We start from the raw sequence: 60,948 nt of genomic DNA, 5'->3' as shown, positions 1-60,948 counted from the left end.
TATTGACTATATTATCTATGCTGTACTCTACCATCATCAGTTTTTTAATGATTATTTAGCACATTTTTCTATTAAGTTTTTATTAGGTTGGTGCAAAATTGATTACAGTTTAAAAGACTAAAAATAATTGCCCAAACTGCAATTACTTTTGCACCAATCTAATATTTATGTTAGACATTGTAGGTACAATAACTATAGATGTACCAGATGATACCTGCCTCCAGAAGAGGTTTCTGCTTTCATCAATTAGCAGATAGAATGTGGGGTGAGCTGAGTCAGGGCTCGGCTGCAGTTTTAGTAATATCTGAATATGCCTCTTATTTATCAGCTTTCCTCAGGCCTGCCCTGCCCTGGCTTTTGATGGAGAGCTTGGCAGGGTTCTCTCTCCTCAACATTGAATTACTTTGGGAGATGCACTTTTCCCCCTTTAAAGGTTCTAAGCTTATCTCTGAGTTTACCTTCCATCTCCACAGCTTTATTTTGAAGCTCTAGTGGAACTTATCTCCTTAGCATCTTGAGATGACAGTAGATTTCACTCTGTCATATCCAAGTCTTTAGTCTAAGTCTGTAGACTCCTATATGAAGCCCAAACCCTCAGCAAATGCTTTCTGGTGAAAATCATCTGCACATTTAGAATATTCATTTTCTCTATTCCACTAGTCTTGACTTAAGAATTAATTTTCATGAAAAGGCAAAATCATCTCTCTCATACAGATGGAAAAATGAATACACATTAGAGATTTTACTTAATTCATGAATCAATGAGGGAACCAGATTAATGTTACTGCTGGTTCAAAGAGAAGTAAAAAACACACAAATTTATGTGTAGTAAAGGAATGTTGGCATGAATAGGCAAATGGAGGCAAAACTAAATTCTTCCACAGTGGAGGAGGAGAAGCCAAATGAACCTCTGCAAGACAGAATAGAATTTACTCGTCTTTGGACAAGAATTATTTTGCGTCACTATCAGCCACCTCCAATTCACAGTTATTAAATAGCTCAAGGACAATGATAGACTAGAATGAGATAATCATTCTAGTGTGATTTCCACGAAAGCACATTTGTCTCTTTTCATGACTAGTCTTCTTTCTAAATACATCTCACAATTGTTCTTGTCTCTCCAACCACAGCCATGGAGCAAATCCAGACACTTGGCATCTTATATGGAGGGGAAACCATGCTTCCAAATTCTTCCCTGTCCATACTCTCTCTTCCAGGCATGCAGAGGAACTTTGGGATGATCTCATACCTTATTGTTGAGAGACTGAACATACACAAGGACAGTGGACAGATTATACACATGTAAGATATAAGTCTGATTCAAAATCTGCAGCAAACAGTCCAGGAAGCCAACCTACTATCTCTACAAGTCAGACTTATAGGAAATCACACCACTCTCCCTGGTAACCAATCCAGGAAGCAAATAAAAACCCCATCTAACAATGGGCCCCAAACTTTTTCTGCCTCATCAGTGAAGAGGATGAGGCCTCCCTTTAGTGGGGAAGATGGGCAATTAAAAGGTATATGATTAGCGAACAATTTGACTTTAGATACTGATGTTTTCTGAAAGAAATAAAACAGGGGGATGGGATAGTTGCTGGTGGTGCAAAGGGGATGGCGACTACTTAATATGCGGCTGTTGAGGTTATCCTCTCCCTAGAGGAGACATTTAAGCCTGAAGTGCAAAGAGCTGGGTGGGCATTCCGCGCAGAGGGAATGGGCAGGGGTGAAAATTAGATCAAGCTGGTCTTGTTTGGGGAATAGGATGGAGCCCAACGCAGGTTAGGCAGGAGGGAAAGGGATGAGACACTGCCAGACAGTTAGGAGCCAGGAAACTCCACACTTGCTGTAACAGCCCAATTCACCCTATACACTAGAGCTGGTGGATAGAACTTTCTGTGATGATGGAAATGTTCTAGATCTTTACCATCCAACACAGTGGGGTCACTGAGTACTGGAAATGTGGTGAGTGTGACCAAGAAACTGAATTTTTTTTTTTTTTTAATATTGCACCTGTCTTGACGTGGCTTCTTTACATCCCTAGTTTATAGGAGATCCATTCAGTTAGTCTTCAGATGGCTCTCCAGGTTGATTGTTTTATAATTTAATGGTGATTCTGATGTAGTCATGGGAGGAAGCAAGCACAGCATTTTCCTACTCCACCACCTTGACCTCCCAAGGAACTGAATTTTTAACTGTATTTAATTTTAATTTAATTTAGCCACATGTGGCTAGCTGCTACTGTATTGGACAACACAGCTAGATAACTTCCCATTACAGCTCAAAACACCAAACTCTTCCTATAACTCCTTTATTCTCCCCAAACATCTCAATGCTCCCTACACGCTTCCACTCACCTTTGTAAGAATCCTATAACAACTGCACAATGCTCAAGCAGCCCGATTATTTTTCCTTTTACACCCTACTACCCTCGTATCGCTCCCATCATGTCCTACTCCCTACTCTGAACTTCCCAAAGGGAATACACATGTTACATGGCAAACTCCAGTACTAGACTGCCTGGGTCCAACTCCTGGTTCTGCCACTTCCGGTGTGTGATTCTGGTCAAGTTATTTAACCTCTCTGTGTCTCAGTGTCCTCATCTGTAAAGTTGGGGGTGGGGGATAACAGTAATGCTACCTTATCATAGGGTTGTGGCAATGCTTCAATGCAGTGCTCATATAAAGCAGAGATGGTGAAGTACTTCATTATATTATTTGGATAGGGTTGAAAATTTCCAGAATAAAAAGCTTTTCAAAACAAAAGCACTTAGCACAGCTGCAGGCACACAGTGCTGATCTTAGTGTTGGTTTCAACACTCCTACTTTTCCTGACGATCTCCAGCTCCTCTTCCTACAACTCAATTACTCTATAATGTCCTAGACCCTGTAAGAATCCATTCTTCCAATTCCTCAAAATTAGGGTTCCCAGGTAAAAATACAGGATATCACTGAATTTCAGATAAACAGCAAATAACTAAAATGCTATGCGTTGTGAAATTTGAATTTAACAGGTTGCTTTCCCCCTAAATCCGGCAACCCTATCCATAATGCTGACTTTGCTCACTAAGGAATCCCCAGGGCTTGCCTTAGAAGACCAACTTAGTTGGTCTTCTAAAATAGTGCCAGAATTAATTTGCATAATTCCCATTCCCTTGTAAAACCTCCAACTTCTGATTATAGCTCTAGTTCTTCTAAATCACATATTTCTCTCATTGGAAGACAACACCCTCCTTTTCCAAGAACACCTTAACCTTTCTATACTAAAACCCCAAATACCTCTATAGTCATGTCCGCCCTGCTCATCACTGTATTTCTAAAATCTAGTTGTGCCTGGTACATTAAATAGGAGCTCTACAGATAATTTCTGAGTGGTGAATGAGTTAACATCCTAATTTTCCCTACAGCATTTCCACTTCCCTCAAAGCATCTCCATTACCTGTTAGCATACCAATTTTTCCAGTGTCCCCCAAATCCCCTTATTCCATGGCACGGAATTAACTCCTGGTCATTCACAAAACATGAAACACTCACAGACTCTACAAAGGAAGTTTTTATCAAAGTTAGAGCAGAGAGAAAATGCCCATGGCAGTGATGACGGCTGCCTCGGGTAGTAAGGAGAGAAACGCCGGCGGGGGGTTGGGGGTGGGGGAGGGGGTCACCGGGGCAGAGTCCAGAGTCTGAGAGTGGACGGCTGCTGAGACAGAGGGTAAGAGAGAAATACTGGCAGACTCCTTTGCCAGGGCAGAGCCTGATAGACAGCTGCACCTAACTTCAGGTTAGCTTTTTCTTGTATAGGAAAGGGGGAGTCAGTCAGGCAGGTTTGAGGGCTGACGTCCTTCCTGAGGTCTGGTCTGTTTGAAGACCATGCTATCTCCGGACTCTGGACTCGGACTCGGCCATAGCGGCCTGGGACTTGAAGGCGTCACCAGTAAAAACTGCAAGAAGTTGTAAACTGGATTCCAGTGTCCAGTGTCTGGGCACCTGAGGATTAAGAAATTGCTCTTTCCCAGGTTAGGATGTTGTTAATTAACGAGGTGTGAGTAGCCTTGAAAAAGGGAACAGAGTTCTTCAGTTAAGAGTGAGGGGAGAAACAGCCAGAAAACAAATGAATATCAGGATGGATCAAACTGCAAAGAAACTCTAATCACGGGTGGCTAGAGAGCGAGCTATGCGGTGAGTTAAACTGCAAACTAAGTCTAAGGGCGTTATTGATTTCCTGAATTTTACCCTTACACATACGAATTCACCAAACACTTCCACTTCTTCAAAACAGCCAATATCCCTAGTATCACCCCAACTCCCCTTATCTCAAACCGATCCATCCATCACACTCTCCATTCCTCCATGAGCACCCCATTTTCTGGCTGTTACTCTAATTCCTCCCATGATAATATCCTTAAACTCTTTGCTGTTACTCCTCCCCCTTCGGCTCCAGGGTTACCATGGAAACGCCCCCTTTGGCTTCCCTCCCGTTTCCCCTGCGGCAATTCTCCCTGTGCTGTGTACGAGCCCATCCGGGCACCATGGAAACCGGAATGCCCTCCCTCACGCCAAAATGGAGGAACCCAGAAGCCTCCCGACTGGTAGAGATGAGGGGGCCCTACAAAGCTCAGTGAGCAAAAGGTCCTCCTTATACCTTTGTCCCCATTCTTAGTGTCCCCACTAAGCGCTCAGGTGGAGCGCCGGGACAGCAGTTTCTACTGCGCAGGCGCCCGACTTTAGCAGGAAGGCGCTCAGCCAACTGGGAGTTGTAGTTTTCTGGCCGCTACAGCCTGAGAAACAGGTGGCCAATGGGTGAGTGGGGTGGGTTTAGTACAATGTTACGGAAGCTGGGAATCGTCCAGCAGGCTCGACTGTCACGACAGCAACGATAAAGCATAATGAAGCACCAGCCAGTCTGCCATTTTTATTTCATCTTTCTCAATGCTTGCTTTGCCACAGGCACTGTTTTAGATGCTGGAGAGACGATGGGAAATAAAATAGAGCTTATATTTTGGTGAAGGCAGATTCACTATTAATAAAAATGGTGAACACAGACTATTGGAGAAAACGGTATGTTAATAGGTAATTGAGATCCTTCGGGGGAAGTGGAATGTTAGGACACTGCTACACAGGCTCATTCACCTATCCTCAGACTGTAACACAGAGAGAATAAGCAATCAAATATAACATACCGTGTTTCCCCGAAAATAAGACCGGGTCTTGTATTAATTTTTGCTCCAAGAGATGTATTAGGGCTTATGTTCAGAGGATGTCATCCTGAAAAATCATGCTAGGGCTTGTTTTCCGGTTAGGTCTTATTTTCGGAGAAATAGAGTAGCAAGTAAGGAACAGAACTGGGATTTGAACCAAGGTAGTCTGGTTTCATTCTCAATAAGCTTAGCCACTGTACTAAACTGGTAAAGAGCAATGTGGTATAATTTCAGGTGGTGGTTAAGTGTTGTAAAGAATACTGCTGAGAAGGGGAGTGGGAGGACTCTTTAGACAGACTGTTCAGGGATGGTACTTAGGAGGAGGTGGCATTTGAGTGGAGGCCTAAAGGGATTGAGCTGGGCACGTGGGGCATGTCGAGGTTCAAGAGTCGCGCAGAATGAAGCTGTGCTGCCATGGAGATAGATTCGATTTTGGCTCCTTCAATCCATCTGGTCTCCATAGGCCTTGTTGAAAGAATGAAGGAATGCTGGACCATCTCAGTTTCTCTTTGGGTTTGGGCCTCTGACCCTCCCCCAGAAGCCAAGACCTCAGGATGGAAACCAAAATAATACTGTTTTATTTCAATCTTGAAGCACAATAATCCAGATGGTTCCCCAACCCTGCTGGAGAGTCCCAAGCCCACTCCTACAGACTCCCAGTGCCCCCTCTTATTCTGTCTCTTCCTGGAATGACCAATCAAAAAACAAAGGTGATCCAAGCCTCCAGGCTTGGAAACACCCAGATCATTCCCCTCTTTTCTTGTCTCTCCATCTCTCACACCTTTCCTTTGTTGTATCTCCTTCTTCCTTCCTCCCAACCCCCTCTCCTCTCCTGCCTCTCTCTGCTTCTCCCCATTTCGTCTCCATTTTTGCCTCTTCTCCATTTCTATTTCCTCTTTGTCTTTCCCACCCTTACTCCTCCTTCAATTGTCCTTACTTTCTTCCTTGCTTTTTCCCTTCACCTTCTGCACTCCCTGGACTTGACCAGTCTACTCCTGTCAGGCCCTCCCCACGGTCTGGTGTCCTCCCCTCCCTCAGTTTGTCCCTTTCTTCCTTCTGCCCCAGCCTGACCCTGTCTATAGTACCTCTTCCTCATATTCTGAAGAAGCCATCAGAATCCACCCTGGCCACTGCCATCTTCCACACCTGTGGCTTCAGGACCTCAGAGACCACTGTCAACTTCCCCTAGGACCCAGAGTGGCAAACTGCCAAGATGAGGTCCATGGGTGACCCAGGAGGTGGCCAGAGAAACTGGGGTGGCCTCCTTGGCTTCAGCCCTATTAGCTTTGGGATCAAAGAATGCCCTCCCTCCCCCACAGTGGAGGGTGGCAGGCAGGAGCCTGAGGGTCAGGACTCTGGGGCTCTCCCCCAGCAGTCCCTGAGCAGGTCCACGTGGAATAAGGCTGCCCCAGTGAGGAGGCGCGCCGCAAAGAGGTGGCGGCAGGGCAGATGCCGGGCAGCATGGATGGAGCAGCTGCAGCGTGTCAGGGCCCCGTCCAGGAAGAAGTCTGAGGTGCCATCTTTAAGGGCAAAGCCAGCTCCTGTCACGTGGAAACTCTGGGTCCCATGCTGCCTGGCAAAAGCCAGCTCCTCGGCCACCAGATCTGCCAACTCTGGCCCGCAGGCTGCTCGGAATTTGGCCAGAGGCTCCCAGTCCATCTCCTTCTCTCCCAAGGAGCAGCAAGGCCTCTTTGATTCCCGTGGGTATTCTCCTTCACCTCCTTCCTGCAGGCTGTCCCCTGTAGCCAGGCAGACTCTCCTTGTTACTGCCCATTCTGGATCATCCTCAAACACAGTTCCAACCGGGGTGCCACACATAACTCTATTCCCCAGCCCTAGATACCTTCCTCCTATGTCCACACACTCCCTTCCTTGCCTACTCTTGGGGCCCCCAGACCCGGCTCCATCTCCATCTCCATTCTCCAGGCTCGTCACCCATGTGTCCCCTAGCTGGACCAGAAGTATGTCTTCCAGGTCCCTTCTTCTTTTGACCCCCAATCTCACTACTCCTCTCTCTTCTCTAATTTCTTGCCCTCTCTGACTCTCATCTCCCCACTGGGGACCCTTTTGGTCTCCGTTCTCAGGGGCCAACTCGAGGGACTTCTCCAAATAGACACCCCTCCAGTTGCTGACCTCCAGCTCCCCTCCCTTCTCTGCCTCCATCTGAGGCCCCTTCCAGTCTCTGGTTTTCAGTCCTCTGGTCCTCTCACTGTGCAACTGGGTACCCCTGCAGATGCTCCCTTCAAGACTCCTGGCGCCTTCATAATCAAACCGGGTCCTTCTCTGGTCTATGGTCTCCAGAACCCTAATCCTCCCACCCTCCAAATGAGCCATCCTCCAGGTATACCCTTCCAATCTTCTCAGCCCCTGGTTCTCCAACTCGGACCCTCTCCAGACATGATCTTGCAGTCCCCAATCTTTCTCACCCTCCAATGGGCCCCCCCTCCAGTCTCTGATCTCTGGCCCTTTGAAGTGCTCATTCTCCAACTGGGACCCTCCCCAGACACTCCCTTCTAGCCTTCTCACCTTCTGGTTATCCAACTGGACCCCTCTCCAATATCGGATTTGCAACCCTCTTCCCTTCTCACTTTCCAGCTCAGCCTCTCCCCAGTCTCTGACCTCCAGTTCTCTGGCCCACTGCTTCTCCAGCCGGAAGCCTCTCCAAATACTTCTTTCATTCGGGGCCCCTCCCCAGTCCGCCTTCTCCAGGCCTTTCATCCTCTCATTCTCCACCTGGGCTCCCCTCTCCGGCTCGCCCTGCAGCCAAGGCTCCCCCCTGTCGGGGCCATCGGGCACCGCCTCCCTGGACGCGTCAGCCCACTGCATGGCCACCAGGTCGCGAAGGCACTGCGCCATGCTGCGCGAGGGACTGAGGCGGCGCAGCAGGCGCCGGCGGTGGCCGCGCACCAGGGCGCCCGCGTCCAGGCAGCGGGTCGCCTCACAGGCGCGGAAGCGCACCCACATGTCGCGGCGGCAGGCCCAGTCGCGCTCGAAGTAGTCGACGAAGGCGGCCGGGCCGTGGGCGCGCAGCTCCGCCAGCGCCTCGGCGTAGGCGGCGGGGGACGAGGCACCCGCCAGGCGGCACAGGCGCGGCCAGAGGCCGGGGTCCTCGCGGCCCACGCCGCCCAGCTCCTGCGCCTTGCTGAAGAGCGTCTCGAGGCCCTGCGCGAGGCAGATCTGCACACGCGCGCCGGGCAGCAACTGGCGCACGGCGGGCAGCTGCGCGGTCACCTCGGGCCCCGCGGTCAAGCAGCGCACGCGGCCCTTGACGTCGGGCGCGCTCTGTAGCAGCGAGGCCAGCGCGAAGCGCAGCAGGCTCGGCGTCCCCGGGCGCGCCACGCAGCAGGCGGCCGGGCGCGCGCGGCCCAGGCCGTCCACCAACAGCACCACCAGCAGGTCCAGCGCGCCCTGCAGCCCCGGGAGCCGGTCCACCAGGAGCATGCGCGGGAAGCGCCGCAGCAGCGCCCGAGCGCGTGACGTCAGGAAGAACACGGTCTCCACCACCGCCTGGTTCTCCATGAACACCAGCTTCACCTGCGGGCCGAGACAGGGAAGGAGGTCAGGGGAAACCGAGGTCGCCCCCCACGCCAGCTCCGCGAACCTTGGTTCCCCGCTCTGGGGAAATGGCAATCCATTCATTCCCGTGGGCGTGCATTTATTTTTATTTTTTGACCCGCAGGAGGCAGTGCAGAACTCTGGAGGCCGATCACCTGGATTTGTGATCCTGGCACCACCATCTAATAACTGTAACTTTGGCACACTAGACAGTCTCTCTGAGCCTCAGTTTCCCCTGCTGGGAACGAGGTATTCATTCTTTCACGCGCTGAGAGGCAGTCTAGGGCAGTGGTTCTCAAAATGTGGGCTCTGGACCAGCAGCATCAGCATAACCTGCTAGGACCTTGACAGAAATGCATATTCTCAGGCCCAACCCAGACCTGTTAAGTCAGAACTCCCGGGCAGGGTCCAGCAATCTGTTGTGATAAGCCCTTCAGAAGATTCCCACGCACGCTCAAGTCTCAGAGCCACTGGTCTAGTAAGAAAACGCACAAACCACAGAGCCAGATTGCTGAGGTTTGAGTCCGGGGCCCCACCACTTTCTAACCTTGTGACTTAACCTCTCTGTGCCTCCATTTCCTCCTTAACGTCCTGTTCCCCAATTTCCCCTTCTAGGAACTGACTATTCACTCCCTTATGCGTGGAGAGTCAGCAGAGCCTCTGGAGCCAGACTGCCTGGGCTGAGGTCCCAGAGACCTCACTTCCGGGCTGTGTGGCTTCCAGCACCTTCCCTGACCTCCATCTCATTTGTAAAATGATGATGATGAGAGTATCTCTGTGATTGGAAGGAGGAAATCAATTAAAGCATTGAGAATGTTGCTTGGCACAAATGATATTATTATTCAACAATACTCACTCAACGAATAGTAAGTGCTCTCGAAGTTTTCATTATTAATATAATTATCATCTCTGCTCAAAGACCACTTCCTCATAAAGGTCTTCTCTGACCATCCCCACTAAGCAAACACCCCAGCTCTCTCTAGCCCCTTTTAGCCATGGCACTTACCACCCAGAAGCACGTCACATCTTTATTTGCTGATTTGCTTACTGCCTGTTTGCCCTCCCTAAGATGTAAACCCCACAAGGATATTGTTGCATTACACTTTTGCACCCGATGCTTTGCATGGCACCTGGCCCAGGGCAGCAGCTCCACACATCCCGAAAGAGGGAGTACATGAGTGCCTGAGTGTGCGGTGACACCTAACGGCCACATCCCTGGAACGGAGGCTCAGGGAACACAGTCCGATTTGTCCTCTAACTAGCTGTGAGTCCTTGAGCAAGTGACTTCCCTCGCATTTTAGCTTCAGTTTCCTTGTCTGCAAAATGGGTATAATAACGCCTATCTAACAGGATCACGGTGAGGCCGAAATGAGATCATCTGTGTCCAATGCTTGGGCTGATGAGTGGCATGTATCAAATCCCAGCTACAATTAGTCTTGAGCTCCCAGCCGCATTCAGGATGGTGACCCTGCTTCCTTTCTAGAACACAGGTTTCTCTTGGCTTCTGTCACCCTGAAAACGCCCAGTGTCCCTCCTTCCTCCTAGGTGTCTCCTCTGCAGCCTCCTTTGCTGCACCTCTAAATGTCACAGAGCCTAACCTGGCCCTCACCTCTTTTCCATCTGTAGAATGCGCCAAGGTGAGCTCATCCAGTCACACAGCTGTCACCATTTCTACGCGAATACCTCCCATTCTGTATCTCCAGGCTCCCGACCCACCTACTTAACTTCCTCTACAGCAACATACCCCTTGGATAGCTCCCATGTCCCGTGAGACTAGCGGCCCAAAGCCACACTTGCTTCTCACTCCCCACAACTTGCCTGTCCTCGATCACCCCATGTCTGTCAAGGGCTCTACCATCCACTCCATAGCTCAAGCCCCGACACTCAGGGCTGATTCCTGGCTCACCTCTTTCTCCACCCTCCACATGCAATCCATCCATAAGTCCTAGAAGTGGCCTTCGAAATCAGTCCAGAATCTGACCACTTCTCCCCTTCCCCACGGCCACCACCACCACCCGGTTGGAGCCACCATCTCTCACCTGGATTTCTGTAGGCACCTCCTCACTGGGCTGCCTGTCTCTACTTGAGACCCCTTGTCTGTTCCCCACATAGGTGCCAAAGGGGCATTTTCAAGACTCCAATCAGATCACCCTTCCCTTGCTTCAAAACCTTTCCCAGGACTTCCCATCACACATCCCACTACACACCCAGAGTTTACACCTTGCTGTGAGCTGGGCAATCAGGCCCTTGGACCTCATTTCTGTCGCCCTCGCTCACCTGGGCCTCAGCCACCCTGGTCTCAAAAGCCACTTAATGAGGCGGGGGCGGGGGGCATTAGCTTTGAGTTAGGGCTCCACCTACCAGGCCGGTGGCCAGGGCTCCTTCAGCCAGTCCCTGCTGGAGCTGACCCACAGCTGCAGAGCCTGGATTCGAATACAGTTTAAGTACAGATCTCTCCTCAAACCATTCTGCCACACTCTGATCTCATCCTACAAGAGCAGCTGCAAAGCAGTGCATAGTTCTCAGCTTTCAAGGAAAAAAAACTCGAGGAAAAAAAAAGTCCAGTAGAATCCAAAGAGAGCAAAGAAATTTCTTTCCTATTGCTAAAATCATACCCTCAGCATCTCAAAATAGTATTGGAATTCAATAAATTTTACAAAAAAGCTGAGTAAACTTACTACTGAATTAACTACACCACCACTATAATTTTTTCAACTGTCATTACGTTTTACACCTATTTTATGATTTAATTTATCTCAGCAGAAGTTTCAGTCTAGAACTGCTCTGTCCAATGTGTTAGCCACTAGCCACATGCCACTGTTAGCATTTAGGTTAAGATTTTGAAATATATAAAAACTCAATCCCTCAGTCACACCAGTCATATTTCAAGTGTTTAACAGCCACACGACGCCAGTGGTTACTCTATAGGATGTCACAAATCTAGAACATTTCCATTTTTGCAGAATGTTCTATTTGACAGCACTGTCTAGAAATTAACATAGACGTCATCAGATGTTAACTAGAATTATTGTGGCAATCATTTCACAATATGTACAAATATCAAGTCATGTCCCACCTGAGACTAATATGTTATGTCAATTATGTCTCAAAAAAAAGTTGTGATAGGTATAACAGGTTGAAAAAATTTACATGTTTCTATAGTATTAGGTAAATCCTTCTTTTTCTCCTTGGGAGTCAGGAATCAGAGAAACGCAAACACTGCAAAATGTATTTGCCTTGAGACTTGTCCAAGGCTGACAAGCACTCGACTAATTAGAAGCTGATATCTATTCTTAAAGGGAAAACTTAGATTTATGATCTTGAGTTTCCTCTGTAAAGAGGGTACATAAGCTTTTTGTGAACAGCTATTTGTTCATTAAATGGCATTTATGGAGCACCTATTATGTGCCTGACACTGTGCTAGGCCTTGAGGAGAAGGGGCTGAGGCGAGCCCGAGTCCCGCCCTATTGGACTGGCTGAGTATCCGTAATAGCACAACCAGTGTTAATTTCAGCTGAGAGGCCCAATGACGGAACAGGCAAGAGTGTCTGGGCCCTGGGGCCACATCGTAAGGATGCAGATCCAGGTTCTTCTACTTAATAGTTGTGTGAATTTGCACACCAACTGTGTGACTTAGGGAAAGTGTCTGAACTTCTCTTTGCCTCAGCTGTTCCCACTTGCAAAGGTGGGGAGCATAACTGCATTAACGTAGTCACTGTGAGGATTAAATGGGTTAATCCACATGAAACATGTAGAATAGCGCCTGGAAAGAGGTGTTTATTGAGTGTCAGCTGTTATTATTATTACCTGAGCATGGAGGGCGTGCTAAAGAGAAAGGCTAATGGGACTGCAGTTGGTTTGGGGCTCTCTGATTGATGAGAGTCACAGCGTGGAGGGGACCGTTATTTTCCTGATATTGCAGATATGGGAACCGAGGCTGAATGATTCCAGGTACACAGTAAAGGGTTAACTCAGCAGGTCTGTGTCATCCAAATCCCGCACATTCCAAAGAAAGGTTTGGTTCTTGCCCAGCTCCTGGAAGATAGCCTCTAAGCCCTTGGAATGTCCTGCCTGATGAGTGTCTTTGTTTACCTGGGGGCCTTGGGCCGCGCGGGATCAGGGGATCAGCGTCACCTCTGGAGGGGCTGGAGACTAAGGTCAGCCACGCAGGCTGGCAGTCATGTCTATGTGACTGAACCCCAACAAAAACCTTGGACACCAAGGTTCAGGTGAGCCTCCCTGGTTGGCAATATTTCATGCACGTTGTCACACATCGTCACTGGGGGAACGAGGCACTGTCCATATGACTCCACTGGGAGAGACAACTGGACGCTCACGCCTGGCCTCTCCTGGACCCTGTCCCATTTGTGCCTTCCCGTGGCTGATTGTAATCTGCATCCTTTTACTGTAATAAACTGCAGCACGGATGTGACAGCTTTGCTGAGCTCTGTGAGTCCTTCCTCATTGAATCTGAGGGTGGTCTTGGGGAGCCCGACTGCACCAGGGGAGTGACTGCTCAAGGTCATGGAGCTAACAAGTGGTGGGGCCGGGGTTCAAGTCCCGATCATTAAGAATGGTTAAAAAAAGAGAAGGGAATGAGTGGAGGGAGATATTTTGGTGATGCACAAGGGGTGTGGTGACATTTGATGAAGGTAGAGGATACATAAATGAATGAATATATCGATCAAATATTTACTGAGCAAATATATGACTAGTTCGGGCACCAAGGGTCACTGTCATTATGACATCTTAGAGAGGGAAGAGACAGCCTGTAAACCAAAGATGAAGAAATAAATACCTATGAGATGACTTCAGTATGTAACATGCTGAGGAAAATGAACACCACACAGGAAACTACTTCTCTGTGCCAGGCAGTTCCAAGGCATGAACTCTTTCCATCCTCACAAAAACCCTGTACAATATGTACTGTTCTTACCAAGTTGAGGCACAGAGAGGCTCAGTTGCTTGTCCAGGGCCACATGGGTTGTATGCAGCAGAGCTGGGATTTGAACCCAGGCAGCTTGGGTCCAGGGTTTGTGCTCATGACCACTATTCCCCCCACCCCCAGCCTTCACAGAAGTGACCACGCAGGCCCGACGCAGAGGCTTCTGGTTTGAAAGACAATGGATGGCGAGGCACAGGTGGAGATGGAGCAGCCAGCGAGGAGATTTGAAGACCCAAACGAGTGCAGGTGTCATCTCAGACACACAAATTGGTGTCACTGGGATGAACTGACCACTGATGGAGGATTCCACAAGTGTGAATGTCAGAGACCACACCAGGTGATACTGTCATCCACACCTCTTCCCATATGGGAGCACATCTCCTTATACAACACGTGATCAGAATGGTCCTATTTTCCAAAGAAAAACTTGAGGGACTAAAATAGCTAAATAGCTAAAACATTCCTATTTTCTGGGCACCATTCTTAACACACATACTCTCTTAATCCTTATACAACTACCCTAACAATCCTATAAAATAGTATCTATTATCCCCACTCTACGGATGAACAAACTGAGGCTCAGAGAAATTCGATAACTTGTTCACAACTTACTGGATACCCCACAACCAGTAAATGGCACAACTTGAATGCATACAAAGCTTTTAGCATATGGTGATACAAATAAAATCAAATTCCTGGCTGTTACTGTATCGCCTGGAATTGGCTATGTGCACAGATAACATTCCTTTTGGGAGCCATGAAAAGAGAAAAAAGCTGAGACTGAGCTGTGACAGGCCTGTGTGACTCCTCAGCAGGGGAAACATGACATCAGACTGAGACAGGACTCAGGGAAACCCTTGGCGAAACAGTCCTCTATAAGCCTGTGGTTATTTGCTGCCTGCCAAGTAACTGGCTCTCCCATCCTGGGCCCTTGGCAGGACTGAACCTCTCTGCCCTATAGCAGGGTCATGTGACTTGCTTTGGCCAACAAAGTGAGAATAAAAGTGACCTGACAGATACAGTACTTAGGTTGGGATGAATTCCCCATCTTCCTGAACCCAGATGCCACAGCCGTGGTATTTATGATTCTGGAGATACCTCCAGAATGAGGTCCTGAGCCTCTCCCTATCTCCCCCTCGGGCTCATTCCTCATTTACCCTGAGTTGGGACCTCCTCCATGCATGAAAGAGAAGCACAGTCAGGGGTAGAAACCAGTTTTCTTGCCTTCTTTTCTTCTTCCTCCCTCGCTTCACATCCACCCCAGCCCTGAAGTTGGATCAAAGTGGCAGAGATACCTCCTGGAGAGTTCTTGCTGTCCCTCTAGCACATGGAACTTGCTCCAGCCTCTGAGCCTTGGCTCATCCCTCTGCCTGGAACTCACTTCCCTTTGAAGGTAGAATGGGGATCAACTAACTGTCCTTTCCCACATTATGTAATGTAGCACCCTTCCATCCAATGCTTGATCTGGGTGGTGGGTACAGGGGTGTTTTCACTTTGTGAACATGTATCAAACTCTTTACCTATCATTTGTGCATTTTCTATGTGTGTAGCTCAGTTTAAAAAATATTTTTTAAAATAGCTCTTCCCATCACTTTGAATCCTTTTCTTGCTAGCACCCAACCCTATTGATATTATATCACATTTGAATGTTTCTATTGTCGGTTTCTCCCATTACAACTGCAAGCTGGTACTAGCAGCTATCTCTGCAAGGTGGTCAATAGCTATCTCCCATTACAACTGCAAGCTGGTACTAGCAGCTATCTCTGCAAGGTGGTCAATAGCTATCAGTAGCTATTTAAATTTTGATTACAATAAAATAAAATTAAAAATCCAGGTCCTCGGTCCTAATGGGCACATTTCTAGTGCCGAATAGCCACCTGCTGCAGGAGGCTACTCTACTGGGCAGTGCAGAATCACAGACCATTTGCACCTTGGCAGAAAGTTCAAGTGGGCGGGGCTGTGCTCCTGGGGGAGTTCTCTGCAAGGACCACGTGCTCCTCGGCTGCTGCACCCTCAATGCCTCAGTAAATACTAACTGAATAAATGCAAGAAGGAAGGAATGAAAGGAGTTAATGGATGAGTGGGAGAATGGATGAATGAATGACCCGCCCCTGGCCTGCCTCTCCGAGACCCCACCTTGGCCTCAGGGTCGGTGTGGAAGAGCCCCTCCAGCACCCGCAGGGTGTCGATGACGCTGTGGTCACGGTCCTTGCAGTAGGAGAGCAGGCGGTGCACGTCGGCGGGGGCCAGGAACTGCTTGGAGATCTTATTGGTCGTGCGCACTGGCAGGCAGGTGTTGGCCAGCAGGCGGCCCGGACGGAAGTAGTAGGCGAACTCGATTGGGCAGGCGGGGTGCGAGTGGGTCAGCTGGCACTCCGTCACCACGAGGCGGTCCCGCAGTGGGCTCAGCTTGATGATGATGAAGGCAGGGCAGCCAGCCTCGTGGTGCCTGCGGGAGTAATGACCACGGCCGCAATCACGTCACCCTGTTGCCCTCTTCTTCTTTCTCTCTCCTTATCATTATTATGTTTTGAAATTAAGACTGGTCTCAAGCACAGAGGAGAGTAGAGGGACTTAAGAATATGCCAGCTGTTCTGACCTCAGGTGAGTCACTTCAGATCTCTGTGCCTCAGTTTCCTCAGTTAAAAAGGAAGTTATACTCACACTAGCTTTTTCGTAGGGTTGTCGTGAAGATTAAAAGAGCTGGAATATGGAAAGCACTTAAAAACAATGTCTGCAACACGGTGAACCCTATGTGTTTGCTGTAATTCTGTACGCACCACCCCACTTCTATGAAGAGTGAATGCATGTTTTATTATATTTACCTCAAACAAGTTTAAGAAAAAAAAAAACAAAACCTTTCAGGTATTCCTGTATCTGCCTCTGATTTAGCAATAACAAAATTGAAAGCTGAGGCCCTCTGTGAACCCTGCCCCAACAGAGACCCCCTCCTTCTGTCTCCAAAGGCAGCCAAGACCCAAACTGGGTACTTAGCACTCCCGCATGCGTTTTTATGTACCCATCAATAGTGGGAGTTACGTTCCTATGTTTTAGAACTTGTATGCTCAAAAAGGTACTCGAACTCATTGGGCTTCAAGGCAATACAAATTTAAACCCTAAGAAAATGCCACTACACACCGCCAGGATGACCAAATAAAAGAGACTGACAACATCCAGTGTTGATGAGCATGTGGAGCCACCGGAACTCTCATTCATCACTGATGGGAATGTAAAACGGTATCATCGCTTTTGGAAAGCAAACCGTGACCAACCCTACACCAGCTGATCACAAGCCTCCCATCTGAGCAGTGATTCCACTCAAGACAAACGTCCGAGGATGGACACTGAAGGATCGTACTAGAACATTCATAGCAGCACCGTCTGTATTAGCCAAATACGTGAAACAACCCAAATATACAACCGAGTAGGAAACTAAGTTGTAACATATTCCTAAAATAAAATACTAATCAACAAGAATGAGCAAACCATTACTATCCCCAACAACGTGGATGGATCTCACAAACCTGCTGTGTGAAAGGAGCCAGACACAAAAGAGAACCCACCACATGATTCTCGTTTATAGAAAATTCAACAGCGGGTAAAGCTAACCTCTGCTGGCAATAGATGGACAGTGGTTAGTCTTGAGTGGATAACCCTGTGCGGGGTCTGAGGGGCTTCTTGGCACTGGTCATATTCTGTCGCTTGTTCTGGGTGCTGGTTACAGGTACATTTGATTTTGGGAAAACTCATCAAGTTGCACATGTATGATGTGTAAACTACTCTGAACATGTGTTACACTTTTGAAAAGTTTTCTTTTCTGAGGCTGTTCATCTCGGCAGAACTAACACATCACCTCCAGGGGCCCAGAATCTCACGTAATTGTCTACTGCAGCCTCAATGCTCCGCTTTGCAACGTCCCTCCACCTGGCTGGGAGTAATGCCACCCACCTTTCAATGTAAACTCCACAGGGGCAGGACTCTTTGTCTGTTTTATTTACCTGCCACCTAGAACAGCCCCCCACCCCTGGGGGGGGGCTCAGTAAATAAATGATGAGTGAATGACTGGATCCCACTGTATGAACCCCAAGCACCCAAGCATATAAGTCATCCTATCAAAACCACCCATCACCCAGTCCTGCCCGTCATGCCTTCTAAACTTCCCAAACCATCCACTTTTTTCCATTCCCACTGCCACCAACCTCCTGTAAGTTCTTTCCTTCTTCAGGAAACATCCTTCTCCCCCTTTTTATCGAGTTAACTCCCACTCGTCCTTCATAACTCAGAGTCAGCATCACCTCCTCCAGGAGGCCTTCCTTACCCTCTCCAGGCTAGGTAGATTCCATCACACAATGGGGCGATGGTTTGATTGATGCCATCTTTGATGTATGCTCCCCACTGAATGGGGAGCTCCCCCACTGAAACCCCAGCATCTAAAACGTTCACCCAGTACATAGTAGGTGTTCAAAACAAATCTCTTGGGTGAAGAGACAAACGGCATAGCACCTAGGACCAAAAAATGTTTAGGATGCCACCACATTCAACTCTTATACTGATAATCCATGACTGAAATAAAGATGAGGGGAAAGGGAGGGAGAGGGAGAGAGAGAGAGAGATACGGAGGGAGGACAGAGGGTGGTAATTAAAAGCACGGACTTTGCCGTCAAACTGTGCAGGTCCAAATCCTGGTTTTCCACTCTTAGCAGCTGTGTTATCTTGGGGAAGTCCTTTAACCTCTCCATCCCTCAGTCTTCTCATCTGGAAATAGGAGCTAATAATAATACCGACCTCACAGGCTTGTTGCGAGGACTAAATAAAAGGATTAAATTATGTAAAGAGGTTAGAAAAGGGGCTGGTACTCAGTAAACAGTTAATAAAAAGTAGCCACTATTTTTGAAACATCTTTTTTCTCCTAAAAGTACCATTATTTTGATTTGTTTTACACTCCACTCACCCATGTCCTCTTCATCTTTTAGGTTCTCAAGAGCTTTGTGTTTTCGAAGGCTGATGTGTGTTGGAAAAGGTTGAGCTCAGGGGAGAGGAAGATGGGAGGGTGATTTGGGGAGGTCACTGGGCAACTTCCAAGAAAGGAGGCAGGAGTGGCTGAGAAGAAAGCCTTTCTGACCCCAGCCTCCTCCCTGGCCTCCTGTCTCTCTGCTCTAGTCCATCCCCTATGAGGCCACTATGTATAGCTGACCCTGTTCACAGCCCTCCTGGGGCTCCCCAGGGCTCCCAGGACAAACTCTCAGCCCCTGGACTCAGCCCTGCAGGTCTGGGCCTTGACACCATTCCAGCCACATCTTTCACACTAATTTTCTCCAGCCTCTGACCTTGGCTCAGCGCTGTCCCTGGGCTGTGACACTGCAGAAGCCCTGAATAGCTGAGGGGGATAAGGGACTCACAAGGGATGGCCCCAAGTCATCCTTGAAGCAGCTCATCACTTGAAGCACCACCCCCATTCTTGGGCTCCCCATCCAGGGACCATCCCACTGTCCACCCAGTCACCAGGCCAAGCCCTCTTCATAGCCTGTCACTCTCCAGCCCCCCTGCCCGACTCCCTCTGATATTTGTAGAGAACTTGAGACAATGCGTATATAGAGTAAGTGCCATGTGTTTAAGTCACATACTGTACATACATACATATATAAACAAATAAAACCCTTCAAGATTCCATTTACTGGTCACCTCTTCCAGGAAGCCTTCCAGCACTGCACTGTAAGCTCAGGTGGAGCTAACCAGCTCAGCTCCCTCTTCGACCTCTCTCTCACTACTGTGGGACACCTACTTTTTTTGGTCTTTGCCTTCTCCACTAGGTTCTGAGCTCCTCAAGGACAGAGACCAGCTATGAGTTCCAAATGCCCAGCAAAGAGCATGCACACAGTCCATGCTCAATAAGTGTTACTTTGAATTGAATTCTGTTAACAAAGAGAGATTCTAGACCCGCCTAAGCTTCTTAGGCTTAACGTTGCAAGCTCTAACGTTCTAGATTTCTGTGTGATGAGGCGCGTTTGATGCTGTTCTGCTTCCAGATCTTGGAGTCTCTGTTTCTAGAAGAAGCAGTGACTAAATTACCAAGAACAGTAGTCTCACAATCAGTATTTCAATAACGATGGCTAAGAAATGCTGTTAGAGCTTACTCTGTGCTGGGAATGCTTCTGCACGACCTGCATGTATTAACTCATTTGATCCTCACCAACCCATGAGATCAGTACTATTACTTCTCTCATTTTCCAAATGAGGAAACTGAGGCTCAGAAAAGGTGAAGTCACTAGCTCAATGTCACTGGCTCATCAGCAGCAGAGCGGTAGTTTGCACCCAGGAGTCTGTGCTCTTGACTCCTGTAACTCCTTTTCCAGGTACCGGGTCAGTGCCTTCCTGCCTATGTCTCAGGCTAAGCTCCCAACAGCCCCACAAGGCAGGTGCTGCCATAACCCCATTACAGAGATGTGAAAACTGAGGCGTGGGGATGTGAGGTCCGTTGCCCAAAGACACCCATCCAGGAAGTGGTGGAGCCTGTCTCAAGCAGCCTGAAGGCAGAGCCTGTGTCCTTAGGCACTCTACTCTTGTCTATGGCTCCCCAACCCAGGGTCTCAAACTCATGCACATACAAGGGCTAGGCAGCCAAAACAAGGAAGTGTCAGGGCTAAGTATGAGGTGGCAGACAGCAGTGGGGGATGCAGCAAACCTGAGCGCCAGTGCCCAAGGTAACTGGGGTGGCCATCTTTCACATATGTCTTAGCCTCTTCCCATGGGTTCAAGAGAAGCTAGAAACACGACATTCTGTAGGGGAACATTCCCAGTTCAAAATCAGGGTCAATTAAAACATCCTTGGTCACCTGGATGTGTTTCTCAGATCGCTTTTGGATTTTGCACTTGCCCTTGTTGTAACATTACGTGAGCTTGTTCACATAACGTGAATCTTCCTGCTCAGTCTGAAAGTTCTTGAAGAGCAGGGAATCCCCCCATCCCAGTGAAATATTCCTAGCCCTCAGCATGGGACCTGGCCCTGTATGTACTGAATGGATGGATCTTTTCTATCTTTGTCCTGTGGTTTCTCTGCAGCTCTGTCTCTGATCTCTTCTATGGGTACAAAACCTGGCCCTCACCTGTTTTTCTGGCTCTGTCTGCTATCTGTGGCTCCATTTCTCCACGTTTCTCAAATTTTCTGTCTTTCCCCCCCACTTCTGTCTCTTGGGTATGTGCATCTAACTTACTCTCTGTCTCTCGATGGGTCTTTATTACAAAATCTGTAAGTGGAGCCCCCTCCCCCATCTTTCACCGTGCGCGCCTGTCCTTCCAGCTCCCTGTCTCTGTCTCCCATTCTCAGCAATCTTCCTGTCTTGACTCTCTCAGCCTCTCTGTAAGGTGCATTTAGCTGTTTTAGTTGACATCTCTCTCTCCCAGTCTTGGGGTGGGGGGGCTTTGTGCCTATCCTTCCCCCTTGCTTTCCTATTCCCCAGCACACAGTAGGGCGGGGGTTCAGCTCACCCCATGGCAGGCCGGCTGGGAGCACGCACATTCTTGCACACGAGCCGCACATAGCTGTACTTGAGCACATCAATGAGTGTGTAGAGTGGGGGCAACCTGGCCCAGTGGCAGCGCGTCAGGTGCATGGAGCTCTGGACGAAGAAGAGAGCCAGCCGCTGCTGGCACCACTCGTCAAAGAAGCGGCTGAACTCAGCCCATGAGAAGAAGGCCTGCTCCAGCAGCTCCTGCTCCTCCTGCCCCACCGCCATGCCAAGTGGGGGCTCCATCCAGGGGTGCCTGAGTGGAAGAGATGGGGACACGTGGATATCAGACCCATCCCCACCTGAGGTATCCCACTCTCTCCATTTTTTGGCCTGCCTCTTCGGTGTTGGCGCCTCTGTCCAGGTGGGACCGGGGGCGGGATTCACCCTCATTAACCTCTGGATATGAACCTCCACCCCATCTTTGGCTTCCTCCCACCCTCTGCATTATTCCAGGGACTGTTGGAGTCTGTCATCCTGATCCCTAATTCCAACTCTAGTTCCCTCTTACGTAGATGTGACCCCTTGGTACAATTGAGGCCCCTCTTCCAAAATATGACTCTCAAGCTCAGTTGTGGAGACCTCAAACGTGTTTTCAACTTCCAGCTAAGACCTCCTCCCCCTGCAGAAGTGTCTCCCACATGTGGCACTAACCTCTAGCGCCCCCATTCATATGTATAATAACTCTCCCCTCCATTTGTCTACACTTGGCTGTAACCCACATCCAGCTGTGTCCACCTCTAAAGATGCTTTATCTCTAGATGTGATCTTACATCCAGTCACCGACCCCTCATCCCCAGTCATGTTCTTCGTGCACCTGTGTCTCCTCCGATATGCAGCTGTTGCCCATCCCCCAGATGTGGCCCCTATACGTCGCCACACCCAGCTGTGGCCCCTGCTTCCCAGAAATGCTTCCATATCCAAATGTCCCCCCCACATCCAGTATGTACTTTATCCCTACAGGGGTGTGCCCCACTCACTTGTGGCCAGTATCTCAGAAGTGTCATCAATATTCGTCTATGGCCCCTTCCTACCCAGACGCTCCCCTCCCCCAGTCCGGCTGTGGCCCCCTCCTCCCACCTACAACTATTAGAGGTGCATCCTCGTCCTAGATATGGCCCATCGTCCTCTGATGGGCTTCGTCATCCCGATGCTCCCCGCGTCCAGCTGCATCTCCCCACTGGTGCAGCCCCATCAGCCCGCTCCCGCCTCCCCACCCCCTGCCAGCTCCGCCCGCCGCAGCCCCTCCCATCCCCGCTGTCCCACCCAGCTGTGCCTCTCCCCTCCCCCAGAGGTGCACCCTTTCCGCCCCTCCCCACTCACCTACCCGCCCCGGAGCGCTGTCCACCTCCCACAGTGCCCCGCGCCGAGGCCCTTGCTCCCGGGATGCCCCGCGCGTCCTCCTGCCTCTCTTCCCGCCGTGCCTCGCGCAGCGGCTTTCCTCGCAATCTTCTTACCTCGCCAGTTACTCCGGAGACCCGCAACCACATCCCTCGGCCCAGAGCAAGGGAAACCACGGGCTTTTCCCAGCGTGCTCTGCGGGAGGGCTCGGCCCACTTCACCCCGTCTCCGGGCAGCCTCCAGCCTTGGAGACTACAATTCCCAGCGTCCTCCGGGCCGCGACGGAGCGGACGCCTCCCAGGCCCCGCCCCACGACTCCGCCCCGCCCCCGGCCGCCGAAGTCTGCGCGCGAATTTCGTGGCGCGAATTTGGGGCTTCAGTCCAGCGGCCAGGGGTTCCGGTTGAGACGCCCAGAACTGTGGCGCGCGGGGTAGGCGCGACGCAAGTGGAGCGGTCCGGGCGGAGCTGAGGGGCCCACGGCTTCGCGGGGTCCGTGGGCTGCGGCGGAGTGGGCGTGGGGGACGTTGAGGAGGCCGTGAGCGCGGTGAAGGAGGCGCGGGCCGCGGGCGGCTGGAGGGCCGGGGTCAGGCAGAAGATAGACGCGGGCTGGAGCCGGTTGAACTGAGTGGGTTTAAGGTGAGGCCTGGCGGGGCGGGGCCACCTGCGGGGGGCGTGTTGGGGCGGCGGTGCTGGGGCGGGGGACGGGGAGGGCTGCGGGTACCGGCCCCGGAGGGGGCTGTGCGACGGTAAAGTGACAGCGAGCGGGGCCAGAAAAAAGTTGGGAGAGGCGCGGTCACCTTGAAGGGGTGGGCCCAGGAGCGGTCCGTGGAAGGTCCAGGTGTAGGCACAGGCGTTTTGAAAGGTCGGGAACCTGGATGGGGGGGTCTGGCCTCGTGTACACCTGGTGAGGGAGTGGAGCCGAAGGAAGGGCTATGAGAGCTGCGCCGGACAGCAAGGAGGAGGCCAGAGTTTGGGAAGGGATGCGGCCAAGGAGACGGTGGCCGAAAGGTCTGGGCTTCTTGTTGCCCCTATGGGTGGAGGGGAGGCCAGAGGAGCTTGGGGAGGGAAGAGAGGGGGCTCTTGGTGTCCTTAGGTGTGGGGGAAGGTGGACGGGGGAGGGCACTTGGCGGGGACAAGGGAGGAACATTTGGAAAGTGAAGCTAGCATGTGAGAGCTGGGGGGCATCAGGGAGGAGAGAGCAGAGAATGGGGTTAAAGACATCATTCTTTGGCTTCCGTCCCCATTGCATCACATTAGAATCTCTGACTTCTTTTTACAGCCTGAGAAGGAAGCATGAGGGAAAGGCAGGAAAGGCAAGCCTAAGACCTCCGGAATTTCACCTTAGGATCCACTGGGAGCTTGCTAGGCCTGCAGATTTCCCCCTCTATCCCACGAGCTTCTGGTTCAATTGGTCAGGGAGTGGGCTGGGGATGTTTTAAACACGAATCCCAGGTGGTTCTCAGAACTGGCATCCTCCATTTTTTGTATCCATCACGGACCAGCTGTGTGGGGCTGGGCCAGGCGCTGCCCCTTTCCTGCCTCAGCTTCTTCAGTTGTCTTTTGAGGGATGCTGAGCTGTTTTAAGCCTCAAAGGATGAGGGAGAGTAACGTACATAGGGGAAAGGTGTAAAAATTTCACAGGGATGGAGTGTGACTAGGGGAGCAGACAGGTCTGGAAATGTGAGCTTTGATTAACCAGAAGAAATGCAGACTGGCGCCTTCTGGCCTGTCATCCTCATACCGGTTACCACTAAAGACCCTTTTACATCACTCCTTATCACCGTGGCCTGCAGGTTTTGAAAGATCTTGCCTGTGAATCCTGCGTTTTTCAGTAATGTTTTTGTTACCCCAGTTTTTAGTAATCAAAGACGTGTACGTGCCAGGCATTGTTTATGCCCTGTGGCCATATCACTGAAAAAATAGACAAAGTCCCATTGTTAAACATAAATTTTAACTTCCACGGCTGAAAATCTTTTTATTTTTTATTATTTTTTAAAGGTTTATTTTTTTATTTTTATTATTATTTTTTCTTGAGTGTGTTTTTTCAGGACCCATCAGCTCCAAGTCAAGTAGTTGTTTCAATCTAGTTGGGGAGGGTGCAGCTTACTGGCCCATGTGGGGATCGAACTGGTATCCTTGTTGTTAAGAGCGCCGCGCTCTAACCAACTGAGCTAACCGGCTGCCCTGAAAGCCTTTTAAACGAAAGGGTTTATTAGACCATTGCTAGCAAGAAAGGACCAGGTCCTGGGGTGTGACGTCTGAACCACCAGCAGTGCCAGGCAAAAAAGACAAGCATGCCCATCATCCTGGAGTTGTTGAGCGTTTTTATACATTAAGTAGCAGGGAGAGAGATGTAAGCCATTCTGAAAGAATTGACATTAGCTAAAGACAAAGGGGTTGGGAGAAGCTGAAGTGGGGCCAGCTCTGGGATAGGCACAGTCAGGGAGGAAGTGTCTGCTCCTGTGGATTTGCTGTGGGCAGCAGATGGGAAAGTTCATGTGCAAATAAGCGGAGACTCCATGTGGAAAGGAGGTTTCATATCTTCTTCTCTGACGGGGAACTCTTTATACTAGTAAATCTCACTAACAAATCATTCTGGTCCAAAAAAAATGGGAGTTTCTTCTTGAGGGAGAAATCATGTTTCTGATTTTGTGGGGCTTTTTTTCTTTCTGAAAGAAGGAAGTTTATGTGTTTTGGTCTCTGCACAAGCAGTCTCCTCACCAAGTATGTGGGTGTCTTTCAGGAACAACTGACAGGAGAAGAGGAGGAGCAGAAAAGGGATCATTCTGCCGCCATCATGCAGCGAAGTATCATGTAAGGAACCCCATCCCCTTTCCCATGTTACACTAAGTTCTCTGCTTTCTTCTCTAACTCTGCCTTTTCTTAGAAGAACTCAGGTTGACATTTCCAGGAGTTGACCACTATGGAAAATTGAGAGTGGGATTTGGAAAACAGGTCGTGTATGAACTAAAACTTTTTAGCTGCAAGGTTCAGAAACCCTAACCCAGTGGTTCTTAGCGGCAATTTTGCCCCCCAGGGAACATCTGGCAGTGTCTGGAGACATTTTTGGTTGTTAGTCTCGGCAATGTAGCGGATAAAGGACAGGCATGCTGCTAAACATCCTCGATGCCCAGGGCAGCCCCCCGCAACAGAGAATGATCTGGCCTAATGTGTTAGTCATGCCGACGCTGAGAAACCCTGTAGTAAGCTGGCTTCAGGGAAAAAAGAAAGGAGTCATTTGGCTTATGTAGTTGAAACCTCTGGTATTAATAGTTGGATCCCGTTGCCAAAACTTTGCCCCAGGGAATCTGTGTCTCCCTACTGTTCAGCTCTGCTTTCTTCCACGTTGCGTCCTCCTGGCAGGCTCTCTTCCTTGGGCTTATGGCTCCTTAGAGTTAGCAGCCCCAGTGACAAGAGGCTGTCTCCCAGCTGTCCCAACAATATCTAGAGTCGAGTTTCATTGGCCCAGCTTGGGCCACATGTTGGTCCCTGACCCAGCCACTGCAGCCACAGGAATGCAGGGCTCTGACTGGCCAGGCCTGGGGCACGTGCTCACCACGGCTGTGGGTGAAAGGGCAGACCCAAGCAAATCTCAGGTACTGAGAGAATTTGGGGGAAGGAGCCTTGTAAAAGAGAAATGGAGGGCTGTTCCCAGAAGGAGGAAATGTATTTATTGTAGGCAGACCCAAACCTGGACATCCACACACAAATTTGGGGGACGGTGGTTCACACAGATCCCAGGCTGCATTTCCCCCCTGTGATGAGAAATCTGGGGATAGTCTGTTCTGGGATGAGAGCACCTGTGATGGCTTTCCGCCCCTTGCTTTTCTTTCTTTATTTTAAAAGATCAAATAAACAATATTTTGGAATAATTTTAGATGCACAGATAAGTTGTAAAAATAGCACAGAGAATTTCTGCATGACCTCATCCAGTTTCCATTATTGACATATTACCGTGGTCCATTTGTCACAATAAGGCACCAGCATCACTCAGTGCGTTATTGTTCACTAAACTCCACACTTTTTTCGGATTTCACCAACGTGTCTTTAATGTCCTCTGTTCCCGATCCAGTTCGGAGTAGCATGTTGCATTTAGTTGTCATGCCTCCTCGATCTCCTCTGGATGACAGTTTCTCAGACTTTGTCACAATACCTGTAGACTGTCCCCGACTATTTGGTTTGTTTGGTTTTCTCATAATTAGACTGGGGCCTTGGGCACGGAGGTGAGGTGCCTACTCATCACCTTGTCTTAGGGGTACATGGTGTCCCCAGGACATCGTAGGTGCTGCTGCCCATCCTCATTTGGTCAGGGAAGCATTGGCCAGGTCTCTACCATTGAATTCCTGTTTTCCCTTTTAGTTCATTCTCTGGGAGCACGCCCCCTCCCCCCCCAAGTCTAGCCAGTCTCAAATGGTAGGAGGGTTTCTTGCTTTCTTTTCAGAGAACTTACCGCCTCTTGATCTGTTATATTTAGTTACTTGTTTAATATTTGCCTCTTCCAGTGTTAAGTCCTAGAGGGCAGGGATTTTATGTGTCCAGGTCACCCCGAAATCCCTAGGGCCCAGGACAGGCCCTGGCACATATTTAAGTGTTTAGTTAATACCTGTTGAATGAAAGTGGGGGATGTGTCATATCTCTCAGGTTGAGTCTGGGCAGAAAAATAAGCGGAGTGTTGCCTCTTTCTGAGCTTCAGTTTCCTTATCAGGTAAAGGGGGTTGTTTGAAATCCTCTGTTATGTGCTGGGATGGGAACAGGCATCAGAAGCTGTAGAGTACATCGTGGAGCGGGAGAATTATTAGTGCTGTTATCATTCTCTTTTTCTCCCACTCTTGTACTTCTCCAGGTCATTTTTCTACCCCAAGAAAGAGGACAAAACGAAGAAGCCAGAGAAGGAGACATCCAGCAGCATCAGAGAGACGGAGCCCCCACCGAAGTACGTAATGGGCTGGGATGTGGTGAGTTTGTTCCTTATCAGTTAAGACTCTCTTGGCAGCACACCCAGCTCAGAATGTCTCAGGACCCCAAAGGGAATTTTAGGCTCTAATAACTGAAAATCCAAAGGTGTCCCAGCTTCGGGCACAGCTGGATATACGGCCTCAGAGTTGTCTTCGGGGCTTTGCTCCGTATGTGTTGGCTTCATGTTAGAGGAGGCTTTCTCCATGAAGCATAGAGACTGGCCACTGGCTTCATCTAGATGCTGACGTCTTGATGCATGTTGATAAGTAGAAGAGAGCAATGTTCTCAGCTCCAGCATCTACTTCACGATTTCTCGGAGCATCCTGCTTGGGTCATATGACACCCTGGACCAATCAGCTTGCCTGAGCACGGACTCAACCTAGATTTAGTCCCCCCACTTTGGGACCCCGGGCAAATAACTTCATTTCCTGTGTCCCAGTTTCCTCTTGTGTAACAGGTCACCATAATATCCATCAGGCTTTCTGTGTGGGTTCAGTGAATTAACACACGTGCAGGTGGTGGAATAGTGCGTGGCTCATACACTTACTGGCCCAGTAAGTAGTAAGAATCAAGCTGCAGTTGTTTTTGACACTTAATTTTCAGATCTGTCCCTTTTATCTGTTCAACGCTGTATGTACTATATATGCATATGTAGTTTTCTGTGATATATTTTACTTTTTAAAAAAGTGTTATTCAAACTGTGTATATTGTTCCTTAACTCGCTTTCTTCAGTAACATTACGACTCAGATTTTTTTCAGTTCACGGACACAGAGGACTATTTTGTCCCTTTTACCTCTGCCTGCTATTCCATTTTATGGATATACCATAGAAATTATTTGACATTCCCCTCCTGGTGGATATTTAGGTTGTCCCTGGTTTGTGGCTGAAACATTCTATGCTGCAACAAATAGTCTGTGTGTGTCCTATGGCACGGGTACAGATACTTTTTTTTTAGCATAGATACCCCTATGTAGAATTATACATTCTACATAGTAATTGTTAATGTGTCAACCCAGAGAAGTAGGTAAAGTAAAAAATTTGAAGTCCTTCCAGTATTTACTCTCTAGAGGAACGCTTACCAGTTTGAGGTATATCCTTCTTTCTGTGCCTGTAAACCTATGTGCCCCCACCGCAGTTATCGACATAGTAGGTGCTCAGTAAATATTTACTGAATGAACAAGTGTTTCCCATACTTATTTATCAGATAGAAGGGCTGTCGTTTTGGTCACTGTTATATCTCAAGGAGCTAGCACATCCCTGACATGTAAGATTCCCAATAATACCCACCTTTATTTTTAAATAACAAAGCAGCATTATTATATGTGCAAGTTGTAGATGTACATTGGCAAACATGCATATATTTTTTACATTCGTGGACTCATACTGTACATATTTATTTATTCAACAAGTACCTACTAGAGTACCTTCTACTTGCCAGGCACTGTTCTAGACCCTGTGGCCGGAGCAGTGAACAAAATCAACAGCAGCAGCTCTTGTGGCGTTGATAGCGTGCTTTCTCCCCCCAACACAAAAGATGTCTTTTAAAGCCTCTCCACGCTGCTTTGTATAGACTCACTGTATTCTTTGTGATGATGTTCCATAAAATGAGCGAGCCGTCCCCGACCTAAGTAGTGAGCTGTTTGTCTACATGTTGGTCTCACCGTCCAGACCATGAGCTCTGTGAAAGCAGAGCCCTGTAGGGATCAGCTGTGTTCTCAGCACTTGAAACGTGTATTTGGATGGTCTGTGTCTGTTCCTCACCAGACGGGGAGCTCCTCTGAGCCAGTGTCAGGGATGCATTTGAGCTGCTTTAAAGGTAACTCAAGTCGCAGGGATTTAATTAAAATAAAAGTGGCCTTTTTCTCATAAGAGTTTCAGCTGTTTAGACAATACAGGACAGGTAGCTCGGTACCACTACAAGTAGATTGTACTGAGACACAGGTTTCCTCTCTCCTCCTCGTCTCTGTTCTGCCGTGGCTTCAGCTGCATTGTCAAAGCAGGTCAGGAAGTCTGAGTTCCAGGACTAAGACAACATGAGGGCAATCGGTCACGTGTCAGTCATGGTCACTTACATTCTATTGGTCAAAACCCATCACTTGACCATACCTAGCTGCAGGGGAGGCGGGGAAGTGTAGCCCCTATTTGAGTGTCCATGTAGCTAGCTAAAACTTGGGCTTGGATGACTAAAGGAGGTCTAAATTGATGTTGGAGATTAGTCTTTGCCTTCAGTAATAACTCTACTTGTTCCTCAGCGTCACCCATCACAGGTGGGCACATAGGAGGCCTCCAGAGATGTGTGATGGATGGATGGATGAGTGAAAGTATAAAAGTATAAGCGTAAGAGGCCCCTAGAAAATGTTCATTGAAAGAAAGGGAATGAAACGTAGTGAAGGAGCTGGAGTGTTTGGGGCAGTGTCACACTCTGCCTGCTAGAACACCCCCATTTTCCCACCTTCCAGGGTGGCACTGAAGGAGCGGAATAGAGAGGTGCCCGACAGTGACTCTCCAGTGAAGAGGCCGGGCAGGAAGGCAGCCCGGGTCCTGTGCAGTGAAGGGGAGGAAGAGGACGAAGCCCTCGTGTCCCCCAAAAGTCAGGTAGGTCCTCATCAGCGTGCCCATTTTTACCAGAAGGAACCCCATTCCCATAATTCCCATTAGCCTGGGGAACTGAGTGCAGCAGCTGCTCAGGAGGACTCTGGAGCATTGCCCCAGGAGGCGGAAGGGTTTAGTGGCTGTGCCACGGAGCAGACGGACGGCCACGTTTGCAGGGTCCTCACTCTGCCTCTGCCCTGGACCCTGGGGCAAGCTCGCTGACCTGGAATGCCTCGGCTGCCTCCCCTGCAACTTGCAGCTCCCTGCCTCACGGTGGCTGTGAAGATGCAAGCAGTCAGTTCACATAAAGTTCTGAGAATAATGCCTGATGCAAAAGGGCTCAAAAACATGTCCATATCTTCTGTTAGACAGCTTTTCATCTTCTGTGGGGCTCATTTCCTTCTCTTGTTTAAAAAGTCATTTGCTGCCTGCTCATTGCTCTGTGGATAACGTCCACAGGGCAGTGTGTCTCTGTCAGTGGTGAAGTAGGATCCTCTCTGTCCCCTGCTCGAACCCCCAGGGTTGGGAGTTCCGGCCCAAGCCGGTCCTTATGGAGACACCTCTTCCACCTCCTTCAGCTCTTCCTCTGCTCGCTCTGCCCGGATTCTCACACACGCCAAGTGGGCCTCTTACTCTTTTCTCTGCCTAAACCTTTCCCCATGTACACGTGTGGCCCAATCCCTCACTTTCTTCAGGGCTTTGCTCAGATGTCACTTCCATGAAACTTTCCTTGCCTCCTTGTATTTATTTCCCATTCGCTGCTATAACGATTCATTGCAGACTTCAGGGCTTAAAACCACATGAGTGTATTACCTTGCAGTTCTGGGGGTCAGGAGCCTGACATGGGTCTCATCGGGGCTAAAATCAAGGTGTTGGCTGTGTTTCTTTCCAAGGTCTTGGAGGGGAGAATCCGTTTCCCTACCTTTTCCAGTTTCTAGAAGCCACCTTTTCTCCATTTGCAAAGCTCTCAACTCTGTGCCTTTCTTCGGTAGTCGCATCTCACTCTCCTGCCTCCTTCTGCCACTTTTTAGGCCCCTGTGATTGCACTGGGCCCACCTCATAATCCAGGATCATCTCTCCATTTAAAGGCAGCTGGTTAGCAACCTTCATTCTCGCTGCAGCTTAAATTGTCCTTGCTGTGTAACTGAACATAGTCACAGATCCCGAGGATGAGGACGGGAACACCTTTAGGCCTTGCACTTGACCCTAAGGCTGCTCGGGAGCTATGGAAGGGTTTTGAGCAGGAGAGGGACAGAGGTAGCTTTGGCTCCTGGGCAGCATTTAGAACATCCCTTTGGGGCTCGTATCCATCAGGGTCCAAATAGGAGACAGAAACCACACGAGTGATTTGAAGAGAAAGAGTTCAACAAAGAATTGTCAACTAGGTCGATAGTTATTAATGGGTGAAAAGAGAACTCAAAGTAAGGCATTGCAGAAGTAGCAGCTGCAGGGTGCAGCTACCATCCCTCGGGCTGTGAAGCTGAAATTCAGACCTTCCTGGCAGGGATGCTGGCTGGGTGCTCGGAAGGTGCCCTGTCGGCCTGGGGCTCAGATCTGTGAGGGAAGGGCACTGGGTGGAGGGTGCTGGTGTCCGAAGAGGCGCCACTAGCAGGCCCTGCAAGTGTTGGGAATACTGTAGATTGGGTCCAGCGCACACATTCCGATCTAGCATGCTGTATCTGGACTGCCCGACACAGAGCGCGCTGTCAGAGCAGGAAGAGTTTGCAGAGTCCCAGCATCGGAAGGGAGACTGGATGGGAGCTGAGGAGCGACTGCTCCATAACTGGCACAGGTCCCTGTACGATTAGTTAGTAGTTGAAACCAAGACGTAAATAACAGTGGTGTAAGCAAGGTAGGAATCTATTTTTCTCTCTAATGAGCCCTAAAAGTCCAGGATCAGTGTGGCAGTCTCACCGTGTCAGCCAGGATGCTTCCCGATTGTTGCTTGCTATGCCTAGATGCTCTTGTCCAAGTGAATGTCCACATTGGGAAGAGGTGGGCATTCACTTGCCATTAAGTGAGTGTTATTTGAACCAAAGGAAGTGTGCATTATTTCCCCTTACATTGTGTGGAACTGAGGTTCATGGCCACACCTAGCTGCAAGGGAGGCTGGGAAGTGTAGTCTTTAGTTGGGCCATCATATGCCCAGAAGAAAATCAAAGATTCTGTAACTTTAGCAAAAAGAGGGTTGTTATTGGTGTCAATGATGGGGAGAATGTGGGACCATTAAACTATACAGGAGGGTAGAATGACAGCCCAGTAAGAGAGGACGAGGCCTGAGCTGGGGCTAGGACCATGGGGTGGAGAGGAGAGCTTGCACAGAGAAAGAGGTTTAGAGCCCCTCTCTACTCTCAACTGCTTGGAAATGAGAGCTGTGTGTACCCTGCTCCTTCCCCTCACTCTGTAATTGCTCTTTCTTTCCCCTTCCAGAAGCCAGCCCTGGACTCTCCACAAGTTTCCCCTCCCAGTCCTGTCACGTTTCCTGAGAGCAGCCGTTCCCTCTCCAGTACCTCTCCAATGCGCACCTCCCTGTCAGGGATCCCAAAGCGTCGCACAGGTAAGGATACAGCCCTGCCCTTACAGTTGCCTGTCTTTATCCCCACTTGGATTTCTGCCCCAGGCAGCCATCCTCATGACAGCTCCGATCTTAACATTGTGGTTAAAAGCACAGCTCCACCATCCGCTGCCCGTGTGTGGTTTAGGGTTCGTGGTGTTGAGAAAGACGATGGGAAGTGTCACAGCCACAAACAGCATGTGCAGAGGCCTCGAGGTAGAACAGCATGGCATGTTTGGGAGGCCCATACACTTCAGTGATTCTGGAGAAGAACTGATTAGGGGAGCAGGGAGAGTTTGGGGATAGTGTGTGGAAAGAGATGAGGTAGGGAGGAGAGTGGGGGCTGGCTCCCCGACGGTCTTGCATGTGAGACTGAGGAGGCTGGGCTTTGTCCTGTGGGTGCTGGGGAGCCAGGGGAGGGCTGCAAGCTTGAAGGGGCAGCTCAGACCTGTGGGAGAGGTGATCATAACGAAATGGCTGAGTGGCTCAGGGCTGCTGGGAGCTCGGCGCTGACACTAAGATTTGTCCTGGGGGGGTGTCAGGGAATTCCTTTTAGAGGAAGTGACAGTTGAACCTTGTCCCAAAGGACCGCTAAACAGCATGTGCAAAGGCCCGGAGGTGTGACACGGCACGTTGTGTTTGGGAAAGTAGCAATTCAGCGAAGTTGGAAAATAAAGTATTATGCATACGTGTCATGGGAAGTTAGGTCAAGTGGGGAGAGATTAGGTAGGATGGTAGGACAGAGTGGAGATTAAAAGACTTTACCCTGGAGTGGGGAATGGGGAAGCGTGGGCGGCTTTTGAGCAGGAGAGGGACGGTGCCAGCCACAGCTGATAGAAGGTCCCTCTGGGGCCACGGGAAGGAGTCACGGGGTCAGGAGACCAAGGAGAAGGTGAGAGTGGATGAAAATGGTTACAGCTGCCTTTTCTTCACCATGTGTTAGTGCCTCAATATGGAGTTTTTTAGAAGCCGGCTCAGAAACTTGGAAACAAAGATTTAAGTGCAAGTTGTTTCTTGAGGGGGTGGGAGGTGGGATGAAGACCGTGATTCAGGGAAGTAGAGGCAGCCACTAAAAGATGTGTTCTTAGGTCAGCCACCACAATGGGCAGTAGCGCTTAGTTCTCTGGGGAAGCTCTGGGAATCCGCATGAATGTGTGCTCAGAATTATCTACCTGATGTGCGCGCAGCTGGGGGGTTCATAAACCAGCACCATCAGTCCCTGGGTGAGGGTTACTCCCAGGGCCTGTTGATTCCCTGCCACTTCCGGGCTTCTGAAGTTCTGGAAAATCTGTCTGGGACACATGGAGATGGTAAGATCCCAGGGATGCAGGTGGTGCACGGAGAGCGTCTGCTAGCGTCGGGGAGTGGGCCAAGCCCGTTACATCATTGCTTACTTCTTGGGATTGTTAACGTTCTGCAGACGTGGGCGAGTGAGGCACAGAGAGATTAAGGAACCTGCTCATGTCACACAGCCAGGAGACAGCCGAGCTGGGGCAGTGGCTGTGGGCATGGGACTCAGAGCCTTCTCAGGGCCTGAGCTCATTGGGGCAGGGACGCATGGGCCAGTGATTCCGCCACACCGAGCCCTTTGCCTTCTCAGCTCGGAAGCAGCTTTCTAAACGGACAATTCAGAATGTTCTGGAAGAGCAGAGCGAGGACAAGGATGGAGACGCCAAGAGGAAGAAGGAGGAAGGAGGTGAGGCACCTGGAGGAGAGAAGTGGGTGTGCACGTGCGTGTGTGCGCATGCATGTGTGCAATCTGGAAGGGCGGGGCCTGTCTGAGAGGTGTCAGGGCCCCACCGATTGATGCCTGTGTCCGTGAATCCGGAAACGTCGCTCAGAGCTCCACACAGCCACACAGGGAGATTTGCTAGGAGAGCATTTTGGAATACATTCATTGTGCCGTCTTAATTCAGTGTTCATTCAAACGTGGTTTCCCTTTTTGTCTTTAGTTTATGAAAGTATGTCCCTCTGAATGATTTGTTGTTACTTGTAAACTTTGCCGGAAAGCAGAGGTTCCCACACTGTCACATCACCCTCAGTGTCTCAGTCATTTTTCATGGCACCCCTGGGCCAACACCATACCAGTTCCACGTCTTAAGTACTTAGGTTCAAACAACTATGTTCTAGCAACTTGAGCACTTGAGAATAACACACACACATTGAAAGGGAAACTAATATTTTTACAAACGCTGTACCATTTGTCCAACTTTGGAATCTAGTTGCGAACTGCCACCCTCATTTCCTGTTTCCTGTCCCCCACTGATTTTTGTGCAGTACTTGGTTTTTATCACAGCAACCAGTGAAAACCCAGCTTTGCAGAAATACAACATCAAGAATTAGAAAGAACACGACCTGATATTGAAAACCAAAATACACTGGGCTGGTAGTTCATACAGTGTCGAGCAGATGTCACCAGTTTCCCTTGAAAATGTCAAATACTCTGCTGTGTCCTTGCGAGTTCCCTGCATCTTGGTGACACCTGGGAAATGCGGTCATAAAGGTCTGATCCATTGAGCGTTTGGGTGCTGAGATTATAACAATTGCAGCCTTTGCTTCTGTCAGTTTGTTTGTTTAATAGCAGGTCCTTATTAGGTTCGTCTTTCCCAGGAACGATTTGAATTTGGTTGAGATTTCATTTCCTGTTCTCAATTTCTAGTCAGGAACAAATTTTGCTGTAAATCGTGTAGTTTCTGCTATTGTTAGCGTCTGGGGACGTGGGGGTGGCGTGACTTCTTTCTACTAAGGCAAATTTTTCCCAAGTTAATTTATTCAATTTTTATTGTTACCCTGGAGGTATAACTTTTTTTCTGTCAGTTTTAACATTTTCTATTACAATCTGTAACAAGTTATCATATGCAACTCTAATTTTGAGGTGAATAATTCTGAAATAATGGTTTATAAGAATGGACTGGCCTTGCTCAGTTGCACAGGCGAACACTGGGGTTGGGTCCCCTCGGAGGTCCTCGTCTTGCAGGAGGCCGACCATCTCCCGTTGCTTCACAGACACACTTGATTGGCTCTGGAAAGAACAAATGGAGCAGAATGTCTTGGGAGTTGAAATGTTCTTAGTGATTTGAAATGTCAAAGTGACTTTTTGCCATCTGACATTTCTGTCAGCAGAAGCAGAAAGTCTCCCAGAGCCGGAAGAGGCCACAGAGAAGGAAACAGCAGAGGGGGACCCACACACGGCAACTCCTGAGCCCCCAGAGACCTGCAGTGAGTGTCTAATCCTCTTCTCCCAGAAGCCCCATCTCTCGATTTTGAGGTCAGATGTCTTGGAGGATAGTTCATGTAAATGAGATATAGATTCTCAAATGTGTTATTTAAATGCAAATTCTAGGGGAGTCCTTGATTTTATCATTATTATTTTTGTTATTTTTCCTCCATGGGAAAAAAATGAAAGAACCATTCATCCTCCAATAGTATGTACCTTTCAGAAATCATAGACACTCTTATTACTTGAGCAATAGTTTTTTAAGTTAGACCAGCGGGAAGGTTAGGCCGAGTTATAGGAGTTTAGAGGTTAGTATTACCCTCACAGGCCATAGAACAAGCTCTGTGTCTGGTGTCTGTGGGACTCCTATGTTAGAAACAACACCATGGGGACATTTTTAGGATGCCGAATTGTACCTGCTTTTCTGCAGCTGCAGAAGTGGGGCCATTTTCTTCTCATCGGGCTGAGATTTCTTTTTGCCACTCTCCACAAGTGTCCATTTTCGGGCCAAATGCTAAAATTCCAGGAGTTAGTACTGATAAAAAAGCATCAGGCCTGAGAGGCTCAAAACTTACGAGAGGAAAAGGGCAGAATTGGTTAGGTTTTTCTATAGTGTCAGAAAGACCTTGGGGTTAAAAGAAAGGGTCGGGGTCAAAACAGTTTGCATCATCACCATGTGACCTTTTTAGGAGCAGAGCCCCCGACAGAAAGCAGTTCAGAGCCTGGGGTGGCGATAAAGCAGGAACCACAGGAGGGGGATCCGGCTAAGCCCCCCAGGGCTCCCAGGACGCTCAGCAGTTTCTTCAGTGAGTTTGTCCCCCGCCACTTCCCGGGGTTGTGCAGGGGCGTTTATCTCCGGAGAAAGCTGCAAATCCCTCTGGTCTTCCCTTGAGTTAGAAAGTCTAACTCATCTCTCCTGGCTTGTCACCCTCTCTAGGGCGATGGGGCAGTGCTGGGTGGAGAGCGGTTGTGGGGTGGGGGATAGCACCCACAATTTCCTGGCTTTATTCCCAGCCCCCCGGAAGCCAGCAGTCAAAAAAGAAGTAAAAGAAGAGGAGTCTGTTACCCCAAGAAAGGAGGAGCCCAAGGGGTGAGTCAGTGTCTGCTGTTGAGTAGAGAGGACAGTGGATTGAAAAGAAGGATGCAGTGAGCCAAAGTTTCTTTAATTTTATTCTAGGCCTCCAAAAAGGAGACAGATAATCACAAAAAATTCTTCCAGCTGTAATTACTCTGATGAAAGCGTTTCGGGGATTCTTAATGTCAGCTTTGTACTCCAGTTGAGACCTTATCATGAGAGTAAACGGCACCATTTCAGGGTGTGACAGCACTGGAGGAATAGTCCGCTCCTTTTCTTGAACCCTGCTATGTTAGGTGTGGTGCTAAAGGTTTTTTTTATGCTGTTTTACTTCTTCTGTGCAGTAGTCCTGTGAAGGAAGTGGGTATTTTGACCATTTCACAGACATTGGAACCATTTGCCCAGAGAGGTTAGGTTGGCTTCCCCAAGTCACACAGGGAGGTAGGGCTAGGACAGGCCTGGGACCCGTGTCCCTCTGATTCCTAAGCCTGGGCTCTTTCTTCACTGCCCCATCTTGCCTCCTGGATACGTGTCTGTGCTTACATATTTATAAATAAGTTTCTCTAACAAAATCGGTGTCCTACTACGCATGAAGTTTTATGTCCTGTTTTTAATTTCCTGTGATGCTATGACCAGTTTTCTTATGTAGTTCCCAGCCTGATCACTGTCCATCTCTGGTGGCTTCCAGCAGGAGACAGACTTTCAGGACCTCCAGTTTTCTCCCCTGTGAAATGGGGACATATGGGTGACAGAAAGCACACCTTTTCATCCGCTGTTGACTGTGTGCCGGGCCCGAGGCGGCATGCCTTTTGTGTCCTGGTGCAGCGACTGCTCACAGCACCACCACGTGTAGGGTCTGTCAGCATCCCCATACTACAGATGAAAAAAGTGAGGCAGGAGGCAGGGCAGTATTGTGGAGTAGTTAGAAATTCCAGCCCCACCTTTGCCAGCTGTGTCACTTTGGGGAAATGACTTAGCCTTTCTGTGGCAGTCTCCTCCTGAGGATTTGGAGCATTTAGACTACAGTCTGGCCATGGCCAAGCTCAGCAAGTTGTACCTGCTGCTATTAATAATAATAATAACAATACTACTACTACTAATAATTATTATGTGATTTTAGTGCCTTGCTTAGGTCATAGACGGGGAGCGTGGCAGAGTTGGGGTTTGAACCAGGCAGTCTGGCTATAGAATTTCTTACCCACTGTGCTCTGCTGCCTCTTGTAATAACAGAGACAACCAGCATGGCTGCCACTCACTAAACACTGAGTCCGTAGAGTTTACTGCACGGCCCAGCTCTGCCGTCCTCAGCCCGATCTGTGCATCAGAATCAGCTGAAGAAAATCTGGAGTCTTCTCCTGTACCCTTTTGTGCCCCAAGTTTTGGTAGAGATACACGCCTGAGGTTGGGGAATCAGTGTTTGAAAAATGCTCACTACAAAGCGCATCAAGGAGTGGGAACCTTCACCTTGATTTCTTCCTTACCCTGACGACTACATGTCATGCTAGGACTCTGGGTGGCTCCACTGGATGATGGAGACACTGGTTTGCAGGGGGCAGCCACTGCCCCAGGGATTTGAACCCAGTGTGTGGCTGCAGTCGGGACTGTGCTGGCTCCGACGGGGTCAGCGGGAGGCATTTCCAGAGGCGTTTGTTTATGATGCCGAGGTTTAGAACACAGTCTCTGGAGCCCTGTTACTTGTTAGCTGTGTGATCGTGGGTAGGCTGCTTAAGCACTTTGTGTCCTGTTTCCCTGTCTGGAAAACAGAAATCCCTGCTTGTAGGGCTAATTGCTAACAGATGTGTTACAGGACCTTAGTACAGGACCTGGCACTTTGTGACACCCAGTCCTGGTCCCTTTCTGCTCATCCAAGGTGAAGGAGGGAGGGGTTGGCGGAGAGGCCCAGAGGAGTCTTTGGTTTCTTAGAGTGGGCTCTACAAGATAGTCAGATCATACTGTCCACTCTAACCATGCTGACCCCTTTTTTGTTCCTCAGACATGTCGAGTGTGTTTCTCTCTACCTCACGGCCTTTGCACTTGCTGTTTCCCCTGCCCGGATGGTCTTCTCCCTGATCCCCACTCGGCTCACCGTTCATGTCATTCTGCCCATATGTCTCCTCTCCCGCCTTCCCCAACCACCCTCTGAAGTAGTACCTGCTATCCGTCTTTCTCCCCCTACTTGGTTTTATTTTCTTTTCGGAAATATTTTCTTAATGCCTAAAATTGTTTATTTTTCCCCAGACTCGCCCACTCAAATGTGAGCTCTAGGTTAGCAAACTTCGTTTTCATTTACTTCTGTGTCTAGAACGGGGCCTGGCCCATAAATAGGTGCCCAGTAAATATTAGTTGGAGGAATGGCTTCTCTTTGACCCAGGCACCTATTCAGTCTAATCTCCCTTTTGCCTCCACAGCCCCCTGGACCCATGCAGCTACAACCCTGCCAAGAACAACTACCATCCTGTAGAAGACGCCTGCTGGGGGCCGGGCCAGAAGTGAGGCGGTCCTTCCCCGTGCTGTCTTACCCCAGACCCTGTCACTGTGGGGGGCCTTCTCACCGGTGGCCTCAGTTGGAGGAAACTGTCAAATCTCTCTCTTCATGTTTTGGGGACACAGCAGCATTGAAGGGGACAGAGAGAAAACCCTGGGGAGCGAGCGCGTTACGGGTGGGCGTGCATTTGGGAATTAGCAAGGCTGTCCCCAGGGAGGCATGGGGAGGTGGCTGGGTGAGGGATAGCACGTGTGTCTCTTTCCCCAGGGTCCCTTATTTGGCTGTGGCCCGGACCTTTGAGAAGATCGAGGAGGTTTCTGCTCGGTAATGAATCGGGCTGTCCTGGCTGGGGTGGGTGCCTTCCCTAGGGGGTGGGTGCTTTCGGGCTCTGTTCCTCACCCAGGAGTCGCCCCCTCCTCCAGGCTCCGGATGGTGGAGACGCTGAGCAACTTGCTGCGCTCTGTGGTGGCCCTGTCACCTCCAGACCTTCTCCCCATCATCTACCTTAGCCTCAACCACCTTGGGCCGCCCCAGCAGGGCCTGGAGCTTGGCGTCGGAGACGGCATCCTTCTCAAGGCGGTGGCCCAGGCCACAGGTACGGAGGGGCTGTGGTGGAAGCTCTGACAGGAGGGGAGCTTGGGGAAGGCCTGAGGTGATGGAGAGGGACTCTGAAGAGAGGCCGACGAGGGGCCCGATGCGATGGATTGGCGGGGGAGTGTGGGCAGTGCGGCTGGAAAGAGGCTGCAGGCGAAGAACAGGGTCGGGGGCTGGCCTGAGGGCTGGGACTTAGGGAGGTGGCACAGGTCCTGCAGGCCTGACCAGGAGAGCAGGAGGGACCCAGAGGAGACGAGGAAAGAAGGGGATATGGGCGGGGCTGCTTGCCCGTAGCAGCTGAACCCCAGTGCTTATGGAGAGGCTGGCCTGTGCCAAAGGGCCTCGGTGCTCGGTGTTCGTTGTGAGGGCGTCGGGGAGCCACAGAAGACTCGTGAGCAGACGAGGGGCCAGGTTGGTTCTGGGCTGTGTGGAGGACGGACAGGAAAGCAGGAGTCCATGGAGGAGGCCGGGGTGAAGGTTCAAGGCAGGAGGAGCTGGGGCCGAGGCTGTGGGGAGCAGAGGAGAGGGCAGGAGCCGAGAGAGACGGGAATAGGAAGGACCAGCTGGGCTCGGGGGGCCAGGGACGGAGGCGGTGCAACGACTGCCTGGGCGTTTTATGTGACGACTCGGTGGACGATGGATCCAGCACCAGGACAGGACACGAGGGAGGGACAGGCACATTTCAGCTTGGGAGCAGGTGAGCGACCTGTGTCTGGCGGCCATCAAGAAGCACCTCCTCAGCCTGTTAGCGCACACACTCAATGCGTCTCCTCATGGCCCCGATGGCTGCCCAGCCCCAGGTTTATTAAGAGCTGGTCAGCATTTTGGAAAAGCCCAGCACTACTGACAGTGCACATTTCCACATACCACACATGTGAAGGCTCACACTTGTTGCTGCCCCTTTTGTGCAATTCCACGTGCAGGCAGTGGGCCCGACCACTTCGTTACGTCGCTTCTCATCTTCGAGTGCAGTAGCCGGCAGCCAAAGATGGAAATGCGTGCTCTTTCATTAGAAAGTGCTTTCCTGCTGTTCCGTGTATGTTTTACAGTCAGGGCATTATAGCGAAATGACAGTGTCTGTAGGTTATATCATGTCTGCATTTCTTTTCAGAATAGAAAGGAGTGACACAAAGGGCCTTCGTGCTAACATTCTAAGGACAAGTGCCAAAGGGCAGAGTGGCCTCCGCCCCGTGGCACTGCTGGGCGGGGACACCGGTGTCAGCAGCTGTCTGCTCTCAACCTCTTATTATATGAGAAGAAGGAGTTGTGGTTCTGATGGAGTGAGAAGTGTTGGTCAGAGCCGTGTGTTAACTGTCTTCCCAGCCTCCTGCTCTTAACAGTGAGGGGTGCCTGTGGGACCCAGTCTGGACAATGAGAAAGGCCAGAAAACATCCTGTGTTTAAACTGGGGACTTCAAAAAGATAGAATAAGAACAATTAAAGCGCACAGGTTTATTGGTCCCTGCTGGAGGGTGTGCATGACCAACTGGGGGACAGGGAAAGGGTCCCTTGGCTGCCTTTTCTGTGTACACTTGCTCCCCTGCTGATCTCATCCTACCCCGTGGCTCTGAATCGCATCTGCATACTGACACCGCCACCCTGGGCATCGCCACCCTGGGCATCGCTCCCGTGTTGACGTGCTCATCCAACTGCCTACCTCACTCCATGTGGACATCTAATAGGCCTCTTAACACCTGATGTGAAGGGAGGCGGGTGTTTAGTGAGCTATTTCAACAAGTGGGTGAGTGTTAGGACTGGGGAAATCGGGGAGTCGCCCCCAGGACACCTAGCTGGAGCAGATGCAGCCAGGTCCCCAGAGAAGGGAGGTGCAGCCACGCTCCTCACCACCTGGCTCTCTCGTCCCCCAAGGTCGGCAGCTTGAGTCTGTCCGGGCTGAGGCAGCCGAGAAGGGTGACATGGGGCTGGTGGCCGAGAGCAGCCGCAGCACCCAGAGGCTCATGCTGCCCCCACCCGCCCTCACCGCCTCTGGGGTCTTCGCCAAATTCCGAGACATCGCCCGGCTCGCTGGCAGTGCTGTGAGTGGGGCGCGGTGCTTACTTCCATCCCCAGACCCTCTGCTCCTCACCTCGGGGACCCAAAACCACGCGTGTGGCAAGAGGGCTCTGGTTAGACTCTCTGGGGCAGGATCGCTTCAGTTCTGCCTGTGGGGTGCGGACCTGCCATTCCTTCTTCCCGTCCTCAAGACTGAACCTCCTCTTGAGATTCTGGCAGCTGATCTGGTGTCTGCCATGTGACAATAATTATATGCTAAATAAAGCTAGAGAGGGGGGCAAGAAGGAGAGCTGGCCCTTTCTACTGAGCGTGTGGCTGTAGGAAGTGGGGAGGCAAGGGGCAGGGAGGAGGTGTCCCCTTCACCCCCAGGCCCTGACCTTGTTCCCCCACCTCTTCAGTCCACAACCAGGAAGATGGACATCATCAAAGGCCTCTTTGTTGCCTGCCGCCACTCAGAAGCCCGATTCATTGCCAGGTGAGTATGGCCGTGAGGTGCGAGGAGGTGAAGGCGGGGGACTGGAGGCTGGGACCACTGCTGGTGCCCTGACCTTGGACGAGAGCAGCGTGAGCCAGGAGCCCGGCCCTGCGTGGTCGGATGGGACACTAGCTCCTCTTGTTGGTAATACTGCTTGCACAAGTGTCCTGGGCTGTGGGGAAAGAGTGCCATGATCGATTGGTGACGTCTGCCTTGGCCTGAGCCAAGTGCAGTACGTACAGGAGACAGGTGGTTGCCGCGACAGTGAAGAAACCATTGACATCCTGGAGCATTTCGTGGGTGCCCTGCCTTGGGCCACATGCTTTATCCCGTCAGTTCCTCTCTGCAGTTCTGCGAGGCAGGCCCTGTTATCCTCACCCTGGTTTAGAGGGGGAGATAGAGGCACAAGGGAGTTCAGCCTTGTGCTCCAGGTCATTGGCTCAGAACAAGGCCTGTGCTGGGGACAGGTCCTTGACCATTACACGGGCACCAGTGGGGCAGGCTGTGTCCCAGTTCCAGGTCAGCTGTCCCCAGGAAATGCCAGTAGTCATGATTGTTACTGGTTGGCCTCAGTTTCCTCATCTGTTCAATGGGTCTGTGTGATGTCTTGGGTCCCTTCTGGCTGTGAAGGTTGTTCTGGTTTTGAGGAGAGGGTTTCCAAAGGGTCACGGTGGGGGAGACTGGAGGAGGCAGAGACAGGTATAGAGGTCAAAATTGGACAGGTGCGGATGTGCCCACTGCGCCTTGCCTGCTCTCTTCGCAGAGCCCTGAGTGGACGCCTGCGCCTCGGGCTGGCAGAGCAGTCAGTGCTGGCCGCCCTCGCCCAGGCCGTGAGCCTCACACCCCCAGGCCAAGGTGAGCCCCTATGACCAGTCCCGGTGCCCACCACTTGAGTTAACCTGGGCTGCCCTTCTTCCCAGAAGTCCATGCACTCCTCCCCAACGTGATTCTGCCTCCCACTGCCACTCCAGGCGCCTTCCCTGAGGACAGTGTCCCCGGCACTGTGTTTACATTCCTTGCTGTGCAACACATCACCCACTGTGGACCCTAGGGTAGTGCGGGGGTCGGGCATCCCAAGGCTCTTCCGGTGGGTCTTGTCTCAGAATTCCCCCCAGCCGTGCTGGATGCAGGGAAGGGCAAGACAGCAGAGGCCAGAAAGACGTGGCTGGAGGAGCAAGGCATGATCCTGAAGCAGACGTTCTGGTGAGATCCAGGGGCCATGGTCAGAGTGAGGAGGTCAGGGGGAGCTGGAGGGGCCACGGATGATGTGGGAGGGGCCAGCGGCTGGCAAGCGTCAGTGACCATGATGGGGCCGATGACGGGCAGGGTGGTGATCCACACAAGAGTGGCGCTAGGCGCAGGATGGTGACATCAGGAAGGGAGCAAACAGTGAAGGGTCTTGCACAGGGATGGGGAGCGGCACCGAGAGGCTGACAGAGCTGAGAGCAGCAGGCAGGACTGTGCATGCACAAAGGCCATGAGAGGGGTCACCAGAGGGGCTGGTGACCGGCGCAGAGGGCTCAGGACCTGTGTGCAGTGACGGAGTGGACTCCAGGGACAGCCACGTGTGAGGGCCCGCCTGGCAGCTGACTCAGGGCCGGCCACACTGAGATGGCGACTGTGGACGGGGGGCAGTGGCAGCTCAGACCAAGGGAGAGAGTGATGTGTAGTGACACTGAGGGAGGACCGTGACAGAGACAGGGTGACAGGAGGAGTCAGGGACAGGTGGGACCAGCCCCTGGGACAAGGTGACAGGCAGGCAGAAGTCCATACTGCAGCCAGAGTGCGGCGTATCCAGGCTGCCTGAGTTCTGCAGACACTTCCCCCTTTGTTCTCCCCACCTCCCCACAACCGCAGTGAGGTGCCTGACCTGGAGCGGATTGTCCCTGTGCTGCTACAGCACAGCCTGGAGCGGCTCCCGGAGCACTGCCGGCTGAGTCCAGGTACGAGCCACCCGGCGCCCTGGGGAGGTCTGCGCAGCACCCGCGCCCTCCTGCAGGCTCCCCTGGCTTTGGCTTCCACCCTCGGGGTGGCTGTGAGGTGCCCACTCCCAGGCAGCCCTCTGAGAACCTGCAGACTCCCTCATCTGTGAGGATGGGACCCTGTCCCCTGGTGCTCAGACCCACGCCGTTTCTCCTTGGGGTCTCCCTCTGTATTAGATCGGGTGTTGATGAAGCTGCTGGAGCAGAGATACCCCAAAACGCAGTGGCTCAGGCCAGACAGGATCTCTCTCTCTCACATGAGTCCAGAGGAAGACAGGCAGCCAGGGAGGGCACTTGGCTCTGCTCCAGAGATCACCCAGGGACCCAGATTTCTTCTGTCTTGCCACTTTGTCATCCCAAGTTTGTCGCCCTAATGTACGTAATTATAGATGGCTCACGTCTCTGTTCTGGATTTCGAGATGAGGGAACGAGAGAAGGGGATAGCCGGACTGCTTGTGAGGGTGTGACCCGGACCTTGCACACATGACTCCTGTGTGCAGTTAGCAGTCGTCACAATTAGCAGCCCCTCTACTGTCTTCCATGACTCACCCTCTCTCCCCCCTCCCAGGGGTCCCCCTAAAGCCAATGTTGGCCCACCCGACCAGGGGCGTCAGCGAGGTCCTGAAACGCTTCGAGGAGGCAGCTTTCACCTGCGAGTACAAATACGATGGGCAGAGGGCACAGGTATGGGGCCGGACGCATCCTTCAGCGGAAAGGAAAGTGCCAAGGAGCAGGGGCGTGGGGGCAGTCAGACCCCAGCCCCCTGCACTCCTCTGTGCACTGCCTGTCTGACCGCACGTCTCTTGAGACTTAGTTCCCACCTACGTGCAATGGGTATGATAACGACCTCACTGGCTCATCGGAAAATCAATTTTATTCGATAAAATCATCAAAATTCCTGACCCATAGCAGTGAGAGCTCAACAAATGTCCGCTGTGCTCGTGCCCTGCTGGTGAATGTGTTCATTATAACAGGCGCGTGCGTAACCCTCGGTGAAATTACGGACGCTGTGTCCCGTGATCCAGTGCTTGACCCTGCCTGTCCAGTCTGTAAGGACACTTCTAGTGGCTTTAGTGCCTTGGCAGGGAGTTGGGTCCATATTCTGGTTTATCGCCTGGGGATGGGTGAGCAAGCGTGGAGGGTGCCACCCTGTGGTGCTTTGAGGCGGTTACAAATAGTGGAGTCGATGGACCTTTGGCTTCATAGATGGACCTTAAAATACAGTGTTGAGAAAAGAAAAAACCAATGAATTACAACAGTGACGGTGATTTACAATATATACATACATATACGTTTCAAGTCACATATTCTATCCCACACACAACTGTTACTTGAGGTAACATGCATGTAAGATGACGTAGATGGAGCTCTGCTTGAGGACCGTGACCAGACTATGGAAATAAGTAAATTACCAGTGAAACCCAGGATGATATTCACAGCATAACGACGTCCAGACAAATCCACAAATACATACGCAGCACGAGAGGAGGAGGGATTGCGATGGTGAAGAAAACATGGTGGGGCTTTCACACCCGAGTGGGAGGTGCTGTTTGAACAGAGATAATTGGCTCAGGTCTCTGAACCAGTTCCTCCTCCAGAGCTTCTGGAACCTTCGGCCAGTGAAAGTGGGGTCAGAAGAGAAAGGAGGGGGCACTGGGGTAGACCGGGCTGATTTCCTCTCCCCTCTCCCGCTGTTGCAGATCCATATGTTAGAAGGCGGGGAGGTGAAGATCTTTAGCAGGAATCAAGAAGACAATACTGAAAAGTACCCCGACGTCATCAGCCGCATCCCCAAGGTGGGTGTGTCACCTGCTTTCGCTCGGGCGGGGCTCTCGTTACTGGTACAAAGAACCAAGGCCTGTCCTGGTCAGCTCGGTGCAGCAGGGGGCTTGTTGGCCCCAGGTCGTCAGGGGACCTTGAGAGCTGCTGCTGGAGAAGGAACTTTGTTTCCCTGTGTCTGTCTGCGGCCTCATCCTCCACGTCTCACCAGGCCTGGGTCTCCCCCTTCCTCTTTCAGATTAAACTTCCGTCGGTCACGTCCTTTATCCTGGACACTGAAGCCGTGGCTTGGGACCGGGAGAAGAAGCAGATCCAGCCATTCCAAGTGCTCACCACCCGCAAACGCAAGGTAGCCTCACTGCCTGCCGTGTCCCGTGCTCCCTCATCTTCCAGCCCTGCCCAATCTCCAGAGGGACAGAGTGTCAGTCGGGGAGCAGGTCTCAACCTTTTGCAATATGGCTGCCACAGCTCCAGCCGTTGCTTTCTTATCCCAGCATGCCAAGTAGGACAGGGGAAGAGCTATTTTCTACATCTCTGTGTCTCCTTATGAAAGAAAATCTGTTCTAGGAGCCCCCGCAACCCGCACCCTAGCTAACTTCTTTACTCTCATTCACCGGAATCGTATCATGTCCCCATCATTAGCTGCAAGGGAGGCTGGGAGAGGAAATACCTGGCAAAGGGGAAGGAGGTTGTTGGGATCAGCTGAGAGCCATCACAGTTTGGTGCCTGGGGCCACCAGCATTGCCACAGTCACAGGTGTGCGACCTGTTAGCTGGGGAGAAGGGGAGAGTGGAAGGTGACAACGGTGTCTGCCACAGGCACGACGGGAGGGGACCTAGCCAGGCCCTGGCTCACGTCTCCCACCTCTGCCCTGTATTCTGCTTCAACCCAGGAGGTGGATGCAGCTGAGATCCAGGTGCAGGTGTGTTTGTACGCCTTCGACCTCATCTACCTCAATGGAGAGGTGAGTTCCGGCTTCACTTCCAGGGTGGCCGGGGGTGACAGGTGCTGTATGAGCTTGGGAGCCAGCAGTCTGAGTTTCATTTCTGACTCTGCTATGTCACTGAGCTGGGAGGCCACACCGGGGCAACATTTATCAAAGCGAGGTTCTAGGACCCCTGTGGGGGTCTGGGAGGCCCTCCCTTTTCAAACTTACCATCTGTGAGGCAGATTTTCTTCACGTACTGTAGCCGTGTGAATGCAGAAGCAGATATGAGAATCCAACCTTTGTTAAGCCAGATGTTAAAGAATTTTCTAAAATGTAAAAACCCTTCTCACTAACTTTTTAAAAATGTAGACATGTTTCATAAAGAGGTTGGGTTAACGTACTGGATTATTTTTTTTTAATTAATTAATGTTTTCGAGATTTCTCACTTTTAATATGGTCACAGTGAATACAGTATAATTAATACTGTATCACTAACATGGTAAATATCGAGAGACGCAACCCACATACACAGAAGCCCTCTGGAGTGAGTTCTCAATAAATTTCAAGTGTGAAGGGGTCCTGAGACTAAAAGGTTTGAGAACCACTGTTCCAGGGTAGGTGTGGTTGAGTCTGGAGCCAGGCCACCTGCTCTCATACCCCAGCTCTCCCCTCCTAGCTGTGTGGCCACAGGTGAGTGACTGAACCTCTCTGTGTCTCAGGTTCCGTATCCATAATAAAGACCTAACAGTAGCCCTTGCTCTGTCTGTTACAGGCAGGTTAGGTGGTGGGACACAGGCGTGAAGCACAGTGGCTGGCGTGGAAGCGCCATCACCATCTTCATCCCAGATAATCTTTGACGGTCTAGTCGCTGCACAGTGACAACTGGCCCTTCCCACTTACTAGTGGAGCGAAGCCAGTTGTGGTCCTAATGCTGAAACGCGTCCAGTGCCTAAACCACCCACCTCATGATGCAAATGAAGAATAGCATTTAATCTCATAAAATAACTGTAGGAAAACCGAAAGAATTCTGATTTTGTTTCCCATGGTTTTGTGGGGGTAGGGGGATATCATCTGACGCTTCGTGGGTTTTTTTTTCATGTTTTGATTGTACCTGCTCCGCTGGGTCCTTCATGCCATGAGCATTTCAAATGTTCCTTCTTATTTGGTTTTTGCCTTTTGGTCTTTTTTGTTCTATAGAACTTGTTTTTAACTATTATTTTTATGTAGTCAAACATTGTTTTTCCCCTTAATGCATCCTTATCCCCAAGATTTAAAAAAAAAAAAAAAAAAGAAAAATTAAAAAAGGCCATTCTTTCCCTAGCATTCTAAAAGCTTTCACTTAGTTTTTCTTCTAGTATTTTTAAAGTTTTGTGTTTTGCTTTGAAATCTGTGTTCCAGCTGGAATTTGCACGTGTGTGTGTGCCAGGCAGGAAGTGGGTGATCTGGCTTTCTTTTGAACAAATGACAAGTCATTTGTCTCAGTCTACCATTTATTGACTGAATCCCTTTCTCCTGCTGCTTTGAGTCACTTTTCCATGACACCCACTCAGTTCTCCTCCTGGCTCAGTACTTCTGGTCCCTCTCTGTTACTCTGCGGGGCAGGTAACACTAGTTCCTTCCCAGTAGTGATTGTAAACTGCTTTCCCTGATCGTCCTCCAAATGGACGCTTAGGCTTTTTCCATCACTGGTGTTTTTCTGTTGTAAAATATTCATCCCAGGGAATATTTTGAAAGATGAGAGGACAACCATAATGGTTAAGTGTGTAGAATCAGACCACCTCGGCTGTCTATCCCAACGACACACTTCCCAGCTGGTGATATAGGGCAAGCGACTCAAGCTCTCAGCCTCTGATCTCTGTAGAAAGGGGTAACACCTTCCTCGGAGCATGTCTGACAGATCAGCTGTGTTGCGCTACCCAGTGCCGCAGCCAGCAGCCCCACGGAGCAGCTGAGCACCTGAAATGTGGCAGGTCTGACGTGAGATGTGTTAGACGGATAAAATACGTGCTGAACGTGGAAGATTCAGTCCGAGAAAAGATCAGCTAAAATACCTTCTTGATAATTTTTATATTGATCACATGTTGAAATAACACTATTTTACACATTGGGTTAAATAAGGTATATTATTAAATAATATATTTCATCTGTTTCTTTTGAATGTGGCTCCAGAAACTGTAAAATTACAAATGCGGTCACGCGACATGTCTGTTGGACAGCACTGGCTGAGCGCGTCTCTGACGTGCTCCCAGCACCGTGCCCAGCACTGAGGGGGCAGTTAAGATGCTCAGCTGCTGCCCGTCACTGCTACGATTACCACCTTTCTTTCAGAATCTTCCCTTAGGCTAGAGTCGGGGAAAGGATCGATACCCAAAGGGAGTGAATGAGTTCAGGGCCGTTGAGACACTGCCACATTCTGTGCCCTCGCAGAGACGGAACAGGCCACCCAGGAGGAGGGAGTGCCCTGTCTCAGGGAGCATCCCGCCTCTGCCTGGTAGAGGAGGGCCGAGCCTCCCCGGGGATGGATGGAGGGCCGAGCGAGGTGACTTCTTTCCTTTCCTCGCTCTTCCCTCTGCTTCCCCGTAATGTGCTCAGCCTGCTTGATGGTTTGCAAGAACAAGGCTTCCTGCCACGTGCAGCTTTGAATCTGTTCGAGTGATTCCCAGCAGGGCTGTGCGTGACCCTCAGAACTTAGAGCATAAAGGGTGTGGTTAATTCAATCAAGGCCAATAGGAGCGTAGAGAGTGGGTTAATTTCCACAAGGCTGGTGTGTTTGCTGGTGAGTGTAAGCCGGCAGTGCTTCCCGGGCATAGATTCAGCCTCACGGGGCTCCGCACCTGCGGCCCTGGGCCAGACCCATCCCACACCTGTCTTTGTAAAGAAAGTTTTGTTGGAATGCCACCACACCCCTCGCTTACTTAGCATCTGTGGTGCTGCTTTCTAACTACAAAGGCAGAGTTGAACCGTTGTGACAAAGAGTAGCCCTCAGAGCTGAGAATATTTACTATCTGGTTCTTGATGGACGAAGGTTGCCAACCCCTGGAATAACATAGAAAATAGGTTCTCAGAAACATGTCTGTGTTAACAGCCTGACGGTCAGAGGCTTCTTTGTGCCTTTATCCAACCAGTGTTTAAAAAAGGACCCCTAGTCAGAGTTACAAGAGACCATTCAAGTTCCAGCAGGGCCGTGGCCCCGTCTTATGCCCCTGAGGTCACCAGAATCTAAATGGTCTCCAGCCCCCTGGCTGCTGACCAGCCCTGTTCTTAAAATGCTCAGAGTCCTTCCTTTGGCCTGGTTCTTCCCTGGTAAGGCTTTCCTCCGTCTCTTTCCCTTCTCTCGCCCTGCCCCCTCAGTCTTTGGTACGTGAGCCCCTTTCCCGACGCCGGCAGCTGCTCCGGGAGAACTTCGTGGAGACAGAGGGCGAGTTTGTCTTCGCCACCTCCCTGGACACCAAGGACATGGACCAGATTGCCGAGTTCTTGGAGCAGTCCGTGAGAGGTGAGGGCACCCGTGCCTCTGCCTCTGCCTCTGCCTGCTGAGGTCTCGCCTGCCTGCTCCCCACCCCACCCTGGACACTTTGCCCAGAACCTGCCTGCTCTGGCCGCTGTGAGCCAGGGCTTCCCAAGGGCCTCACTTCTATGTCTCCTTCAGATTCCTGCGAGGGGCTCATGGTGAAAACCCTGGATGTTGATGCCACCTACGAGATCGCCAAGAGATCACACAACTGGCTCAAGGTGACTGTCCCCCGCTCAGCCTTCCCGCAGCCCTGGATCTGGTCATCTTCTCGACTGGGCACTTGACTTCAGGTCCCCACACTTCATCCTGTTTGAACTCGAGCCTTTCTCGAACCCACCTGCCTCCCACTGCAGCCAGCCTTAGGTCTTCCACCCTCTACAAGTCCCTGGTCATGAATTCACCAGGAACTGGCTGAGAGCAGCCCCGGCTAAATGCCCTGACGGCGGCGATGGGAAAGCCTGATGAGGTTTCTCTTCTCCCTGAGCGCTCCTTCCGTGTTGGGCGAGGAGGTCAGCCTGGACACGAGGGAGAGAAATTCGGGTACTGATCTCCCTCCCTGTGAAGGAAACACCCAACTGAGGCCCAGCGAGGATCTAGCAGGACTTTGGGTAGTTGGGAAAAGCCCCTCCAGAGGTGATGTTTAGGCGACACATGGATGACAGGAAAGATCGGAGCAGAGCATGTAGGTGGGACGGGCAGGAAGTGGAAAGGCCCTGAGGTAGGTGTAAGCCCGGCATGTGCAGGGAGCGGGCGATCGAGGTATGAGGTGAGGTCAGGGTGGGCCACAGGTCCCAGGTCACACTGCATGTCAGGGGCCGTGTAAAATAACACTGGGTTTTCCTCGAAGGGTTTTGGAACACCAGCGGGGTTTGTACGCAGGGAGTCACATGGTCTGGTTGTCATTTTGTACAGGTCCCCTGTCTACTCTGGATGATGACGGGTGTGGGGGGTGCTGGGCAGAAGCAGGAGCAGCGGGCAGGAGGCTGTTATGTGCTCAGATGATGGAGGTGTGATGGAGACGGGGCTGGAGGGGGCAAGAGGACCAGAGTAGGAGATAATCTGGAGTTGAGCTGGCCAGGCCTGCTGACTGCTACTCTGTGTATTTATGAGTTGTCTGGTCTGTTTCCGCTCCTACACAGTAGGCAGCTGTGAGGGCACGACCCTTTGCTGTCTTAGGAAATTGTCACTGCATCCTCAAGGTTGAGCTCCTGCCTGGCACACCCTTGGCACTTAGTGTTTCTGGAATAAGTGGATAAATTCTCTGTGAGAAGGAGTGAGTAGAATGTGTCTCCATAGTGAGGGACAGGTCTCCCCACCTGACCTGTCCCCTCAGTGGCACCTGCTCTTCCCATTGCAGTCGCCTCTTTTCCATTTGCTCTTTAAGCCTGTTGCTTGTCCAGTCTGCTCACGGCGGCCATCCTCAGTCTTCCTTATGGAAGTTCTCAGACTCACCCCAGCCCCCCCTCATCTCCTGCCTTCCCTCCTGCCAGCTGAAGAAGGACTACCTGGACGGTGTGGGCGACACCCTGGACCTCGTGGTGATTGGCGCCTACCTGGGCCGCGGAAAGCGAGCTGGCCGCTATGGGGGCTTCCTGCTGGCCTCTTACGACGAGGAAAGTGAGGAGCTCCAAGCCATTTGCAAGGTGCTGGGAGCTGGGCTGACCATAGCAGCAGGGGAAGTAGATGCCACTCAGCCCAGGGAGGAAGGGCCTGGACCAAGGGGCTCTCATGTCCTCCCTGCGATGGATAATTTTTTATTTTTCTGATCCTATAAGTAACTTGCTTCATATAAAAATGGGCCTGGATAGAAAGAGTAGGGAAGCTGTGTCAGCAAGTGAATTTTCAGATAATGGGGCTTAAGTGAGAGAAGAAATTATTTTTCTTTCATGTAATAAGAGGTCTGGAAGTGGGCAGGCAGCTCTCCGGTGTCATTAGGGACCCAGACTTTTCACTGTCCCTACTGGTTTTAGTCATGTGCTTCAGGCCTCTTTTTCACAATGTGGCTGCAGGAGCTCCAGCCATCATGGCCATTCATGCTCGGCCCATGGCAGAGGGAGAATGGGCCACTTGAGTCAGCTTTAGCCAGTGAAACAACTTCTGCTTAAGTTTTATTGGTCAGAACTTTGCTCCATGGCCCACCCCCATCTGCAAAAGAGCCTGGGAAATGTAGTGGGTTTTGCTTTTGTCTAAAGCTTCACACATTGTTGATCCAAATTTGCAGCTTTTGCCACAGAAGCAGAATAAGATACCACCACAATTCCACTACCCAGGGGCAACCACGAGTAATGTTTTAGGGAATGTTTTATTTTTATTTTTGCAAAGTTGTGATCCTTCTATATGAGTAATTTTCTTTTCTGTTTTCGCCCTATAAGTACTGTATTTTCAATGCTGTCAGATGCATTTAAGTCATATAGTGGTAAGAAACGTTAGTGTTTTCACTTGCCATTCAGGACTTATACATATGACATTAGTTCTTGCATAAGAGTTTTCCAATAGCTGGGCGCCAGCTTCCTGAACCAGTCCTGTAGTTGGATAGTCTTTTGTTGCAACTTTGTTCTTATTTGTGAATAAGTCAGCGCTGCATATCCATTAACCCACGTAATCTGTGATAGTAGGGATTTTACAGTTCACAGATATCTCTGGGCGCCAATCTGTCAACCATTTTACAGTATTACTTAGAATAGTTTTCTGGAAGATCCATAGTTGGGGACAAAAGGTGAGAAAATCTTTTTTAAAGCCCACAACAAAAAGGGCTTTCTGTTGACATTTTATATCCGTAGTTTGTCCATCTTGCTGTTTTGCCAGCGTCAGGAATGTTTTTTAGCCTTGACTGTTTTGGTGGGTGAAAAAAACTCTTGGCAGTGTTAAGATTGAAGATGACACCAGTTGTGGGACAGGTGGGATGTTGGGGACCCATGGGGTGACTTTCTGGGCCAGGGAGACCGAGCAGAAGGAGCAGGGACTGCAGCCAGGAGAGTTGCTCCCCATCCGGGGTCTGTGCGGGATTGGCTGGGTACCCAGCAGCCCCCAGCCCTTCCTCTGTGCTTTCTGTGGATACCTGTTAGGCTGGATGGAGCGCGAGGCGGGGGCGCTGGTGCACAGGCGGGGGTGCTTAGTGGCAGCAGCGGGGAGGGAGTGCTGCGCCTCTGACCACCTGTCCTCCCGCAGCTTGGAACTGGCTTCAGTGACGAGGAGCTGCAGGAACATCACCAGAGCCTGCAGGTGAGCGGTGCGGCCCCTGCTGCACGTTCTGTGCGCGGGGCTCTGGGCCTCCACTGCCTTGGGGCTCAGTGTGGACAGGGCAGTGGCAGTGGAGCTGGCTTTGTCGCCGGCTTCAAGTTCCAGCTCTGCCGCCACTAGCCTGTGAGGCCACTCAGGGAGCCTCCTCTCCCTGAGCTCAGTGCCTCAGCTGCACCAGGAGGTCGGGGGGCAGGGCGCTATTGTCGGGTTCCCTGAGTTTATCCTTAGGGTGCTAGCTAAGCCGCTAGTAAGTGGCAGTTTTGTCATGGTCGCAGGTGTTTTGGGTGTGACTCTCTTTCTGTGTGTTGGTGTCTCTATCCATTTGGTTCTTTCTCTCTCTGGGTCTGTCCCTCTCTCGGGCTCTATTAGTCTTTAATTTCTTGTCTCAGCTCCCAGGGTCTCTGTCTTGCATTTCTTCCCTTCTCCCATTCCCCCCACCCTGGCGTTGTGTTACACTTTAAGGTGTGTCTGTGCCTCTGTCTTTCCCCATTTTCCTCACTTCCCACCCCACAACCCTCGGCCTCGACTCTGAGACCTGAGACCCTCTCTTCCACGTTCCCGCCACCCACTGTAGGCCTTGGTGCTGCCCAGCCCACGCTCCTACGTCCGGGCGGATGGCGCCGTGGCCCCCGACCACTGGCTGGAGCCCAGCGCCGTGTGGGAGGTTAAGTGCGCCGACCTCTCCCTCTCCCCCATCTACCCTGCTGCCCGGGGCCTGGTGAGTGACTGGGACCTGGATCAGACCCTCCAAAGGAATTCACCTGGGAGAGTGGTTGGGGGACCCTGGAGACGTCTGCTTCCTGGGTGACAATTAGGAAAACGAGCTTGCATTTTATTTGGATGTCAGATAACAGGGTCAAAAAGTTCCTTTTTTAAAAAAAAATTCCCCAAGAGTAGAAAGAAAACAGTGAAGTTGCTCCCTTTATTATGATAATCTCACATTCAACTCTTAGGTAATTTTGAACACAGTTCTTTTAAGTAAAAGCTTAGAACACTTCCTGCTACGTGTATTTCTCAGCTGTAATTAATTTTCACGCCACCAAGTTTTAAAATTCCTTCTGTCACTGGTGGTTCAGTGCTCAATACCAGCTAAAGGATCAGGTACACGGGAAAGCCTGCCCTGTGACAGCACTAGGACAGCTCTCCTTCAGGAGAACGGGAAGTCTCACATTTAATCTTCCTTTGAGATCTCTTCCGATGCTTCAAAATCTAGCATGCGCTTCTCTGATGAGAAGTGGACATCCATTTAAAGGCGGAACTCATATTTTTGAATCTCATTTCTTTTTCTGAAATTTCTCACTCATGCTCTACCTTAGATAGTCAGAGTCCTGGGTAACAAGTGATGGGAGCAGCGTGTATCGAGCATTTATGTGCAGCAGGCACTGCTAATAAGCACATCACTTGTGTACACTTATTTACTCTGCACAAAAATACTGCACAGCCCCATTTTACAGATGGGGAAATAGAGCCCCAGGGAGGTCAGGTAACTAACTGGTGCCGGGTCTCACGGCTCCTAGGAGTTGGGAGCTGGGATTTGAACCCCAGTCTGGTTCCAGAATCCACTCCCTGACTCTGCTGTTCTGCCTCTCAGCCCTCATATTAATAACAGCTATCGCAGCTGGCATTTCTTAAGCACTTATGCACCAGGGATGGTCCCAAGCTCTTTATTGCTTATTTATTAGGTTGATGCAAAAGTCATTGCTGTTTAAAAGGTTAAAAACAATTGCAAAAACTTTTGCACCAACATAATACAACCCATCGCTTAGCCCCACTGTGGAAACTGAGGCCAGAGGTACGGGAGCAGGGGGGACGTTGACAGGGAATTGCTGCAGGGAGGACTGAGGTCCCATCATCCCCCCCGCCTGCCCTAGGTGGACAGTGAGAAGGGGATCTCCCTTCGCTTTCCTCGGTTTATGCGCATCCGTGAGGACAAGAAGCCGGAGGAGGCCACCACCAGTGCCCAGGTGCAGCCCTTGGAAGCGGGGGGCTCCCCCAGGGGCAGCTGGGATGGCCGGCCCCGCTTCCTGGAGAGGTGGACGGTGGCGTGGAGCGGTGGGCGGGGGGGGGGCAGCCCCGGGATTCTGACTGCCCGCCCCCCCTCAGGTGGCCTATCTGTACAGGAAGCAAAGTCAGATTCAGAAGCAGCACAGCACAGACTCCGACTCTGACCTGGAAGATTTCTACTAGGCCCTGCCCTCCCGGGGGACGCAGGAGGGGCCGCCATGGCTAAGCACATCCGGTGTGTGTGTGTGTGTGTGTGTGTGTGTGTGTGTGTGTGTGTGTTCGTTCATTTCAGCTGGGGCCTGGGATTCATCTGGTTATGTTTTTCAATAAATACTTCTTGATCACCTACTCTGCGTGAAGGTCTGTGCCGGGCTCTGGGCTCCGCTCTCATAGCTCCCACTTTGGTAGCGTGTGGCAGTGTGCCAGGAACTGCCAAAAGCAGCGCTTTCCAACAGAACTTTCTGCAGTGATGGAATGTTCCGCCTCCGCTCTGTGCAGCGTGACAGCCCCCAGCCACCTGGGGCTGGCAAGTACGTGAAATGTGGCCGGTGTGACTGAGGACCCGATATTCCATTTATTTTTAGTTACATTTCTCTTCAGTAGCCCCATGTGTGGTGGCTGTTGGGTGGTGGCAGTCTCACCTTCGTGTGTACATGCACTCATATAACCTCCCCATGACCTAACCAGATAGGCACTGTCACAGCCAAGGACGGTCACCCCGGCCGCAGCTGGGGGTGCCAGCGCCAGGGGTCTGACGCAGCAGTCTGGCTCCAGCCCCACACCTGTGGGGTTCAGGCTCCATGCTCTTGGGAGACAGCGCAGCGACTTGTGTGAGACTCCCAGCTCTGCCCCCCACTAACGTGGCGAGGCCTGGCCTCAGACTCCCCAGAAGTGTCGCGGACCTGCCCTGTGGGGCAGGCAGTGGCCGATGTGCGTTCATCCTTATATCCCCAGCCCCTAGCGCGGTGCCTGTCGTGTGGTTGGTACTATTTGTTCTGATCAAAAAGGACACTTGGTTGTGGCAGCCCTTCCCTTCTTCCTGCCTCGACTATGGACATGATGGTTGGAGCTGGGGCTGCCAGCTTGTGATCCTGAGAACCAAGCCTGGAGAGTCACAGAGGAAGCCCTGACAACCCTTTAAGCAGTGAACCACGGGCAGCAGTTGGCTAACGGCTTGTCATGGGGGTGGAAGGGAAGGGTGAGTATGCTACTGTTAAAATGGCTTGTGTTTCTCAGCTAAAAGCTTTTCTTACTGAAAGATCTGACTGGCAAATGAATGTTCTTCCATATTTATGAAGTTCAAATAATATGTTTAAGGCAAAACAATACTTGTTTGATTAGATGTTAAATATTGCATGTCTGGGAATGCCCGCGGTTCCCTTAGGTGTGGAACTGGGTCTCCTGATGAAATCTGGGCCTGGGACATGCTCTTCCCACAGCCCTGCAGGGCCCCTGCGAACACTCCTCCCCAAGCAGCCATGGCTGCCATGTCCCCTCTGCCAGGGCGGGGCAAGGACGTCCTCACTCACAAAGGACCCTCATGACGGCCCCACTAGGTAGGTACTTTTGTTATCCCACTTACCGGATGAAGCACAGGAATGTAAGTCACTGCCTAGGAAATGGAGGACCAGAGTCTGAGCACAGCGGTCTGCAGAAGGCCCCACACGTTGCCACTAACTAGAGCCCGGTGGGCCCCTGCGAGGATGTGATACCTTATCTCCAGGCAGGGAGGTGACACAGGAAGGCCTGGGAGTGAAAGATCACGCTGATGGCTGGAGTACGCGGATTCTGCAGAGATGACCCTGGCGTTGCGGGGAACACAGACCATCCCCTTGGTGAAATCCTTTTCTTTATAAAGATTGTCGAAAGCCATCAAGGGGAATGATGCTTGGACCTGGCTCCAGGCAAAGTACGCAAGAAGGAGGTTTGCAGGAGCAATAATTCATAATCGCATATGAATCAAAGGGCATACGTTTGATTTGTCACATTACTCATTCATTTTAATCATTTGAGAAAGAGTTTTTGCCTGGTCTCCCCACTGTAAAGTGACTCCTTTGAAAAATTAGTATTACGTACTGTAATGTAAATATTATCAGACTTTCCCCTTTATGTGTGTATGGACTCCTGGTTTCCTGTCCTATGTCATTTGTTATTATTTATTTTGATTTTCAAATGTGGCCCCTGATATGGCCAGTGGCACTTCAAGCTGACCTCTGTCCTTCTGACATGTCCCCATCGCTCTTTGAGCACGTTTGCTTTATGGCACCACAGGGTGTTCTAGGCTCATCTTATACTTGTCCTGCTCCAGACATGGCACCAGCAGTCCTAGGAGTCTTGGTTCTTTCTCTCTGGAGAATGGTATTTAGAAGTCAAGATCTGGATGCGAGGGGTGCTCATTGTATCAGGGAGGGTCTCACAGCTTCTGTGTCCTCTTGGAGGGCTGGACCATGTATGGTCACGTGTCCCTGCACAGGCAGTGGCAGCTGTGTTCGTTTTTATCCTCTCTCTATACCGAAGTCCATGATGACACACCAGTGCCTCCAGTTCCAGCCCAACACCACAGAGCTCATTCGGCTTTGTCCCGTTTACGTTCACTCCCTTTTCCAACAGTGACAGGCCTGATTCCCGTTGTCCTTAATATACTCCCCATGGATAAGCAATCTCCCTCCTGCGTTGTCATCGCACCCCTGTGGGGACGCCTTTCTCGTCCTGATCTGGCTTCGGCACCCTACACTCATGCTGCCTCCGTGAGTGGACGTCTTCAGGACAAACCCCCACCCTAGGCGACGATACCTACGTAGGGTTGCCCTCCTCACTGAGCTCATGCTGTCACATCCACGGGTTCACCCTCACCTTCCCAGGCCCCCACGGTGAGCCAAGCGGCCCCTCTCTGTGGGACTCCTGCCTCACTCCACCACCCTTTTTGAAATCTGGCTCCCCAAACTGATGGTCCCCAGTCCCCTCCCCATCCAGCCCCCAGTGTGGACACCCTCATCACCTCCTTGGGCTCAGATATCACATGACTTTTCACCCTCCCCGAACCCCGCACCAGCATGGATGCCTGTCTTGCTCCTCTCCCTGAATTAGGAAGAGATGAGCAGAGGAAGAACAAATACCACTTGCTTAACCACCATGCCGTCTTACTTCCTGAAGTCAGGTTGTCTCGGAGGTCTCATTTCCTGCTCATTGGCACACGTTCCTGACTTACTCAAAAGCTCCTTGAGGTCAGGGGCCGTGTCCTCTCCATCTTCACACGCCCAATGGCCAGCAGAGGCCAAGCTTAGAGCGAGCACTCAACGTGCCCTGTGCTCGAATCCCCACTTTTGAAACTATCCAATTCCATTCTGGGGATAAAAAAGGTCAGAGCCGGAAACTGGCTCCCCCTCCTGTCCCACTCAAACCAGATGGGGAGGCAGGACGTGCTCTGATCCCTCTCCAACCCCAGTGGAGATTTCCAACCCAGCTGTCACAGCTCCATGACACGAGCACCAAGGGAGAGGCTGAGAGGCAGGAAGAGGTGGCAAAGAAGTGATAGAGAAGATAAGGAGGCTGAGTCACCAAGGGGGACGGGAGGGAGGGGGGACCGGCTTGGGACTGGTGCCTGGTGAGCTCTGCCCTGCCCCTCCATGCAGTTCCCCATGGGCCCTGCCTGCATCTTCTTGAGAAAAGGCATTGCTGAGAAACAGAAGGTGAGTTTGGGGACAGTGGGGAAGGATGGCGGGCAGGGCAAAGGAAGCTGGGATGTGGGAAAAGAAGGGGCATGATGGGGGAAAGCAACAAGAGGGACAGGTGGGGAGGGCATGAGCTGAGAAGGTAGAATTCCAAGGAACGTGGTGAGGACATGTGGGTCAGTGAGATGGGTGAGGGTGAAATAGGAAGTCAGGAGCAAAATGGGGGAGGTGATGGGGAGAAAAAAAGGAAAACTGGGATGATGTCATTATTGACGAGCATCATGATTTGTTTTCTATGGGCACCTATATTTTTTCATTACTCAAGCGCGCTGGAAACTAATAGTCTCAGAAACACATCGTAAGAAATGCTGTTCTAACCCAAATATTCATTGTGTGGAGAAGGAAATGAAGACAAATGTAAGATAAGGAATCACTTAAAATGAATTTTTCTGAGCAGAACTAGGATTTTTCATCTACTAGATCACAGCTTCCCTCCTGGCCTTCATTTGGACATCTCCTCCTTCCCACTTCCCTCTCTCTCCCTCCCTCAAAGATAAAATAATGGCTTTCTATGAGTAAGATGCTCTGATAGGTTATTTGTGTGTGTGCACATGTGTGTGCGCATGTGTACATACCTGTGTGCATGTGTGCATGCACGTGTCTGTTCATGTTACAAAGAGGGTAAGGCGAAGCTTCCATGTACTCACTAAATCCAGCTTCCGTTTCTTTCTGGGCTCATAGCTAGAATCCATTTTTCAGGCTCTCTGACAGTTAGGTGGAACCATGCGACTAAATTATGACTCATAGAACATTGACAGAAATGATGTTCACCATTTCCATTTCCTGGCTCAAAAAAACCCCAAAAACTAACCCCAAGCTCCTCCCTACTCCTTTCTTCCTCTGTCTGCCAGCTGGATACAGAGCAGTGGTCCTCAATGGAGAAGAAAGGGCGATTATGACCTCCCAGGGGACACTAGACAATGTTTGGAGACATTTGTGGTTGTTATAACTATGAGAGAGAGGGGAACTGGGAACTGTGTTACTGGTATATACTCGGTAGACACCAGGGATGTTGCTAAACGTCTTACCATGAAAAGGACAGCCCTGCAGAACAAAGAGTCACCCTGCCCCAAACGTCAGTAGTGCCAAGGTTGAGGAGCTCTGATGAAGAGGACTCTGCGGAGAATGCTGAGGCCCAGGGGAGGATGGAGCCCGAAACGAAAGGATCCTTTGTCTCCAAATCACAACAGAAGAGGCCTCCCACCAAACATCCACACTGAAGTGTTAGATGAGTCAACGTGGACCTCTGTTTAGTTCAGCCACTGACAT

The 60,948-nt window shown here is 50.8% G+C and overlaps 2 protein-coding genes across 9 annotated transcripts; one reads left to right on the top strand and one right to left on the bottom strand.

Annotated features, from left to right (window-relative positions):
* Nucleotides 1-5,751: 5,751 nt before the first annotated feature.
* ZSWIM9 (zinc finger SWIM-type containing 9) lies at nt 5,752-22,781 on the bottom strand. Of its 5 annotated transcripts, none has more exons than XM_081030608.1 (4): nt 22,180-22,418; nt 21,180-21,455; nt 15,831-16,143; nt 5,752-8,728 (listed from the first exon to the last, which is right to left on the bottom strand). In XM_081030608.1, the coding sequence occupies exons 2-4, from the start codon at nt 21,443-21,445 to the stop codon at nt 6,542-6,544; spliced, it is 2,766 nt and encodes a 921-aa protein (XP_080886734.1). In that variant the 5' UTR covers nt 21,446-21,455; nt 22,180-22,418; the 3' UTR covers nt 5,752-6,541. The 5 variants fall into 5 exon arrangements, with proteins under 5 accessions (XP_080886734.1, XP_080886731.1, XP_080886730.1 ...); XM_081030605.1 differs by lacking the exon at nt 22,180-22,418 and adding an exon at nt 22,657-22,781 and having other exon boundaries at nt 5,758-8,728; XM_081030604.1 differs by lacking the exon at nt 22,180-22,418 and adding an exon at nt 22,527-22,630 and having other exon boundaries at nt 5,758-8,728.
* A 2-nt stretch (nt 22,782-22,783) lies between these two features.
* On the top strand, nt 22,784-56,299 carry LIG1 (DNA ligase 1). Of its 4 annotated transcripts, none has more exons than XM_081030612.1 (28): nt 22,784-22,970; nt 25,284-25,354; nt 27,384-27,473; nt 29,957-30,092; nt 32,520-32,646; nt 34,244-34,339; nt 35,764-35,862; nt 36,550-36,666; nt 36,875-36,950; nt 39,344-39,424; nt 39,688-39,744; nt 39,843-40,015; nt 41,883-42,049; nt 42,425-42,501; nt 43,265-43,356; nt 43,605-43,704; nt 44,359-44,444; nt 45,052-45,167; nt 46,184-46,279; nt 46,501-46,611; nt 47,155-47,226; nt 50,542-50,686; nt 50,840-50,922; nt 52,195-52,347; nt 53,873-53,926; nt 54,519-54,662; nt 55,816-55,908; nt 56,048-56,297. In XM_081030612.1, exons 2-28 carry the CDS (start codon nt 25,338-25,340, stop codon nt 56,129-56,131), a joined length of 2,742 nt encoding a protein of 913 aa, XP_080886738.1. In that variant the 5' UTR covers nt 22,784-22,970; nt 25,284-25,337; the 3' UTR covers nt 56,132-56,297. The 4 variants fall into 4 exon arrangements, with proteins under 4 accessions (XP_080886738.1, XP_080886736.1, XP_080886737.1 ...); XM_081030610.1 differs by having other exon boundaries at nt 22,871-23,176; nt 35,767-35,862; nt 56,048-56,299; XM_081030611.1 differs by having other exon boundaries at nt 22,877-22,970; nt 35,767-35,862; nt 56,048-56,299.
* Nucleotides 56,300-60,948: the final 4,649 nt, after the last annotated feature.

This window comes from Rhinolophus hipposideros, assembly GCF_964194185.1.
Source record: "Rhinolophus hipposideros genome assembly, chromosome: 21".
In the NCBI taxonomy this organism is placed as follows: Eukaryota; Metazoa; Chordata; class Mammalia; order Chiroptera; family Rhinolophidae; genus Rhinolophus; species Rhinolophus hipposideros.
The sequence above is the reverse complement of the archived record's forward strand: the minus strand, read 5'-3'. Positions and strand labels throughout refer to the sequence as shown.

Coding starts and splice junctions, on each gene's coding strand:
- ZSWIM9 (XM_081030605.1), bottom strand. CDS start 21,445: ATGGAGCCCCCACTTGGCATGGCGGTGGGGCAGGAGGAGCAGGAGCTG. Junction 16,144..21,179: donor CCCAGCCGGCCTGCCATGGG/GTGAGCTGAACC, acceptor TTACTCCCGCAG/GCACCACGAGGCTGGCTGCC. Junction 8,729..15,830: donor ACACCGACCCTGAGGCCAAG/GTGGGGTCTCGG, acceptor CTCGGCCCGCAG/GTGAAGCTGGTGTTCATGGA.
- LIG1 (XM_081030612.1), top strand. Junction 53,927..54,518: donor AACATCACCAGAGCCTGCAG/GTGAGCGGTGCG, acceptor CACCCACTGTAG/GCCTTGGTGCTGCCCAGCCC. Junction 54,663..55,815: donor ACCCTGCTGCCCGGGGCCTG/GTGAGTGACTGG, acceptor CGCCTGCCCTAG/GTGGACAGTGAGAAGGGGAT.